This window comes from Schistocerca gregaria, chromosome X, assembly GCF_023897955.1.
Source record: "Schistocerca gregaria isolate iqSchGreg1 chromosome X, iqSchGreg1.2, whole genome shotgun sequence".
Classification (NCBI taxonomy): Eukaryota; Metazoa; Arthropoda; class Insecta; order Orthoptera; family Acrididae; genus Schistocerca; species Schistocerca gregaria.
The window spans coordinates 167,113,626-167,185,714 of NC_064931.1; the positions used below are offsets into that span (position 1 = coordinate 167,113,626).

A 72,089-nucleotide genomic window follows, 5' to 3' on the forward strand; every position below is an offset into this window, starting at 1 on the left:
CACAGGATGGAGCCTTGAGACACCCCATTCTCCTGGATGAAGTTGTTTAACTAGGTTGTATCCACACATACCTTGAATACTTGGTCTTTTAAAAATTTCTGAAGGAAACAGGGCTGGCAGCATCAAAAGCCCCATGTGTATAGAGTACAGAGGATACCAGCTCTCCAGCAGGTGTCATAGGTTTTCTCCATATCAAAAAACAAAGTCAGCACTGGGTATTTTGGCTGAAAATGGTTAATGACATGGGTTGACAAAGTGACGAGGTGGTTAACAGCAGAATGATGCACTCGAAATCCACATTGTGCAAGGGTTAGTAGATTGTGAGGTTAGAGCCACCATACCAACCAGCCATTAATCACACATTCTATCATCTTACAAACACAGCTGATGAGAGAAATGGAGTGTTGGCTAGAAGGAATGAATGTGTTTGTCCTTATTGGGCTTAGATATGGGTATGATAGTGACTTCACGTCAGCATCGGGGAAATGAGCCATTTGCCCAAATGTGATTGTGTGTAAGAAGGAGGAAGTGCTTGCCCTCAAGAGAAAGGTGCTGCAACATCTTGTAATGGATCTGGGAGATGTGTTATTTTCTACCTGATTTGTCAATACCAAATCTAATGAGGGAGGCTGTAAAATTTTCTTATGGTTTTGTCAGAATATTTTTTGTGAATTGTAATTTGCCTTATTTTATACTAATTTGCTTATATGTTTGTGAGTGACAGCACATTGATCAATATTAGTAGATGTGATGAAGAATATCAAAGAGACTGGTTACAAGTGGAAGCTTGTGTGTTGTGTGAAATGTCTTTGATGCTGGAGTCGTCTTTGACCATAGTCAATCGGCAGTGAACTCTCGTTGTGTGACAGTGGAACAATGTACAGGTCCCCATTATAATAATTTGCAAGTGACCATCAAAAATGAGTTACTCTACAGCTTTTTTTTATATAAACATCAAGAAGGACACACATTCGGAGAAATGGTATTTCAAGCACCAAAAATGAGGCAAACGCATTGAACCAGGACATTTCTGCAGCCGATGAAACAGCATTATGGAATCATACTTTCACTAGACGACTGAAGCCAACACAAAAAATTCAAATGTCATCTTATGAACGTTTCACAGAAAAGTGAGTACTCTCACAAAATATGCTAAATTCAAGTATATATAAATAGTGAGCATATTTCAATCTAAATGTGAACATTGTCTGGCTCTGTGGTGGAAGATCAGGATGAAGTGAGAGCATGATCTACTTCCCCCATGGTAGAGACAGAAGTGTAGCATTCACTCTTCTGAGAGGAGGAGGGTATCATCTGAGCCTCCTCCACTCGTTTCCAAGGGCAGAAGGTGGGGTGATATTGGGTGGAGTTCAAAATCTCCACAGAATAGCAGCCCAAGGTGTTGGAGATAGCTACCAGGTCCACAATGACATCACCTGCTACAGTCATACCAGAAATCAGGTAATAGATCTTAGTCCCAAACAGATGATGGAGGTTGCCCCCCACGTGACGGAAGAGGAAGTGTAACTGTTTAAAGAATTAGTAAATGAAATCCAGCTAGCTGTTTTGATATAGTGAAGAATGCAATGACACTGCACTTGCAACTGTTTACAACAAATACAGTTCGCCATCAAAGGATGATGATTATAAATGCAGAGAGCAGGTCTTCGCGTGTAACTCACATCACAGTATGCCTTCATTCTCCTGGGGACCAGTACACAGCATGGTAGAGATGAAGTGTGAATGGAATGTTCTATGATGGTAAGGATAATGTTTATGAGGTACTATGCCTGGTCATCACAACTGGGGAAATTTTTTTAAGGTCTCCAGGGAGGATTGAAGGCTCCAGTCAGCCTCAGAAAGCTGCCAATTGGCTTTACACGTAGGTGCAACAGGAGTCAGCAAACAGATAGCACATGGGAGATGGTCACTCCAGTACATATCAGAGACAATGGACCTTTCAGGATGACAGGAAAATTGGGCACTGGAGAATGAGAGGTCCAAATGGGAATAGGTGTGTGTAGAGTCTGAGAGGAATGTGGGTGCTCCATTATTAAGATAGAGAGGTTGAGTTGATTGAGGTCAGCCAAGACAGAACCTCTCTGACAGGTTCTGGAAGAGCCCCAAATGGGATGGTGTGCATTAAAGACAATGAGCAGAGGTGAGGCAGTTGATCAATAAGCTGGAGGAAGCCTGCCCAGGCGACACCAAATGGTGGAGGGGCGTATGCACTGCAAAGCAGTGCAACAGCAGGCAGCCAACTGTTAAGTAAGATGGCCTGGTTATGAATGTCATCCCAGATGAGCAATATGACTCCCCCATGAGATGGAATGCTGTCTTCTGCAGGAAAGTCAAAGCAGACCAGAAGGAAATATGAGAGGTCAGAGCGATCTCAAGGATGCAGTTTTGTTTCTTGGATGCAGAGAAAGAGTGGATGCTATGATTCAAAGAGCAGCCATAATTCCTCCTATTTGGATCTAATGCTGTGGACCTTCCACTGCAGGCTGCATGATCGCTGTTGCAAATGATACAGCATGGAGGAGGAAGTGGCAATTGCCCTTGCGAGCAACCCTACCACAAATAACTAATTTAGTTTTGTTTCAACAGGACATGTGAATTAGGTTGTAATGTTGACACTGGTAGCAACACATCCAGTTTGGAATGTACAGTTGGATCGCGATCACTTCATAATCTACTTTGATCTTCGGTGGAAGCACTGCTTGATCAAACGTGAGAAAAAGAGTGTGTGTAGGCACTAAAGTTGCATCAACCTTTTTATTACCTGATGGACTGCAGTGATGTCCTGATCGGAGAGGTAAGATTGGATTTCACCCTTGGTCAGACCTCCAAGCAGTCTAGTGTAAATAACACCATGCAAAGAATTCAGTATTCAGTGGGCCCCAACATGAACAGGGTAGCTGTGGAGGAGTGAAGCTGTAAGCTGTTTTTGGGCCTGAAAATCACAATTATACTCCAAAAGGAAAGTTCCATTACATAAATGGTGGCAATATTTCACAGGATCTGCAATTGCAGCAAAACCTTTTTGAATAATAAACACATTAACAGTAGCAAAGGACTTACCTTCTTCAGTATGTGATACCATGAGGGACCGAGGTGCCACTGGGAGATTCTTTGAATCTTTAGCCTCATTCTGTTTACATTTAGTAGATGTACACAGAAATGATGATTGGCTCATTGGGAGAAAATCCCCTATGATTGACAGTGCTTCGATGGTGCATTCCTTCCAACTGGGGTCCTTCCAAGGGGGCCTCACCTGCCTTAGGTGATTGTTCACACCTCAGGTCACACCTCTCAAACTCCTGATAGAGTGATATATTGGCAATTGGGGAAGGTAACAGCTCAGGCAGTCATCCCTCCCTGTGCGTAGCCTGTAGCAGGGGCTACGTGTGAACACTACCTGTTGACTCGGGGCAAGCAATAACACATTACACAGTCACCTGTAACATTTCAAACATGTAGGCCAGCCTTCAAGAGCAAACAGGAAGGAAGAAGAAACAAAGAGGAATCTCAAATGTTGAAGCAGAGGAAGGGCAGGAGATGACAAATGAAGAAAGAGAGAAAAACAGTTGAGGGACTGTTCTGATGTTGGGATACTAAAGCTTCAGAACGAATTCCCAAAACTAGCCAGACATATTTCCCAAAGGAGGGCAAAAAGAAAAGCAGGAGGATAGACATTCAGCACAGGTGCTGCAAAGGCTTGGGCTGCACCTGACCTCTCAAGATGTTGACAGATCACCAGGAAAGTTTGAAGAAAATAATGTGGCCTATTCACCTTCACACATGTGCTCCATGAAGCTGTCTGGAAGGGTGTACATTGTGATAGTGATGTTGACTGTAAGGTGCCAGAATTTGAGTATTATGTACAACCATGACGATGTAGCATTTACGACCAAACTTACAAACTTAGATCTCAGAAAACTATATGGAAAACGTCTAGTAATAAATTGCTGGTGTCAGGAACACAAACCTCTGGTACAAACAAAAGACTGCTCTATGCTTACAGTAAAACTACATACAGTAAGTTATTCAGTAACTATTGCAAAGTGAACAAGTTTGTTGTGAAGCCAAGAGAATGTACAACTGGCAGTTTATACTCAATTCAAGTAATAAATAAAAAGCTATATGGAAAGTAATCAGTGAGACGGTTGGTGAAAAGGAAAGACGTCAATCAATAACATGCATTAAGAATGAAGATGGTGTTTCCACTGATCAAAAAATTTATGTGAAATATTCAACAATCACTTTATAAACATTGATGACAACCTTTCTTCTTTTATCAATCCTTCTGTACCCAGTCACTGTACAAGCTATGTGCTGCTCCCAAGATAACTTTTTCCTTGCCCACTCACACCTACTGAAATTTGCAATATTATAACACAAAGCCTAACGAATAATCCTGTGGTTAGGATAACATTGTCTTCAAAAACCAGACTGACATCTTGTCCATTTATTACCAGCCCTCTGTTGTTAACCAGCCATAGCTGGACAGACTGCATCAAGATTACAGTAGTATTACAACAATAAACTGAATGAAAGACTGCAGTTTAAACTATGATGCTATAAAATACATAATGAAGAGATCAACTCGATTATAATCTAATGTACGATGACAATACAACTATGAAATCAGTTCTAGAACATAGTGTACAGTTCAGACAAAATTTTAGTCCTAAATTGATCCACTGGTAATGACAGGATACCCTTAGGTAGTGCATTCAACAGTTCGAGAACCGCCATGTGGACGCCCTTTGTGTTTTTGTTAATCAACATCCAGGGCTTTCTATACTGTCTATTACCAGTGCTGTGGCTATGAAATTTATTTCTCTTTCTGTAGCATGCATGATTTACCTCCATATGAGCAAGGCAGATGAATAACGATTGGCTTAAACAAAGTATATTCTTGCAGCCTGTAGAGTGACTCCACAGCAGCAGCCCACGTCTCATGCAGCTTTGGAACATTACATGGTACACTGTTGGTAGCTACTTGTCCGATATTACACCTTCAAATTTCCTCACGAGATACAGGACCCAGGAAAGTTTGGAATATACCATTTTGTGGGCTGTTGCCATGTTAACATAGAATTACTGAAAAAGCCCATGGCTGCTGCGTCACACACGGCTCCAGTTTCAATAAGACACCATGTCATTCTGTGTTTTGTATTCACCAATTTTCATCTTGTTCATAATACACTAGGCCTTGGCTTTGCTTAATAGGAATTCTGCTTGTTGAAAAGCCTGAGCAACACTCTCCCTTTTTGAGAACAAATGTTATTATCTTCAAACTGCAAGGTGTACCCATTGATGCGTATGTCACTAACAAAAATCACGAACAACAGAGAGCCCATTACACGTTCCTATGGTGCACTCCATTTCAATTTCTTTTCAATTGAGTCTACTCCTTGCACTGATACAACCTGCTGTCTGTTATTCAGGTATGAATTTGCTCAACAGCTCCCTCCATTGCTGAGGAGGGCCTTACATGAGGTACAATTGAATACCTTACTAAGCTCACAAGGTACCAGTGCTCTAGACTCTTTTGTCTTCAAAACCCTGACATATATTTGTAACTAAGTCAAGTACTGCTACTGTCATTGACCTACCCTTGTAAAGGCGATATTGTGCATCACAAAAGAAGTTACTTCCTCCAAATAACTTATCCATCTTAGGAGATTACTAAATACTTCAGTGAATAATGCATTTATTGTTTACTAAGCCACTGAAAAGGGCTGACTTTTGTAACAGAACTATTGGGAACTCACAGGGAGAGACTGTGGTGTATGTGTTTTGATTTAATAGTTGTTTTAAAATATAGCACACTGGAAGTTCATTTCAAGTTATCATCTGTGTTTTATGCATAATAAAGAACTCTTGTTAACAATTCTCAAAATCTACATTAATTGTTAACAAATCATTCCTATGCTAGAGTAATTTAGATGAAATTCCTTGTTTCAGTACCAGCTGGCCACATAAACTATTGGCCTGAAGAGCTTCCTTGGAAGTTATTGCTTATTGGTTCTCCAAAAGTTTGTCTTTTTAGAAGGGGTAATGATAAATGGAGCTTTATATTCATTTTGATTAATTTTATAGTGCATTTTGTAAAAGAAAACACACAATAGGCTATTCCTTGAGCTCAGAAACTATGGCAACCATACATTACATTTGAGAATCTCTGGTAGTACCGAATTAGGGGAAAATGCTGTTACAGGTTCAGATCATATCTTTTGAACAGAGTCCAAAAAGATGTAATCACCAAACAAGTGGTGAAAGTAAACATTCAGAATGGTCTATTGGTAATGTCTTCTGGTCTTTCTAACATAATGTTCTCATCAATTCAAAGCTCTGACTGCTGATACAAACATAAAAATGCAACTACAAAATTCCTCACAATATGTTGACATACAGTACTCGACAGTAGGAATACTTAAAGAGAAGTCATTAAACAGAGTTAGTAAAGTCATCAACACAGAAACAGTCAAAAGTGCCTGCTTTGCAGTTGTACACTTTGTAATGTCACACTGCATTCCATTTTAGGACATATCTCTCAAAAATATATTTATTACACAAAAGAGAAAATAAAGAAATAAGTGCCTTTCTCTTCCATCTCTTGACTCCTTTTAAAGAACTCAATGTTTTGCCACTGTCATATATATATATATATGAAACAGTGTGCTTAATTTTTAACAGTATTTACATTCTTCACTTCAAATATTCTGATAAATTGTTGAAAGAGTGGCTAATGAGGTATTATTTTATTTTGTTTTTAAATATTTGCAAATGTTCAGTTTTCTGCCTGTAGCCCACTGGTTACCTTTTATAGACTCCATTATGAACCCTAGAAAGGGATACATAGCTGACATCAGAATTATTACTTCATCTAGTTATGCGATTGTGAATTGCTTAATTCATCCTGAATTACTCTTGCTGTTAACCAAAAACACCACTAGGGAGTGTATACATGTCACAATCCCTACGTCCATAAAGAGGCTTCTATAACATGTTCAGTTGCAAAGTCTACCAAATGTACGCATTTATTAATTTTATTGCGCACATTTAAGTATAGGCCTATAGTATGAATTACTGTACAATGTGAGACCATGTAGGGGCACCATCTACTCCATATAAAATAGATACAGGGAATAACAGTGTATTTGTGAACAAACAAGAACAGGAAGCAACAAAGAATATGAGTAATTAAAGACACACTGTACTTGTCACACATTTATTAGTTGATTATGTCACTCCCACACAGCACTTGCCCCCTCCCCCTCCTAAAAGATGAGAGAGAGTTCAAATTTGACATCACAGCCAGCTTGTGTGTGGGTGGCTGGACATGATGGACATGTAACTGCAGTCAGTGACACAGCCAGAACTGTAAAATGATGGTTGGTAGGAATGTCATTGGTAGTAGACAGAGGGGGAGGAGTGTGAGGTGTAATTCCCCTGGTGACATTGTGTAGCCACTGGAAATCGGTGATAGACATTTTGACGCAATCCAATGGACTTGTGGCGTTATTGCAGACCAGGTCTGGTAGAGATATGGTGAACCATAGTATGTGTGCCCATGCCCTGTGATTTTACAGTCCACAGTTACTCCGTGGACACAGTTGTGTGCAAAGCACAGATGCAATGCGGAGGTGTCCTATGTTGTTCTTATGTTTTGCGGGCCACTTGAAGTTTGCCTTCTGTTTCCAATAGGGTATCATTCAACAACACATTGTCCTCATATAACTTGATTATTTCACGCCTGATTGTTACATAATCTTGTTTCATGGTATGGAGATCTAATTTCAAGTTGCAGCAGTAGGACTCCCAGTAATATTGATGGTCCTTTGAGGTGTTAGCACTTAAATTATACACACTGGACATTGTGTACTATTATGAATGAGCCTTTCCTGCAAGAATAGTATGACTGTTGACAGAGTGTATCAGTCATTCATTTAGTAAATTGGTGGTCAGTTCAACCTGTGTGAGGAAATCAGCACCTGAAATTGGTTGAGCAACATTGGTTAATTTGTAAGTCCACTTGCAGTTCTCAAAGAGACTGTTGTCAGCCTCAAATGTTTTGTGACCATATGCACATATGACGGACTTGTTAACTGCCATTAAATTGGCCTTAGTGTGGCAGTGTGCTGATTTCTGATCCCATTTCATTAATAACACTAGCCCTGAATAGTGGTTGGAGATGAACAGCCTTTGTGATGTAGTGTTGTGCAGTCATTCGGTAGTCGGCAGCTTTGGAGGCATGCCGATAGAAGCATTACGCTGATCAGTCCTATACTGGCTTTTCAACATAGGGTGCTAACTGTTCTAAAACAGTAGGTGCTGTAAGTGGCTGTCACACTGTTGCAACCAAATCATGTCTTGGCGTTGAGGTGCAAACATAATTTCTTGCACTTCATTGCCAGGTGACCAAAATGTCTGTGGAACAGCAAACATTTGACGGAGCTGTCTCATGGCTATGAAACCACTGCAGGCATTTGCAGGGGACTCGTTTGTGCTCAGCTGTCACGATCAATAGTGCAACATTTATGACTGCTTTGTTAGCATCTTGACAGTGGCATGGGGAGTTCACAGGTCCTCGAGAACACTCTGTGACTTTCAGGTAGATGTGGCATGGTGGCGAGGCAGCAGCATGTTGGGCTGGTCTGTGATAGTTTTTGCTTCCTTCAGAGTGAATGGACGTTATCATGGCGGCCACTGTGGCATATGTTTTGGGCAAGGTTTGTACTTTATTGGTAACTAGTATAATGGTTGCCCTTCCTGAGCAATTAAAATTAACCTCACTTTGGTAGCAATTGTTGTTGCCAAATGTGTAACAGTAAAGCATCCAAACTGATAATCATTCCATGCAGATGTCTCCAGAATTCAGACAGAATCATGTCATCATGCCTCTCATGGTACAGGACTTGTGTGAGCCTTTGGCCAATTGATTTTGTGCAATGTGAAATAAGCACCATCATGAGGACATTGCAGGCTTGGTGCAGGGAGCGTCATAATATAATGTCCAACACTACTGAAGTAACATGTTGATCAAGATTACTGGTCACCAAAGTGAACTATTCAAAAGAGTCACTAATTTGCTGTTACTTGAAAATGCTCTCCATTTACTGCAACTAAGTTTTCAATTGACTGGTTGCAAACAGTGGGGGATTAATTTGCAAATACAGTGTGGGAGGCCTGCGAAAGCTGATGAGTGGATATTTCTGTTGATCTCACATGTGGTACCAGTGAACGTGAAATGACTGGAAACATGTTCACTCTGAATTTGATGTCTTACGACACTGTTGTAATTATGTGTGAAGCATTGTTATGTGATTATATCACTGTGTCCAATGTCATGACCAGTGTGGTTGAAACCATGATGTTCCAAAGTGGATCGGTGTGTGGCACGAAATCTAGTAGTTGAAACACAGGAGGTGAGCAATGTAGAATCTGTATCTCATTTTTAATGACCTGGATGGCACCACTGATGGAATGTAGAAGGTTATGTGTGGTATGCTTGACGGTACTTATCTATGACAATTGCAGCAGATAACCTATCCACGAGAGCAGAATTGCTTCTTTGGGTTCACAAATTATGTAAGAACACTATCTCCTACAAATAAAATACATTCACGGACTAACGGAGTAATACACTGAGGTGTCAAAAGCAATAGGTTGCCTCTTGATATGTTGGACGTGCTTTTACCCTGAGTAGTGTAGCAACAAGACGTGGCATGGACTCAATACATTGTTGGAAGGCCCCTGCAGAAATATCGTCCAATGCTGTCTCTGTAATTGCAAATGTTCCGGGCACACAAGTTTGTGCATGAACTGACATCTCAATTATGTGCCATAAATGTATGAAAGGATTCACACTGGGTGATCTTGGTGCCCAAATCATACACTTGAATTGTTCAGAAAGTTATTCAAACTGAGTGCGAACAGTTGTGGCCCAGTGACCAGGTGCACTGTCATTTATAAAAATTCCACCATTGTTTCAAACACGAATAGCTGCAAATGGTCTCCAAGTAGCTGAACATAAACATTTCCATTCAATGATTGGTCCAGTTGGACCAGAGGAGCAAGTCCATTCTATGTAAACACAGCCCACACAATTATGGAGCCACCAATAGCTTGCACTGTGCCTGGAATTTGCTAGTGTTGAAACACTCTTGATACTGCGGATCTCAGAATATTGAATTCCCTAATGATTTTTGAAGTGGAAAGTCCCGCACATCTAGCAGCAACTACCACTCCATGTTCAAAGTCTGTTAATTCCCCTCATGTTGCCGTAATCAGGTTGGAAACCTTTTCATATGAATCACTCAAATACAAATGACTGGTCTGCTAATGCATTGTCCTTTTATACACTGTATACATGATATCACCACCATGTGCACATTGCTATTCTATGACTGTTTTTCATCTCAGGGTAAACCACACTTTATTGTGCACAGATACAAAAGACACATGTGTACACATTAGCAAACAAACCAGAACAGGAAGCATCAAAGAACATGAGAAATTAGAGAGACACTGCACTTGTCACATATCAATTAGTTGATTACATCACTCCCACAACCACATTTTGTCAATTCCCAACGTAAAAGTAGTTATCAAAATTATCCATGGAGCCATTGACTGAATGTGAATGATCTGGTGTAGATAAAAATAAATAAATAAATAAATACCCTATCCCCATTCAGTATTTAAATTTTGAGGGCAAATAATGTAGAATAAGTGATCCAGTCTGCTCTGATATGACACTTGTGGCAAAATTACTACAGAGAATGTTTACAGGACTTGGCAATGTCAACACAGCAGTGGAACTACTACCTACAAAGTTCTGTGACTGTAATGAAATGGAATTAGATTACATTAGATTCAGTTTTTGTGCCAGAAACCCAAAAATGAGATGATTCTCACAGGTGTGAAGCAAGTCAGAAAGTATAACATAAAAAACATAAACATCTGAATATAATAATCACTACCCTGCTCAGTTATCAGCAGACTGTCAAAATAGGTAAATGCATTTCAGTAAACTAGAACACCTAATATTTACAGAATTAATACTCTGTGAGGATGAAACACAGCTATGCACTTTTAATAAATTTATCATTCACAAAATACCTAATCTTGTCAGTTGTGACCTATTGGTGCAAACAGAAATTTTTCCTTAAGATGGTCTAACAGTCACTGTTACAATATTTATTTGTAGAGTAGAAGAAGTTGCCTACTAGAAAGTCTTTCAAACTCTGTTTAAACTGTGCTTTATCTGAAACCAAGGTTTTAATGGTTGCTGGTGATTTATGGAAAATGTGTGTTCCTGGATATTGGACCCCTTTCTGATCCAAAGTAAGAGATTTTAGGTTTTTATGTAGATTGTTCTTATTCCTAGTACTGATACTATGTATTGAGCAATGGGTTGGAAATGGAGATATATTACTTGCAACAAATTTCATTAAGAATAAATACACTGAGAAGCAATGGTTAGGATACAAAGTTCCTTGAACAGGTTTCTACATGATTTTCTTGAAATACACAACAAATGAGTCTTGTTATGTACTTTTGCTTGCTAAAAACTTTTGCTTGGCTTTGTCAGTTACTCCAGAATATGATCCCGTATGACATTACAGAAAGAAAATTAAAAAAAAAAATGCAAGTTCTTATTATATTTACTACATGTGACATCATTCTGATTGCAAATCCCATCCCAACTTCATTTATTATCGAGTTATAATCTCAGAAATTTAACACCGTCAACCTCTTCGATCTGCATGTCTTCATGTGCTATTCACATGCTACAAGGAAATCTCTTACGGGTTCCAGTGTGTCTTTGCAGTGAATTAGTTTTCAATAGTTTATTAACATAAGTGAAAACTTGATTAGCTGTCATTTCTAAATCTGCACTTGACTTCCTACTTATTGCAATGTCTGTACCATCAGCAACAAAACCAACTTAGCATCTGGGAATGTAATGGGCAAGGAGTCATTAATGCACACAAGAAAAAGCAACAGACCCAAGACAGAACCTTCAGGAACACTACACGTAATCAATTCCCAGTCAGATGAAGACTGACTGCTTAATGCTCAGGTATTTCACAATGACACCCTTTGTTTCCTGTTAGTTGAATAAGACTCAAACCATTTTGCAGCGCTACTGTTGACACCATAATATTCTAATTTACTTAAGAGAATGCTGTGATTCACACAGTAAAAGGCATCTGAGTGGTAAACACATGCAGAAAATTTCTATTATAATTTTAATTCTCTACTAGTAAAGTTAAAAACAATTTTACTTTCGTGGTAATCAGTGAATGTTTCAGCAAATTGAAGGCAAGGTTGGTCCTTACATTAGCAGATCAACAGTAATTGCAATTATAAATTAAACTTTTCATCAGATGAGGGCAGCCTAAGGGATCACTGTAATTTTTGCCAAATTTACTACTAGTCATACTTTGAATTCTTTCTCTATCATGTCAGAAAATGTAGCTGAGACACAACTAAGGGCTTATAAATCATATTCTAAATACATACCTGTACTGCACTATGTGGTAATCTACTTGACTGTGAAGTTTACACAAAGATATTGTTATTCCATTACTAGAAATTTAAAGCCCCATAATGAAATTTAATTCACAATTTCTATTGACTGCTTTGATGAGATTTTTGATGTGACCATATTACAATAAATTGGAACTGCTAATATTTACGGAATTCATACAATATCAGAATGAAACCTAGTTATAAATATTTGATAAATTTATCATCATACCTAATATTAACTGTTTTGACTAAGTGTTATCAAAACAGAAATTTTTACTAAAGCTGGTCTAACTATCCCTGTTAGGATATTCGTCTACAAAGTAGATGAGTTTCCTACCAAAACGCCACTCAAACTCTGATTAAGCAGTACTTCATCTGAAACAAAGTTTTTAATGGTTGCTGGCAGTTAACTGAATCTGTGTGTTCCTGAATATTGGGCGCCTTTTTGGGCCAAGGTACGTGATTGTTGGTTTTTATGTACACTGTTCTTATCACTAGTTTTGATACTATATATTAAGCAATTGGTTGTAGACACATTATTTTCAACAAATTTCATCAAGGAATAAATATACTGAGAAGCAGTGGTTGGAATATCCGATTCCTTGTGACCACTACTACAATAACTTTGTCTCGACTTCCAAACTAAACACGCTGTCGTTACGTACTGACAAGTCCTTTGGCGCTGCTACACTGACAGATAATAGCAGGAATTGGCACAAGCGCGGAGGGTGTGCAAGTTATCCACTCGTAAACTGTTATATTTTGCTGTTGTAAGAATAGCGATAACCAGGAAAAGTTTTATTCAATAGAAACGGTTATGCCCAGAAGTAATTGCTTTCGGTTGAAGAGATTGGGTAAGCTCCAACATTCCTGCTTGTTACGCTCGTTGAAATTGTGTGGGTTAATCAATATTATTATCGTAGTCGTCATTACGACTATGGTACTAAGCTCAAAAGGATCTCTCCAACTATTTTATGTCGATTCTTTTACGGCTTCTGCGCTTCGCCAACCGTCCTCCTTTCTCCGGGCTTGGGACCGGCAACAGCAACTGCAGAGCTACTTAATTCACTCCAACAGTAACTGCAGGCGGAGTTAAAGTGGTTTCCCACACCAACGTTTAAATTTCTACGTTCACACTACAAACAAATTTACGACAATTGCTACTGCTTTTGACTCTGCTGTACTTCAAATTTCTCAATCAACTACAGCTTTTTTTTTGGATGGGGCCCCTCCACGCCCGCACCAACGTGGTGACCAAACCAAAAGTTCTACTGTCACCTCCGTATAACATGTTAGTTTTTAGAATCAAGAGTCACAGGATGCAGGCTGTGATGTTATCCATGCGTCTGGGTAAGATTACTCATTTACATGGTCCATCAGGAGATAGAAGTGGTCGAAAGCGATTGAAGGGTAGCGGTTTTTAAGGGCAGAGGGAAAAAAGTGCCAAGGCAAGCGCCAAGGGAAAAAAACCTCTGCAATAGTAGGACGGGTAGTAAGGGCAGTAGCGGATTACTAGCTGCGACAGCGCATGCAAGGTGTGGTTATGTTAGTGCGAGGTATCGTGCATCGTTACCGTTGTCGTTGCTGGCGTTCGTTCCAGGATCTGCTGCTGCTGCGTCCCTGAAACATGACATTGTCATCATATATTAGTGGGCGATCGGTCGTAGATCAGCTCACAGTGTGGGGGGTGTGTGTGGCTGGTTTGCGTGCTGTGTGCAGTACGGTTTCCCTGCAGTTGCCGGTATTTCGGCGGGTTTTTTTTTTTTATATAGGATGGGGCCCCTCCACGCCCGCACCAACGTGGTGACCAAACCAAAAGTTCTACTGTCACCTCCGTATAACATGTTAGTTTTTAGAATCAGGAGTCACAGGATGCAGGCTGTGATGTTTTCCATGCGTCTGGGTAAGATTACTCATTTACATGGTCCATCAGGAGATAGAAGTGGTCGAAAGCGATTGAAGGGTAGCGGTTTTTAAGGGCAGAGGGAAAAAAGTGCCAAGGCAAGCGCCAAGGGAAAAAAACCTCTGCGATAGTAGGACGGGTAGTAAGGGCAGTAGCGGATTACTAGCTGCGACAGCGCATGCAAGGTGTGGTTATGTTAGTGCGAGGTATCGTGCATCGTTACCGTTGTCGTTGCTGGCGCTCGTTCCAGGATCTGCTGCTGCTGCGTCCCTGAAACATGACATTGTCATCATATATTAGTGGGCGATCGGTCATAGATCAGCTCACAGTGTGGGGGGTGTGTGTGGCTGGTTTGCGTGCTGTGTGCAGTACGGTTTCCCTGCGATTGCCGGTATTTCGGCGGGTTAATCATCTGGGGTTGCCAGTAGTAGCTGAGTTGCAGGGGCTCGCCAGTACTGTCATGTTAGCGTGCTATGGACCATAGATGTTTAGTTTCGTGCTAATAGTGTTTTTGGTCTATTATGTTTCCATCTATGGTTGTGGTCGTAGTTACCCAGAGAAAGAATAAACGGGTTACGCGACTGTCTCGTGTTTCTGTATAGTCGTGTGGAGAGTTTTTGGAATACCTGCAAGATGGTATCTAGCCGATATTCCCGGTGAAGGTCCGCGGTGCGCGTGTAGCGCGGAGCGTTGCTTATGATTCTGAGTACTTTGTTCTGTATGAGCTGCAGACGGCGCACACGTGTGGGCGCAGCGTATCCCCAGACGGGAGCAGCATACGTCATCAGAGGTCTGATAAGTGTGGTGTACATGGACCTGGACACCCTCCTATTCAGTGTGCTACGCCTGTTAAGCATAGGGTAGAGTTGTTTGAGCCTCGCGTTTGCTTTGTTGGTCACGTGTTGGATGTGGTCCCCCCAGAGTAGTTTCCGGTCCAGCCAGACACCGAGGTATTTGACCTTCTCTCGGAAACGTATTGGGCGTGCGTGTAGTGTTATTTGATTGCAGTGTTGATGTTTGCGCAGTTGTTTCGGTCTTCTGGTGAACAGAACGGCTTCGCACTTGTCGACGTTTACTCTAACACGCCACTTCACCAACCAGGGCTCTGCCGTTCTGAGTGCGGTCTGTAGTCGTGAGTTAATGTTAGACGGCTTCCAATCTTGCGCTAGGATGGCAGTGTCATCCGCGTAGATTGCCATCGTCGTGTTATGTGTATCTGGGAGGTCGTTAATGTAGAGGTTAAACAGTAAGGGCCCTAGGATGCTTCCTTGGGGTACCCCTGCCTGTATACCGTGTCGTGTTGATTGTTTGCCCTGCACGTCAGTGTTGAAACTCCTGTCCGTGAGATATGAGTGTATGAGACGTACGAGCCCGTCGGGGAACCCTGCGTCGTTTAGTTTGCGTATGAGGCCGTTGTGCCATAGACGATCGAAAGCCTTCTCGATGTCCAGGAACACCGCACCAGTTGCTTTGTTCATGTTGTATCCGTGTGTGATGTATTCGACGACGCGGAGGAGTTGTTGTGTTGTCGAGTGGTGATTCCTGAAGCCGAATTGCTCCGGCCTCAGGGTGTCATTTGTGATGCAGTGCCTAGTGAGTCGTTTTAGTATTACCTTCTCAACAATCTTGCTGAGCGCGCTCAGCAGGCTGATGGGTCGGTAATTTTGTGGGAGGGAGTGGTCTTTCCCCGGCTTCCTGAACATCAGGACCTTGGCCGTCTTCCAAAAGGCGGGGAAGTGTTGGTGTTTGAGTATGGGCCGAGGAGCCGCTATTTATAGGCTACAAGATTGACGCGCACAACTATCGATAGTTAACGAGTGTCGAACCATTGCAAAGAAATTTATTACACATGTATTTCCATCGATCTATCTTTCGTTGAATTAGTCAATTTACTTTGTTTTGCAATATTTGTAAATATGTAATAAAGTGATACAAGTATAGTGTTTGGCGGTGAATCGCACAAGACTTTAATGACAGCGAAACAAGGGGAAGTGATATAATTCTCAGAAGTTACCACACCCATTTGAAGGCTTCGACCATAGATACTAGTTTGAAGGCGTTGTGAGTATAGACTTTGAAGACGAAAATTTTGGCCAGCGGAAAGGTCTGTGTTTGTTATTGTTTTGGTAACTCCGCCGTAGGCTTTGTGCTGTTCCGATTTATAAGATAGGAAAAGTAGAACACTAAATTGTTGGAGAGAGAATAGGAAACGTAATATACATTGACATACTGGGAGGTAAGTAAGTTGATCAGGTATAATGATTGTGGTTAGCATCTCGTATTTTCCCGTAGAATATAAATGTATAGGATTTATTTAATACTGTGTCGTATGTGCTCAAGCTGCATGTACAGCGTTGTACTGAGAACGTTATAAACTGCAGATTTAGTTTCATAGTTGTAAGCTTATATTAAAGAGTACAAAGCTATGTTGGTATGCAACTTAGTACTGTTTATATGTTTGTTGGAAGGCTTCTTGAAAGTTAACTCTCATTCAAACATTTTGAGTTGTTAAGTAGTGAAGTTCTTGAACTTTATTTTCAGTCACTGAAGCGTTTAACGATGGGACGTGCTAAAAGCAGAAAGTGACATGCAGCTAAGCAGTAGATACTGTGAGAGAATTGCATTTGCAAAACATGATACTGAAGTAGCAGGTAAGGGCTTATGCGAATGTCTGGGCTTACATTCAGAAAATCAGCGTCTGTTTATTATTACTCTGAAGTACCAGTGGGGAGTAAATGTAGGACAGATTGAATAATACGTGCTGTCAGTCTTGTTTGTGGGCCAGTACAGTGAGAAAGTTTTCTAAGTGCAAAACAGGTAGTGCTGACCTTTCTGGGTTGTATCAAGAAGATGAAAACACTGAAAAAATGTTCCAACAGCAATTAAGCTTCTTTCTAGATAATGTAGTCCTGTTTTCTTGCCAATTGGCAGTCATTGCCTCATCAATATTTGTGAGGTGGATAACGAAAAGGGACCTCTTGTCGAAAATTTAGGAATTTGATTATTTGTAGTTTTTACATTCAGCATTAAATTCTTAACCTGTAAATTTTTTTTTATTTCTATCTCTAAATTTGAGTAAGTTATGGCAGGTTGAATATTTATTATATAAAAGAGGTGTTTTGAGATATGGGCTTTTAAAATTTCACTTTGTTATAATTGCTTAACTTTACATATTTAAGAAACAAATTCTGCATATATATTACACTTAAAATGTCTTGTCAAGTGGTTTGGAGTTTTTTTTAATCAACACTTCACAGTAAGTGGATTACTCACTGAGACCTATATCACTCCAGAGTGTAAATACATTTGAGACCAAATAAATTGGCCCCTCGTTGAGAAAAATATAGCAAGCCCTGTGCTTATTTTTTTTGGCATAATATTTATATTTTTACACTATGTTATGTATTCACAGCAACTTCATCTATTTCATTTCCAATAGCAACAGCTGAGTTAACATGTGTTGGATCCCATTGTTGTTGTTCATACACTTTCTGGGAGTAGATAGTTTACTTGTTTGTTCACAGTCTCACACATAATCCCAAATATTCCTATTCTGAATGGAACCAAGAACTAAATAGGTCCGGGCTGCAACTGGTTACTTGGTATGTGAACCTGCTGGGCCATGTCAAAACTGTAGTGTGCACAACTTCTATCACCATCTTCAAAATTTTCCGTAGTCTTTTTGATAGTTCCCTTACAAAACACTCTTTCTTTTGCAACAAGTTGTAGATGGGACCTCATTTTTTCCATAGTTTCCATTTTAGTTTCTTCAGGCAATGATGCCATTGCAGTTCCTGAAGTGAAATGCTGTTGGCAAAATGCACAAAGATCTGCTTTGGGCATATCTCTTTCCAAATATTACAAAACACTACTTGATACTGGTTTTACGGGCATATCATTTGTAAAGGAAGCCATATAAGTTTCAAATATTTTGGCTTTATCATCACTTTAAGGTAGAAGCTTGAAATTTGCTTTATACTGAGTGCTACTTCTGCCTGGTAAAATTATGGCGTGTTGTTCTGCGTAATTGTGTAAAACCTTACAACAAACTCTGAATCAGAAAAAGAAGTCAACTTCTTAGGAAGTTTTCTTGCATTACCATGAGCTTTGACAATCAGTCCTGTATCATTATACATTTTTGTTACAGCGCTTTAGTCTTTTAATTTTAATATTGTTGGAAAACATGTAAGTGTTTGTACAAACTTGCTGACTTTTTACTAAGTATTTACTTTGTGATTGTTTCCTCTCAGTTTGTACTTTATGTTTACGAGCTGTGAAAGAAGAATCTGAAGCGACACACCGCAATTGGCCTAAAATTACTTGATCTAATGTGTTGACATTGTTCTCATAATGATAAATCTCAGCACATTCATGACGCATTTCCAGATATTCATCAACTGAACAGCAGTTGCAACATTCTTCTTTGCACCCGCAACCTGCTTTTAAAAAAACTCTGAAACGAGGGCATAGTCTCTGTCAGCATCAAAAGAGTCAATTAAATTTATGCAGTCATCAGTTACTACCAGGTCAAAGTCTTGAGCACCATCATTCTCATCTACAACTTGATCACTATTAACATTTCGTTCTATTTCAATAATAACATTATCAGTAACATTATCGTTGTTACCTAAGGCTTCATTAAACTTCAGAATGTCTTGTAATAAAGAAATATCAAATAGGTTAACTGACTCATCACCTATAGATTCCAGTTCCTCATCACTTGATTCGTCTCTACTTGGCATTCTTTCAGAAAAATCATCTTGAAATACTTTGTAAACTTTTATCATATAAATCACCACCAAGACCAGTATCGTTTAGTGCTTTCACAATTCTATCTTCACACATTGTATACCTTAAACTGAGCAAGCTGTAAACACGAATTTGTAACGTCAGCTGCCAGCTGTTCTTTGAGGGCTACCAACTATACATTGGCAATATCTGTAGGCATTCGCAAAAATAGGACCATGTGTGTTGTTTGGCATTATTGAAATCACAAAACAGTTTTCTTTTATACGAACTTACTCTGAGCTCCTTAAAAGGCTTCTAAAATTTAATAGGTGCTATTTTGTGAAGTACTGCATGTATAGCTGCGATATTTAGAAAAGGGACCAATGTTACTTTCCGATAACAACAAGAGGTCCCTTTTCCGAAGACTGACATTGATTGTTTTTAATGATATAATTGACTTTTGTTGCATTCAAACAAGTTTCAAATCAATATGACTGTGTTCAGAATGAAGTAAACTGTTATAATATTTTTTAAAAACGAAAATTGATATTTTACACATTATTGATTGTTTTTGCCTGTACTGAAAATTTTACTCTTCCGACAAGAGGTCCCTTTTTGCTTTCCCCCTCACATTTACTATCTGATGCTACTGGCATGTTATTTGCTCAAGGTCAGGTGCTGACACTACACCTATCTGCTTAGACCTGTTACATACCTGTGATGCGGTGGTAATGTCATGGTGATGTTTGATGTTTCTCTGTCTGTATTTGTAGATGGTCTGTTGTAGTATTTAGGGGCGCTCTCGTGCTAGATGTATGTTAGTGAGTTGTTTGACATGAATTGAATGTTTCAGGTTGCTATTGGAAGAATTTCTGCTGACATAGTTTGAATTTTCACATTGTGGCTGATGGATTCATTTTTATGTTTGGAAATGTTAGTGGCATGTGTTTCTTATGGTTAGAGATTTAATATTAATTTTTTTCTTTTTTCTTCAATTGTGAATAAGATACAGATATTTATGAGTAGGTCATTACGTGTTGCAGTGGGAGATATTTTTGCTTTTATTATATGTTTTATGATGGCAATGAACGAGTCGTCACCAGTGTTGGCTGGTGGCCAGTGCTAAATAGAAACATATAAATCACAGCAGGTTTGTCAGTAGTGTCAATAAGGTGCTGGCTGCATGGTCTGGATCTGCAATGACTAAAATAATTACAAGTCGGAAAAGATTATATATATTGTATTTAACTGGTTGTTCAGGATTCTTCCTGGCTTCATACATATAATTATAAACAGATAGCTATTGAGGCCTCATTTAAGCAATACATTACTAAGTGCCTTGTTAGAGGTTGCCTCCTATCAGCTGAAGGCTGTGCTACTTTACTACTTGACATTCCGACCAAGAGCGGACGAGAGCTTGCTAGAAACTTGATAAAAGCCGCAGAGCAGCGCTAGCCGCACTGGTCATGACACCAATACGGACCGCAATCGGTAACTTTAACCCCTGACAATTGTGGTGTCATACGTTGATATCATATTCCTCCTTCACAAATCTGCGAACGGCCGTTGAATATGGCTTATGACCACCACATGGAGGACGCCATGCTGATGTAGTTGAGGAGGTGGGGAGCCTGGCTGCAGGCGAGGCATGCCCACCTACACCCTGCCATTCCGACCAATGGAAGACAGGAAATGCCTGGAAACCTACTCCAGGGTGCACGTCAACATGAGGCATCTGCGCTTCTGCAACTATGGGAGCAACCGAAGGGTCGACCTCCATCGGGTCGGGGCACCCGACTGGCAAGAAAGAAGTAAATCAGGAAGTGCACACTGTTCTGCGGCATTGGATGGCATTGTAACTGGAATTTCACTGTGCCCTATCACAGTTGGACAACAGATGGGAAACTGCTAAAAGAATTACCCATCGTGTGTCCCAAACAGGACCAGCAAAATCTAAATGCAAGCTATTCTTTGGCAAAGTTGCCTTAGGCCAAGAGAGAATGTTCTACGGTGGTACGGATTGTTTTCTGCACACACAGAACAAGAACAACAAATCTTGGGTATGTCAGCAACAATACCAAACTAGATACAGTGATGGCGAGCTAACTGTTTTGTCTGCATGATACCCTAATGACCTTGGTGAAGAAGTTGTAGCATAGTGACTGCAAAGAATGAGGAACAATAACATGAGACTGATCGTTCTCCGTGCAGAGCAAGATGACGCCACGTTGGACAAAACGTCACCTGCACAAAAGAGGAACCAATGGTTCTTTGATCCAAATTTAAGACAAAGGCTATTGCTTAGTGACATGACGCAAATCAACACTTAATACTAGGTTGTTAATTGTTACTGTGGTTATACGACAAAAGTCAGCAGGAAAACTTTCTACTACATCATCATTTTGCACACCAGTGGACATACAAGCCTGTTCGGAAGAGTCAAACAGCAAGTCTTCAGCTATTGCCAATCTGGATAGTGTGTTGGCCTGGGTGTTTGTGAGTCCAAAAATCAAAGCAAGAGCTTCCTTATCAATCTGCTGCGCAGAGGAGAGTAGCTTTGAAGCAAATGCGATCAGGCAATTGCGAAAACCAATTTTGTGAGCAAGAACAGCTCCGATCCCAAAATCGGAAGCATCAACGATGAGGCCAAGAGGTTATGTACTAGATAACCATGCAGATTTAAGCTGCTGCAGGGCACATTCCCATTCAGGCGACCAATTGAACGAAACGTTTTTTCAACATAGTCGATGTAATGATGCTGCTAGAGATGATGCGAGAGGCAAAAACTCATGATAATAATTGAGCTTTCCAGGGATGGATTGTAATTATTTAACTGTCTTGCATGCTGGTAGCTCTGATATTGCTCTTACATGATCCGGATTTGGATGGATGCCTTGAGAGTTTATTACATGTCCTAAGTAGGATAACTGTTCAGAAAAAAAATGTACACCTGTCCTTATTGCGTTTAAGTCAATTCTCATGTAACACTTCAAATAACTGTCTCAAATTATGCAAATGTTCATGCTGTGTAGAACCGGAAGCTACGATGTCATGTAGGTAATTACACACTGAAGAAATCGATGCACAAAGAGCCTGTAAGTACTGCTGAAATAGTGCAGGTGCAGAGGCTCATCCAAACAGAAGCCTCTTAAATTTGTAGAGACCTAAATGCGTTTTCACGACGAGAATCTTGTTGGATTCATCATCCACAGGAATTAGAAGATATGCATCTTTGAAATCTAACTTGGGAAAATATTTACCTTGACACGATTTGTCAAACAAGTCTTCTGGACGTGGCAAAGGAAATGTTGAAACAACAAGTTGAGGATTGATGGCGGCAATTTGCCTGATGGTTTTGTTAAGATAACCAACAGTGAAGCCCATAGTGATGCTGTCACTGGTTCAATCACTCCTTGTTCCTCAAGTGCATGCAGTGTTTTAGCAACTTCATCTAGAAAGCGCATGAAGGAACTGTGTGAGAGCGGTAACATTTAGGCTGTGCATTGTCCTTCAATTCAATATGCGTCTGAAAATTTGTCTTGCACCCTAAACCTGGCGAAAAAAATGTCAGCAAACTCTTGACATAGTTCGGAAACACTGTTGGTGGGAACACGTTTAGTGACGGCTAGTATGTCATCGTGCATAATTGAGGAGAATACATCAAATAAATCAAGATCAGAAATGTTTACAGATGAGGGTGAACACAGTACATGAAAAGAAATCACTTGAGTTTGCAGTCCTAAAACCTGGATACTTTGACCTCTGTAGGTAGCTAACGTAACATTTGCGTTACTCAATGGAGGTGAACCAAGCAATTCATAAGTTTTGTGATTCATGAGTGTAACAGAAGCTCCAGTGTCCAACTGAAAAGGAATCATATGATTCTGAATGTTCAAGATTACAAAAAGTTTGTTCTGCCATCAGCGAAAAATGGCATTCTGAGAAGCAGTGTGCACTGGCTTGTGTTGACAGGCAGATCGTATGTGACGGGTCTCCTTACGGCTTGCACTATCATCACAAACAAAATTCACACACTCTGGCAATGTCACAGGTACTGGAGGCGAATGTACTACATTTATTTCCATTGCTTACGGCTCATTGTGATAGGAAGTCTTATTTTGGAAACCGCTCCGGTGGAAGCCACTTTGTCTAGAAACGTAATATGGAACATTAGATTTTTGTATTTTGAGACACACTGCCTGGACATGTCCCTCCTTGTTGCAAAAATGGCACACGGCCTTGCACGATGGGCATGAGCGCAAAGCAGGTGACTTCTTCCGGCGCATAACTTGTGTCTGTCTCCTGGAAGGGAATTGGGTAGGCGCGTGACAAGCCGGTACAGCATCATGTATGTGTGATGCGCGTGCAGCCAGCTTGCTAACCTGACAGACAGTGGGAGGCGATTCAAAAGAATTTGCAGCGAAATTCAAAGTGTCCTGCATGTCCAAAATGTCCAACCCTTGTTCTAAATTGGGGTTGGGTAATTTAAGAATTTGCTCTCTACTGCATGTGTTGGACACATTTTGCACAATAGCGTCCTGTACCCTTATGTCAGAATACGATATGCCACAAGAACATGAAAAGCCACAGTTGTGAGTGAGGCCTTGCAAAGTGGCTACCCACTCATGGTAATTCTGATGAGGTACACATTTTGTGCGGAAAAATTTGTAGTGCTGAGTGACAACATTCACACTTTCCTTGTAATAATCAGGTAATTCCTGAACAAGTTCTTCGAAACTGTGCTGATCAGGAGAACTTCTTGGGAAGAGTTTGAGGAGAATGAGGTACGATGCTACGCCAACACAAGGTAAAAGCACATGCAGCCGTGTTTTACATTGAATGTCATATGCTGCAAGGTGGTGTGAAAACTGCACATGTCACTCCTGCCATCTTTCCACGCTGAAGTCAAATGCGCGAAACGGCGGGGCTGTGACCCGCTGTACAGCTGGCTCCTGTGCAGCCAGTACTTGTGGCACAGCTTGTTGTTGTCCCTGGACGAGTGGTCCCAATGTGTGCAGTAGTGCGTTGGGCTGCTGATTCTGTAATCATAACAGTTCTTCCTCTGGATTTGCCATCACAATGGAAGCAAATAATCACGAACAGGAGTAGGAAAAAATGGCATGCACTCATCAATCATCCATGTGGAGAGGATGGGTGGCACAGCGGGGTATATGGTCTGTAAACATGTATAAATAGTGCTGCTTTCACTGTTCCGCTTTCCAAAAAATCTGTACCTTTAACCTTGTCGCCAATTGTTATGACCACGACGATGACGACGAACGAGTCGTCGCTAGTGTTGACTGGTGGCCAATGCTATATAGAAACATATAAATCACAGCAGGTTCGTCAATAACGTGCTGGCTGAATGGTCTGGATCTGCAGTGACTGAAATAATTAAAAGTCATTGGTAAAAAAAATAATATATATTGGACTTAACTGGTTGTACAGGATTCTTCTTAGCTGCATACATACAATTATAAACAGATAGCTATTGTGACCTCGTTTGGGCCATACGTTACTAAGTGCCTTGTCAGAGGTTGCTTCCTATCAGCTGAAGGTTTTACTACTTGACGTCCTGAGCAAGAGTGGATGAGAGCTCGCTAGAAACTTGGTACAAGCCACGGAGCGCCACTTGTCGCAATTTGTGGGTCCAATCATACTAATATGGACCTTGGTCAATAACTTCAACCCCTAACAAGTGCGGTATTGAACATTGATACTACACTATGTATGGTATGAGTTTATGGACTATAGTTTCTTTGTGTATATTGAAATTAGTGATGATGATGCAATTTTTCATAAATTTTGGGATTTTTCTTGTCAGTGTGTGGTAATTGTGTTGGATTGTGATTGGTTGGTATCATGGTTATTGATGTACCATTAGAATATGTTTCTGATATTACTCATGTGGGCATGGTTTGGTTTGTTTTACTGTGGTCTTTGCTTTAGGTAGAGTAAGTGAAAGCATGGAAAATAGATTTTAGCATTTGAGTGTGTTGCTTTTTGTACAGTGGGATTTATTTTTTGGTGCTATATAGGTCAATTTGTGTCAGCGGGTTTTGGAGTTGGTTGCAAGTTCACGATATCAAGACCTTTGCTTGAGGATTATGGGTGAAGTGAAATATGCAACACCATGTTTTAGAGTTGTATGTTGGTTCCTGGTATCGAGGGCTTTGTTGGAGCTATGTAGGTGAAAATTGTGGTGTTGAGTTTTTTAGTTGTGTATGGGTTGCTGGTATTGTAGTCCTCATTTCAGATATCAAAATTTACAGCGCCAATAGATTTTGTTTTTGTAATTTTTTTGTGTTAAATTTTGAGGCTTTCATGTGCTTGATTTTTGGGCAAATAATTGTTTTGCTGTAATGTCATTATTCTTACTGTTGTATATTTGTCCGCGCCCAAAACCACCTCCGTCATTCTGTTCTCCTGTCAGTTTCATTCCGTTGTTGGAGTTAAATACTTCACATGTTATTTATGTTTGTTTGCAGATGTAATAAGTGATGTCATGGTCACCGTATTGTATGTGCTTGAAATAGTTTAAACCATGACATCACTGTTCAAAACAGGTGGATGGAGTCATGATTTTGTTTTGCCAATCTACCTTTTATAATAGTTAGAGCAGTAGATCCCTTTATATAGACTGACTTTGTTCTTCAGGTATAGTTTGTGTGTCTAATTACAAATAATGATATGTTTCAAGGATCATTGGTCTGTTGTACCAAAATGGTGTAGGTTACATTGGTTTTACACTCTGTGTCTTCATACTAGCGACTTACAGATTACCAGCTAGCTCACTGGCAGAAAAGTAATAATAATGAACATATTGGTCTCTGTCACTGCTCATGTTACTCTGAAGGAATATTGACATCTAGTTCTAAATAGCCCAAGGAATCTTAGTCTTATGCCACAAGGTCTTTGTTAAATACCTCTCTTCAGGCAGATGTTGCCAGAAGAAGCAATTTCAGTTCAGGTTTAAAATTGTGTAAAGGTTTGCAGCAGCCAGACGCCTTTGATTTTATTCTTCAGTTTCTATTTACCATGGCCAGTTTTGAATTCACAAGTGATTTATCATCAGATGGGACATATTTATTGCATATTTCCAGCATTGTTGTGGCTCATGTAGCTATGGCCAGAGAACAAAACATGTACACACTGAATTTACATCTACATCCATACTCCGCAAGCCACCTGACGGTGTAGTGAGAAGTATGTACAGTTCACGCCTGGCCACAGCTGGACCACTCCAACAGTGCTGCAAACTGTCTGGTGGGTAAAAAAAATCAGTCATTATAGTGGCTATATAGGTGTCACGAAAGAACTGTAGTGTGGCTGTGAAAAATCAGTTCAAGCTGAACTGTGATCTGCACCATCAATACAAGACAGAAATCTAACTTAGGAATTATATGCTATGGTGTGAAGATATTTGAGAAGCTACCCTCTAACATACAGCAAGTAATTGGTTATCTCAGCCAATTCAAAACATTCCTGGTGATGACTGCTTCCACTGCTTATCTTAGTGCAAGGGTTTGATTCCTCATTAATAGGTTGCAGGCAACATCGACATATTGCTGCAATAGTTTGCCATTGAATATCTATGCTCAGTAAGAACCTAACTAGGCAGTTCTTGCGGAATAATACGATGTGTGTGACACTATTCCTCAAATAAATTGAACAGACATTGTCATAACACACGGCTTATTTGTGTTACACTTATTCCACTGTTCAGTTGATGGATTTTTGTTAATTTAACTAATACATTATTCCTGTCTGAAAATCGGCCATGGGCTGACTGTCTCAGCACCAAAAATATTTTTTTTTTATATCCTCACAATAATAGGCACTGAAGCTTTACATTTTCACTGTTTGAGTTACAGAAATTATAATTAAAATTTAACTCATTCAATCAAACTCATAACTCATTCTTTGCTAATATGTTTTTGAATAGAGCCAAATAGATACTTTAAGAATCTGACTAGTTTTTCTTCCAAATGTTTATATTTACTGCAGAACTTACATTTATTTATAAGTCAACAATAGAATCTGTCACAAAACCATTACTGATTTCACCCTATAACAAAAATTTAACTAGGAATGGTCAAAATAAATTAGGAAATTAATTACATATACAAAAGAAGGCACAAAATGAGACCTTGTGCTATATTCCTTAAGGCGGAGGGCCAGCATTTCTCTTTTATGGAAATGCAGATTATATTCATACATGTAAAGGTAACTAGGGAAAAATTAAAATAAAAGTAATTTAAGGAGGCAGGTGGAAAAATAAGAGATGAAGTAAAGAGGTCTCAGCTTGCTTCGTCACAAATGCTTAAGGCCTTGAAGATGCACCTATAAAATGACACTAGCATCACTGTTCGCAGCTGCCCATTTACGTTGTGAATGCAACATGTTATCAGATTAGCTGATTATATGCTTCACTATTTGACAGCTTAATATTTGCTGAAATGCAGCAGTTTTCACTCCTAGGTGCTTCATTGGCAATGGAGTGGTGTACTCTACACAGGAAATTCATGTTATTAATCAGTACATACTTAATTCTTTTCTAATTTGACATACAGTGATGTTACTCTACTTATGTTTGTTCTTTCCACACATTCAGTATATCTTTGATTTATTTTCAGGAACACATCGCAAATTCAGTAGTACCACAACAGAATGACTACAGGAGCGAAATGTACACCTCGCCACTCTAAATTGGGGCCCAGCTCAACGCCAGATTGCAGAAGAACGTCTCTGAGAAATAGGGTACCCTGGAACTTATTTAAGCTCTTATGGGGCGTGATGGTTACAGAAACATCCGCCAGCTTGTCACACGCTATTAATGTTGGAGACTGGGCTGAGGATGCTGTTTTGATCAAGACTGACCCACATCTCGTTTTGGACAATCCCTCCACCACTCCAAATGCTCCACAAGAAACTGAGATTTCATCGTCATGCAAGATTGCCCATCAGCTATTGAACATACAAGGTACCATGGTGAATAAGTTCCCCTGCCATCGTTAGCCTGATGTTCCTTCCATGGTGTGGCCAAGAAGGGGAACGATTTGGTGTCACACTTCTGTGCGTTGAATTGAACTTGTGATCGCTAAGAGACTGCTAGTGTTTCACCACCACCAGCAAGAGATGATGGTCTACACTTCATCGCATGTCATTCACCCTGATGCCACCCACTCAGACCAGGGGCACTACCCACAGGTGCCACCTGGCAGGGCGGCCATTGCCGGGCGTCCCGATGCACCAGTAGGCATGGGTATCTACCCCTTGGCATAGGTGGTGATTTAATGGCGCAGGCATCAGCTGTGTGTTCCCTGTGTGGTCAGGGGGGCTACAACCAACACGGTACATGGCAACCCCACCACAATGGACTGGCTACCGTGCTGGATTTCAGGTGCAAAGAAATCCATGGTCATTGTCGACACAGAAAGCGACACTGCACAACGCATGGTGGAAAACACATCCAGGAAGGTGTCCTCACCCAAGAGATGGGGAATGAGTGGGACTGAGATGCGACAATGAGGAAGTGGGCTAAAGATTTCAATGCATGATGGAAATTATGCACCATGTAAGGCTCCCTTCCCCAGTTGGCTTGATCTTCGGGAAAGTTTTGAAGAAGGGAGTTCAAAACCCTACAGGGGACCGTCACAAAGGCCGAAACATGGGAAACTCTTTTTAATCGCCTGTTATGGCAGGCAGGAATACCTAGGTTGTATTCTTACCCCCGGATGTGCAGGGGGAGAACCATCAGTGATTTCACCATACAGGCAAAGCAAAGATGACTGATGTGAATCTACTACTTACTATCTAAATATTTTGGGGATGGCTGGATGAGCATATGAGATGTAGATTTCTGTGCGAACTTCATTGGTGCATTTCCTATTGTAACTGCCAATGAGGAAGAGGTTTGTACATCAGCTTGTGGTTGCTTGAAAGGAGCATGAGGACCTTACCAAATATTAAGAGAAACCAAAAGAATGGCCATTCTCAAGATTCTATAAATCAAAATATTTACCAAAAAGACATACTGAATTTGATATGAAATGATTTATTGTGTAATAAAAATATTTGCAAAGACAAATGGCACCAAAAAGGACATCATTAACACTATTATTCTACAATAGTAACAAAAATAAATACTGTTATGTATTTGCCTCATTAACTTTTTTTTATTTTTATATTTGTATTTTGTCATGGCATATTAAGACCGACACATTTTCACGTTTCAAGAAGTACATTTCAAACAACTTCACATTTAATATTTGTGAAAAATTTCCCAGGTTACATGTAATCAATTTTTTTGTCATTATGCAATTTGAAATTATGCTCCCCAGTTACACATTGTGGACAATTTCATAAGACAATGAATTCACGGGCCATGAACATAAGTACATTCTCTCAAAGAATGCATTTTGGACCTTCGGCATTAGTATCAACTGCATAGATAGTAAACTGAGCCAGATATAATTACTGTTGATGCTATTTTTAATGTTGCTGGAAAATATTACTTTGTTACTGACATAACTACAGGTAAGTTCTTAAATATGCGTGGCAGTGTTGTTCCAATTTGATGGGCATTTGGATGCCAATTTGAATTTCATTCGTCTCCAGCAACATCAACCTCAATGACATGCAGAGAATGCATCTACATCATTATTATCTAATAAATAAGATGTTTCAGGAGACTTTTAGGGGTGCCACTGAATGGAATGAGGGCTTGTGGAAAGGAATTGTCACAAATAGTTAAGTAAAATTTCCACAGGCTTGATGAATTAACCCGATGCTAATATACAAATGGAGTAACCAATTTCAAATGAGATGTTTTTCCTGTTTTTATTTTTCAAGGTAACTGCCACAAGATGTACATTCTTCCCAGACTACTCACCGTGCCGTTTCTTCCTGTATGGACTTACAGGGCAAAGACCATATTCCTTGATTTCTAACAACCAATTTGAGGAAGTAGACCACCACAGTTAATGAAATTGGTAGACTATATCTGCTAGAAAGAACTCTTGGGGGGGGGGGGGGGGGGATGGGACTAAGACTTCAACACCTGTGATGTTTCTAATGGGTCTCATACCTGGTACCTCACCCATTTCAAATTCTTGTTACAGAGATAATGTTAGGATAACGTATTTCTTTGTTTATTTTAGATGAAAATATGGTCTTCCAGTTTCTGTTCACCTTATGCACTGAAGTGAAAGAAGTCATGGGCTACCCCCTAATATATTGTCAGACCACTTTCTGCCCGACATAGTGCAGAAACTTTATGTGGCATGAATTCAGAAAGTCATTAGAAGTTCCCTGCAGAAATATTGAGCCATGCTGCCTCTACAGCCACCCATGATTCTGAAAGTTGCTGGCGCAAGATTTTGTGCACAAACTGACATCTTAATTTTGTACCATAAGTGCTTGATGGAATTCATGTCAAGTGATCCAGGTGGCCCAGTCATTTGCTCAAATTGTGTAGAATATTCTTCGAACTAATCATGAACAATTGTGGTGTGGTGATATGGTCAATTGTCATCCACAGAAGTGAAGTCCATAAATGGTTGCAAATGGCCTCTAAGTAGCTGAACATAACCATTTCGTCAACCATTGGTTCCAGTCCAGTCTGTGTAATCTCAGTCCACGCCATTATGGAGTCACAAACTGCTTGCACATTGCCTTGTTGATAACTTTGGTCCGTGGCTTCATGGGGTCTGCACCACACTAGAATCCTACCTTCAGCTCTTACCAACTGAAACAAGGACTCATCTGACCTGGCTACAGTTTTCCAGTCATCTAGGGTCCAATCAATATGGTCATGAGCCTAGGAGAGGCACTGCAGTCTGTATCTTGCTGTTAGCAAAGGCACTCCTGTCGGTTGTCTCCTGCCATAGCCCATTAACACCAAATTTCACCATGCTGTCCTAACAGATACATTCGTCATGTCCCACAACAATTTCTGCAGTTCTGTTTGTCTGTAAGCACTGACAATTCTATGCCGTATTTGTCAAGAATGTACACCGTGTTCCTTTAATACTTTGTTCTTATCTTACTCCCTCATTCTTTCTTCCTCTTGCCTACTAACAGCTTATCTTATTAAGAAAGAAAATGTATGCACTGAGACACTGGAATCTCCATTAATACGATGACTGCCATGAGGTCATGGCAGAGCCTCATCCCTAACGCTGTGTGCCTGGTTTGGCGTGGTGTTGAAACATCCGTCACTATGCATGTGGCAGTCTACATGTTAAAGTCACACACACTATTAAGACTTTTTTTCATTTCTTCCCCTCCTCCCCCCTCTCCTCGCTAAGGAACTATACATCTCTTAGCAGAAGTTCCTTAACATTTTTGCCACTTATCCTGATTTTCTTACTAACATTTATGGCAGTGAAATAGATGATCTTGAAACCTCCACCACCAGTAAAAATTTATTCACAGTGCTAGAAAAGAAATAAAACAACAGTTTAGAATGCTTGCACTTCAAGATGACAATCACTTGAAATGATGTCATGTAGCTGACCACACATTTCATGTCTTAAAGAAGTTAGACTTCACATCTTGCAAGACTGGCACTGAACTTCAATTAATTTCCTCCTGAATTGGTCCTTCAGTTCCTGGATGGTGTTTGGTGGGTCCACTGGAAGATCTGAGATTTCAAATGACCCCAAAGGAACAAATCACATACTGGAAGGTCAGATGACCAGGAAAGATGTTCTGTAGCATGTTAATGGAATGCTGCAAGGTATGGTCTTGTTGGAAGAATGTGGCTAAAGTTACAGGAAGATCAGGAAATTGTCACATTAGGGTGTGTTTCACTATGTGAACATAATGTTTTGTATTCATGGTACCGGCATTAGCACAGTTGTCTTAGAAAAAATAGCACCCAACAATTCCAAACATTAATATACTGCACCACACCACCACTTTATGACTGAAGTTGTGTTTCATGAAGCATTTCAAGATTTTCACATAATCAGTTGCTGAAGTTTTGCTAGTCAGCAAAGCCTGACAACTTATCATTCATGGTCAGATTGTTGCACAGACATGGGTGGTTGTTCATGAACCCCAAAAATTTGTGTTGAAAGAATAGTATTTTCAGGAGCTCATTTGCATCAGTTTATTGCACTATCTGAATTTTGTATAGGTAGTTTTGCAGTTCTTTGTGCTATATTCACCACACACTGCAATCTGTTGCGTCAAGTTTCAGCACATGCTTTTGTGCAGAATGCCCGGAATTTCGGCTGAAGGCTTCTTCCATTCTTGCAAGATTCTCTAGTGTACACATCCATTTTGAACTTCCATCCCTCTTTTGCACCTCATCACCCATTTCCTCAAACTTCCTTACGTGTGCTGATGGGACAGGGGCATGACTTGCGAGATTGTAACGAGTACGAAAAACACACTGCATAGCTGCTTAGTTGTCATTTTTGTAAATCAGCTTTGTGGCAACAACACATTGTTCACTGGCCCATGATGGCATCTCCACTGAAAATAAATATCAGGGTCAGTGGCATCACTCCTGTTTTGTGATTCCTACTTCCAGTGTTGCCAAATCTCTCATTTCACTGCCGCACCTGTTTGTTATTTTAGCTTTCATATCCGAAGCTAAAGAACCAATGCATGTGTATATGACATTGATAAGTGCAGAAAGTGATTTTCAGTGGTTTCAGTTGTTTTCATGTTTCATTAATATTCCTGATGCACACTTAATTGTGAGATCATAATGCAATAGACAATAAGGAGATACTACTACTACTGAAAAATAAACTTACTACTTTATTTTCCAAGAGGCTAAATTACTGCCTCAGATTAATTTTACAAGTAGTTAGCAAAGTTTGTCTCAAATGTTATCAAACATTGTTTTTTTCCAAAGATTGTAGCCAATGGATTATACTCTCAGCCAATATTGCAAGTTATTTTTACTCTCTGCATAGGACATTACATTAATATGAAATAAACATAAGTGACCATGCTCAACTTACAACATTACTCTTCCTTCTTCTCTGACTTTTGAACTATGAAAATGAAATGTGCATATGGTGGCATATTCTGGCAAGGGTACCCTTTCAGGGAGTTTGTCAGCTGAAAGTTGTTTTAGTTGATTTCATTTTGATGACTTACATGCCGGTAATGATGAGAATGAAACGATACCCAGTCCCCAAGCAGAGGAAATTGCTGACTCTGCTGGTAATCAAATCCAGGCCCCTTAAATGGCATTCAGCCACACTGACTGCTAAACTATGAAGGTGGGAGTGAACTATGAAATGCAGTTAAAAAAAGTTCATAATTGAAGAATCAAAAATTTCAATTATATGCTTAAAATAATTAAATAGACATCACTTTTGATTATAGATCTTCACAGTTATTAATTTACAAGGTTTGTCTACAACGTAAGTGCCATTTGGTTATATAAAACAAACGTGCACAGACACAGAAAAAATATTTCTTGTAAAAATCTACAACTGTTAAACTACTTTTTTACATAGCTTCTAAAATTTTGTAGACGCTTCTCATACCGTGGCACAAGTTTTTGTATGCTTTCTTCATAGAAGGTTGCCACCTGTGTATTCAACCATGTGATTACATGTTCTTTTAGTTTGTCATTATCATTTAAGTGTTGACCACCAAGGAAAGATTTTAGGTGTAAAAAGAGAGCTAGGAACAAGGTCTGGGCTGTACAGAGGATGATCAAACGCATCCCAGTGAAATTCCCATAAGAGCTGTGAGGTTGGGCATTATTGTGAAAAAAAAAAACACCTTTTGACAGTAATCCTTGGCGCTTGTTCTGTATTGCACGGCACAATTTCTTGATGGTCTCTCAGTAACCATGTGCATTGATTTCTTATCACGGGGCCAATCAATCAGCAAAGTGCCTTTTCTGTCCCAAAAAATGGTGCACATGACCTTTAGAGGTGTCACAATTTGCTTAGGCTTAACTTTTGTTGGGGTGAAGTGTGCCTCCATTCCATTGATTGCTGTTTTGTTTACCCAAGTTTCATCCCCCATGACTATCCGAGAAAGAAAACCATCAATTTCTTTATTGTAGTGTGTCAAAAACTGAAGTGCACTGCCCATCCGTTGTTTTTTGTGTTGTTCAGTAAGAAATTTGGGTAGCCAACATGAGAAAAATTCCCGAAATTACAGTTTTTCTGTAACAATTTCATGAATTAGTGATAATGAGATTTGGATAACTTTCATAGCAAGGGCACTACATGTAAACTTATGGTTGTGCTTAATCTTCTCTTCAATTGTGTGAACCAGTTCATTAGTAACCACTGATGGGCGTTCCCTGCATACTTGATCACGTCCTTCATTGAACAGTCTGACCCATCTTCTAACCATTGAATCACTCATAGCATTTTGTCCATAAACCTCACAGATTTGCCAATTAATTTCCTTTGGTTTAACTTTCTTTGCATTTATAAAATAGATCTCAGATCTGATTTCACACGCAATGGCATTTTCAATCACGGCTGACATTATAAAGAAGCACTACAAAGCACATGTCGGCAGTAGCGATTTGCAAACGGTTTACATGTCTTCTCATTGAGTCAGAGTAACTGCCGTGCATGCTCGGAACTGCGATCGTAGCGCTGCCGCAAATGGAAATAGAAACGGAACTTACTTTGTGGACTACCCTCGTATTATTCAGTGTGGTCATTTACAGATACAGACTGGCTGAAATTGTCATGACTAGACTAAAAAAATATCTTTTTGATTTATCTGAAACAACTTTATATCTTTATAGTAATTCTACTTTTTTAAGAAAAATAAGGAAATGTGATTCTTGGATTATCTTAGAAGAGAATCATTTACAATAAGCACTGTAACTACACACACCTCAAATGGAGGGTCATTACTACAGTAGCACCAGCAATGCCTGAATGATAAATTCTGATTTAAAGACACTGTAGTTAGGTAACTATTCCCATTTAATTTCATTCTTTGATCTGGCCAGCATTCGTGAAAAACATATTTCTGTCAGTCTAATGTGATATTTTATAGTTTTAAATGAATGAAATGGTAGTTACGTCCCAAAAACAACATTGTGGTGCACATACAGAAGAGAAAAAGCAGGGTTTAATAGCATTGGGGGGGGGGGGAGATTAAAATGGTGCTTCTTTGGAAACAGATCATACAAAATAATGCCAGTTTTTAAATTTTTCGTAAAACACACTTTTTAAACTAAACATAGCATCACCTACTTCCTTTAGCGGCTGTGAGGAAGTACATGAACAATGAGTATTATACAACTTTTTTTAACAATGGTACAGTTTTAAGAAAATCTGCACATGAAAGAAATAATTGATGTACATTGTGTTCCTAGCCAAGCATGTCACTCATATTCACTAACCATCAGAACTGCTAAAAACAAAAGTTCAGCGCACAGATTATTTCTCGCTGATAAGTTCGGCAATATTTACAGTTAACAGTGACTCAAATAGCTTTTTATGGATTTAAAATCTTTATTCAGTCATAGTCAGAGGAACAATACAATTTGTTTCTACATCTTATGTTCTCAAAGTCTCTCACTATTCACTGCCAACAGAAGTAAAATTATACATCTTTCCATAGTATAGTTAACACCACAATCTTGAATTATGATCGAAGTCAATTTTTTTCAAGTCTATTCCTTTTTACTGACATTTTAGCCCAGGAAATATTTTATACTTTAGCTAAAGCCAATGACTGATATAGAAATATCTAGTAAGTGTTACACAAAATATATAACAGCAAAAACAAAAAGAGTCATTAAGATGAAAAGCTCTCCACATGTAGATCTTGTCAAAGAGTAGGTCTGCCTATCACATTTATGATGGATTTACTAATAATCTCATTTGTTTTACTTTTAGCCATCTGAGGGCCTATTAATATTAAATTTAAAAAAATGAAAAAGTGATTTTTGATGAACAATCAATATTAATCTGCAGAGAAAATAATATTTCAATAATTTACTAGAATTTGCAAGAAGAGCACGAAACTTCTGCCTGATACATAATACCCACAGTTGACAAATGTCAAAGTACAGATTATAAACCAAAACATAATAATAATAATAATAATAATAATCTTTCACACAAATAAGAAGATGTAAGTAATGTCATTACATGACGTAAGAGCAAAAAATAAAAGAATTAGAAACTATCAAAGCAAGTTCGCCCCCCCCCCCCCCCCCCCCTTTCAATAGGCAGTTACATTTTAAAATCAAAGGTTTACTGTCAGTCATGAATCACAGCAGTTTGACAGACTCCAGATTATCATGGTTTTCCAAAGTTCCTAAGGCTGCATATGATATGATGTGTTATTTCTTCATTAATGTTCATTTTATTGACAATGAATCATTCTTTGATGCCAAATGTGATTGTCTATAGGGAGTATGTCCACTGTTTTCACATGGATAACAGCGGTGAGGTGACACATAATGGGATGTAAGCAGTGAGGTCTTGGTAGGGAGGTGCAACACACTCAAGGCACTCGATTTCCATAAATTCCTGGGAGGGGAGCGATGAGCTCTGATGCCACGTTCAATCGCATCCCAGCTGTGTTCAATCAGGTTCAGACCAGGCTAGTTGGGGGTGGCCAGCACATCAATTGGAATTCACCACTGTGTTCCTTGAACCACTCTGTCACACTCATGGCCCTGTGATATATCACATCATCTTGTTGAAAAATGCCACTGCTGTCTGGAAACATGATTGTCATGAAGGGGTACATGTTGTCTGCAACCAGTGTACAATACTCCTTATCCATCATGGTGCCTAGCGTAAGCTCCACTGGACCCGTATCTACTTGAATGTTCCCCAGAGCATAATGGAGCCACTGCCAGCTTGTCTCCATTCCAAGTGTAGGTGTGAAGGAGATGTTCCACTGGAAAATGACAGATTTGCACCCACCCATTGGCATGATGATGATGATGATGGCATTGGGATTCGGATTCATTAGACTATTCAATGCTCTGCCCCTGCACCAATGTACAGTACTATTGGTCACTTGCTCTTTTCAATTGTAGTTGTCGATGTTGGTGTGTTAACATTGGCTACAGAGGCCCATCATTACGAGTGTTCAGTGCACCGTGTGTTCAGACATATTTGTACTCTGCCTATTATTGAAGACTGAGGATTGTTTTGCTACAGTTTACTGCCTGTCCTGTTTTACCAGTCTGCTCAGCCTACAAAGTCCGACATCTGTTATGAGTGGCGGTCCCTCAACCCCATGAAGTTTGTATGTGGTATCACCATGTGCTGAAGGTAATCGCCACAGCATTTCTCAAATACACAACAAGTTGTGGAGCCTCCAATATGCTCTCTCTCTCTCTCTCTCTCTCTCTCTCTCTCTCTCTCTCTCTCTCTCTCTCTCTCTCTCTCTCTCTCTCTCTCTCTCTCACACACACACACACACACACACACACACACACACACACACACACGGGTGTGTGTAGCAGTCATTCCTCACAAGGTGACACAGCTATTGATCAGCTATTGATGGACAGGTTTATATTGATAATAGGTTGGTGGCCATAATGTTCTGGGTGATCAGTGTCTATATTAAACTGTGCATGTCAACCAGGAACTTACAATGTCTCTGTAACACATGGTCAAATTACATTATCATGGCGAATCCCAACAACTTAAAAAATTATATTATTTCTGACACAAATCACTTACACATACAGAGAACAGACAGAAAGAAGTTAACTTGATTTCTTTATCATCATCACAGTAATTTCTTTTGTATGGTTGATATGGATATTGTGAAAATTTTAGCTGATGTTTAAAAAAAAATGAGGCCATACTGACTGATACCCATATGGAATGAAACAGACAATCAATTTTTAAATACCCTTAACAGGGTGCAATTCCTAATTTACCTTTTAACATGAAATTTATATCTATCATTTATATATGTGAACTGACAGTCTGAATAGAAAGCTTTAGCTAAATAATAATAACAACGGCCTGCTGGAGGCCCATTATGCATGCAGTAACTACTACAAAATTGATACTAAAAACCAGTCATATCTGTAAATCACTTGCACATAGCAGATCTGATATTCATTTACAGGGCAGTACTGGCCAGAAACCAATTTCATATAATATCCTCCAGACACCTACTTATATTTGTACTGTTCCTTTACAGATAAACCACATTATGATTACAACCAAGTAATTTGGCACTCATAAGTGGCTGAAAGTAACTTGCCACTAAAAAAAATAGATACCTAGTTGGCAGACACTGACGAATGACTGCAAAGGGAAAACAAAATCATCCTGAAGTTAATCATACAATTTTACCTAAGTGTTAATAAGGAACAGATGATGGCGAAGAAGCAGTAGAAGAGGATGAAGGTTGTGAGATAAACAGAATACCAAAGATACGGTTGAAGTTTTTCTTTCTTTCATATCATGCAAAAGAGGGGATATGAAGGAACAATAAATGTCCTTGAAAGAAAAATGACTGTATGTTATCTATATCAGTTTCATCATGGTTACTGATCTGTCAGATGACAACTTTTTATTTCTCTGTCTCCTGAACCCTATTTTTCTTGAAAAATTTTTAACAAAAAGGAATAATAGTCTAGTAGTGCCATGACATTTAAATAAACCATCATTGTGGGGAATTAAGAGAGATTAAAAACCTGCTCCACATAGTATATACACATCCTTTCACTTGTAGAATGAGGTTTTTATTTCACAGATAGAGGAGGGAAGTGACAGTTGTGTTACAAGTAAACAGAAGTTGTTATGACCATATCTGCTTTTACATCTACAAATATTTGTCGTTGCCAATGTATTAGGATATTCCACACAGCCAAACACACACAATTCCACCCCTTCCCGTCTCCCCCACTCCCTCCACTCACACATGAAAGCCAAACATTAACCATGTATTTCAACAAAAGCCATATGTACACAAATTGCAAACATTTTAAATAATTATAAAAGATATTTTATATATAATATTTTTGATGAACAAAAAGACTGTAAGGAGGTAGATTAACATTATAACAAAATATTAAGAATGAAATGAATATTAAAGTGAAGGAATAAAGAAGTTTGAATTTATAGGATGCTGATGACTGTTTAGCATTAAATAAGTAACTCATCATAATTTTTACATTTATTACTTCAGAACCCAGAAGGAAATTTATGTAAATCTTGTAGTAGGGCACATTTCTGTTTTCCTGATGAACACTACTCTCACAAATTTAAACTTTCTTTAGCATTGGTAGGTTCAAGACCTCTGGTACTTCTATATCTTCAAGCTTGATTTTTGATGGCTTAAAAGGAAATCTTACTGGGAACATGAATTTTGTGTCCATCAGCAATGTGGCCTGTAAGAGCAACAAGGTTATGCAAATAGTGGTGAAAAAAATACACAACATGAAACAGTGCACTTCCATAGCAAAACACCCATGTACCCACTATATATATGTTGTGACAAACTTCTGGGGGAGATGGTGTATTCATTTACCATAATGAGCAGTTATGGGCACCAGGAAACGCCCACGGCATGCGGCACCACATTGCACATCATCAATTCACAGTTAACATGTGGTTGGGTTTAGTGAGTGAGTGATTCGTTGAGCAGTGCCTTTTACCATCCCACTTATTGTCAGACATTTCTGGAACAGGTTCTTCCCAGTTTGCTTGAAAATGCTACAGTAAATGTGAGGCACAGCGTAATGGGGTGCATGCTCATTTTGGATTGGCTATTCCTAGGTGTTTGAACAGGTCTTTCCTACATCAATTGATTGGCCATGGTGGACCAGTTCCCTGGACTCCATGGTCACTGGATTTATTGAGTCTTGGTTTGTTTCTGCGAGAGCCATGAAATCTCTCATGTATCATAAGCATGTGTAGTCTGAAATGGATCTCGTCACAAGAATTTTCTTTGCAGGTGTTGTAATCAAAGAAACTCCTGGTGTGTTTGACTATGTCTGGCAATCAACGCATACTTTGATTTCGTCATTGTTGAATGCTGAAATTATACTTTTATACTTGATGCTTGCCAATCAAATGAAATAATGTGGAAACGAGCTCATCAGTCAGCATGTTAATGATTTCATGAATGTATTTGAATAGAGTATTGCCCTGGGGTCCTGAATAAACACGAAACATCTACAGCTTTTTGTAATACATATAGGTCATAATCACCAAATAGCACTGAACAGGAAACACTGTACATTAATTCCTCACATTGGTGAAGAGCATTCACACTTTATTTTTATGTATTTGTTGAATCTCCTCAAAACATACCTGGCTGAAGTTAAACTGCTTGAGTTTTAGTACTCCTATAGCTACATGTCAACTTTTGCATCCCATCCTTAACATATGATAATCACATTTGTTTGCCTTGTATTGTTTACTGATCTGTACACTCACTGTTAAGGACAGTTTATATTTCTTATGAATTACTAGTGAACGCAACTACCACTAAAATTTGTATTTATTAGGGTCATGTGATAGGTTCAGGCAAAGCTTTGGCCTAGTTGTACACCATGGACTTGTATGTGAATAGACCTCAAGTATAGGTGGTAAAGGCAAGGCCTCCACTTCAGACAGAAGAGATCAGAGAAAACTGCACTTGTAAGCCCTGACCTGGGCTTCCAATGTGGCAATGAACCCCTGTGCACGCCTCGTCCTAAGGACTCATCCTAACAGCTCCCATTGCTAGTTTACCGCCATGATGGTGTACTGGGTCGAGTAAACGTAATGCTGAAGGCACCGGTGAACCATAAACCAGACTCCCATATTCAAGGCAGGATTGAACAAGGTCTGTATAGAGCTGCAGCAGCATAGGTCAATCTGCATCACAGTTGGTGTTCCACAGGCAGCAGCTGCCAGCACTTCCGTTTCAGCTGATGAAGATGAGGAAGCTACGTGTCAGGCATAAGAAAGCCAGTCTTAAGAATCTATATGTCTCCTCTAAAGTGAGTGGATCATCAATAAGTTAAAGATCTGGACGAATGGTACGGCACTGACTGAAGTGCATGATGCATGACTTCGCAGCTGAAAACTGGAAGCAGTGGGCTACAGCCCTTGACTGCACCTTGTGGATGGCTCCCTGTTGGCCCTCCACTAGTGGAGGGCCAGTATGAAATGCTAAGTTGTCTGCATACAGAGAAGGTGAGAGCAATGCCCAACAGCTGCTGCTAGACTGTTAATAGCCACTAAAAAGAGAGATACAGTCAGTACAGAGCCCTGCAGGATCCCATTCTCTGGGATATGGGGGAACTATGGGACGTGCCAAATTGCACACGGAAAGTACGTAACGATAGGAAATTTAGGATAAAAATCTGGAGCGGTCCCTGAAACCTAAAGAACAAGGAATTGTGTTTTCCGCCGCAGAAACGATGGTTATAGTGACCTGCTGAACTACCCCATCAATGGCACCTTGTGGGGGAGATTCAGTGGTGACAGCAGAAGTGAAAGCTTCCCAGTCTACCTTGTTTAAAGCCCATCTTGTTGGACGTCCAGTAAGATGGGAAAGTGGTCACTACTACACAAGTCGTCGTGGGCTCTCCAGTGGACAGGTAGGACAAGTCCTGGGCTGCAGAGGGATAAATCAATGGCCGAGTAAGTGCCATGAGCCACACTGAAATGTGTGGGGGCCCAGTATTTAAGAGGCAGAGGTTGAGTTAAGACAGGAAAGTTTTGACATCTCTACCTCGGCCAGTAAGCACAGTGCCATCCCCATTAGGAGATATGACCGTTAAAATCTCCCAAAAGTAGGAAAGGTTTAGGAAGTTGATGAATCAGTGCAGCCAATGTGTTCAGGGGTACTGCACCATCTGGAGGAAGATATATGTTGCAGGCAGTTATTTCCTGTGTCGTCCTTTTCCTGACAGCCACAGCTTAAAGAGGGGTTTGAAGGGGCTCAGGTTCACTGCATACTGAGTTCAGGACATAGACACAAACTCTACCTGACACACTATTATAGGCACTACTGTTCTTGTAATATCCCTACAGCGATGGAGGTTAGGGGCTCACATTGCCAGGAACCAAGGTTCCTGGAGGGCAATGCAGAAAGCAGGTGTAAAGCTTAACAGTTGCCATAGCTCAGCCAAGTGGTGGAAAAAGCGCAGCAATTCCACTGGAGCACGACAATATCGTGAGGTGGGAAAGGCATGAAGCTTGCAAGGAGGCAGGTTACGCCTCAGGGTTACCTGCTCCCACCAATTAAGTATTTGTATCCATTCCTGTTGTGGATGATGTGTCAGTGAGATCCAGGTCCTTAGGGGATGGTGAAATATCCACCTCAACCGCAGGTGCATAATTGGTCACTGGAGGGTCCGTCTTCTTAGCAAACTTCTTTGCTTGCTTGCCTTCTTGCTTCTCTTTAGGGGCTGGCTGGGAGTACTTCTCTGAAGTAGCTTCAGGCACGGAGGAAGACCGAGAAGCTCTTCATACAGCAGCTTTTGGCTCCTTTAGCCACTGGTGTGTGTGTGTGTGTGTCCCCTGTGTCATTAGTAGAGACCTTGGGAGAGAGGGTAACAAAGGACCCCTTCTGCATTTGAGGAGCTGGGGAGCCTGTTGCTTCTCTGGCTGGAGGGAGGGGACTGATGTCCCCTGCATTTGGGGGGGCCTTGCTCCCGAAGTAGGTACTATGGGAGAAACAAACGGAGATTTTTCCCCCTACCACCTAGGGGGCAGATGTATTCTGGAGGGCCACCTGTTCATGGCGCAGTGAGTGTGGAATGGCTGGTACTTGTGATGGCGATTGTAATGTAGCAGCAACACGTGGACATAAACTAAATGGGGTGTAATCGATCAAATTTATGTTTAGCCTCTTAGTAAGTCAACCGGTCCAAGGTCTTGTATTACATGATTTTTCGCTCCTTTTGGAGTACTGTGCAGTCTGGTGAGCAGGGGGAGTGCTGCTCTCCACAGTTGATACATGTGGTAGGAGCAGCACAGGGAGTATCTGCTTGCAGTGGATGTCCGCAGTCTTGACATGTGACACTCGAAATGCAGTGAGAACACTTGCCTGAATTTCCAGAACTTAAAGCACCGCATAGGGGGAGGGATGTATGATTTATCATCACAGCGGTAAACCATCACCTAGACCTTTCAGGCAATGAATCATTTCATGGTCAAGATGAAGGCACAACCCTGTTGTCTTTGGGTTCCCTGTAAACACACTAGATGAAATAAACACTCCGCCAATCTAGATTGCCACATAGCTCATCATCAGATTGCAAGAGGAGATTGTGATGGAAAATAATCCGCTGGACCATGTTGAAGTTTTTATGGGGAGTGATGGAAACACGTATATCATGCAGCTGGTCAGAAGTGAGTAACGCCCATGATTGGGCTGGGGATGTTGTCTGAATCAAGACTGCACCACTGCTCTCCTTGCACAGTGCTGCCACTTCCCCAGGCTTATCCTCAAGATGTTCAAAAAAATTTGAGGCTTCGTAGGTAGAGAGGAGTCCCTGTCTATTCGGCTACAGACTAAATACCGAGGCGAATATGGCTCTCATCTTTTTTTTTTTTGGTTTGTTATGGTTTTAGGGCGCAAAACTACTACAGTCATTAGCGCCCTGTCTGTGACTTAGGAAAAGCTAAAAAACGAAACTGGAAACCAGCAGCAATGGGAGCAAAACAAAAAAGTGGAGAAACCAAAAACAGAAGAAAAGCTTAAAAACAGAAGAAAAGCTTAAAAAACAGAAGAAAAGCTTAAAAAACAGAAGGAAAGCTTAAAAAACAGAAGGAAAGCTTAAAAAACAGAAGGAAAGCTTAAAAAACAGAAGGAAAGCTTAAAAAACAGAAGGAAAGCTTAAAAAACAGAAGGAAAGCTTAAAAAACCACTGTAGAAGGGGGGTTGTTTGTCCCCAAAATGAGCTTAAAATTACTGACATCTCTCTCGCACTAATGAACTCGAGAATACGATCGGCTGATCGCGTGTCATCTGCTAAAATGGAAGATAAATGACTTGACAGCTGTAGATGGGCGCTTAACAAAGTAAAATAGGGGCACTCAAGTAAAAGGTGTCCCACCATCCACAGTTGAAAGCAGTGGGGACAGAGTGGGGGAGGATCGCCGCTTAAAAGGTGTCAATGGCTAAAAAGACTGCCCTATCCAGAGTCTAGTTAAAATTACCTCCTCCCGATGACGAGTTCGAGAGGAAGAGGTCCAAGCACAGGGCGGAGACTTCAAATCCTGCACTTAATTATTGGGAAGTGTGCGAGCCATAAAAGAGCAACACAACGACATAAAACACTCCATAGATCGGAGAAGGGAATCATGCAAATAGCTGGCCGAAGAAGAGAGACTGCAGCCATTGCCGCTATATCGGCCACCTTATTTCCACAGATACCAATATGTCCTGGGATCCAGAGGAAAGCCACAGAGACACCCCTCAAGTGGAGCAAGTGGAGGCAGTCCTGAATCTGGGGGACCAGAGGGTGGACAGGGTAGAGAGCTTTGAGACTGAGGAGAGAGCTGAGAGAATTTGAGCAGATAACATACTGTCTCTACTGATGGTGACAGATGTGTTGGACAGCCTGGAGAACAGCATAAAGCTCTGCAGTATAAACCGAACACTGGTCGGGAAGCCGAAATCTATTTGGGGTGTCGCCATCAATATAGGCAGATTTGGGGTGTCGCCAACTATATAGTCACTCCCAACACCAAACGATGTATGTGGTAACCTTCATTTGTGCGCATAGAGCATGGAGCAGGCAGGTCCGGAGCCGGAGCCAAGGTGGTGCTGTACCCCTAGTTTACAAGAAAGTTTTAGGAAAGTGGAAGGAAAGAGAATGAAGCAGTTGACGGAAGTGGACTGCCGGTGGTAGTAGGGAGGAAGGGCGGTCAGCATACCCTAAATCCAAGGAGACGTCGAAAAAAATGTCATGGGACGGATTTGCAGGCATGGAAGAGGGAGGGGCAGGGGGGGCCCAAGAGGGAGGGGGAGGGGGGGCCAAGTGGGAGGGGGAGGGGGGCCAAGAGGGAGGGGGAGGGGGGCCAAGAGGGAGAGGGAGGGGGAGGGGGGCCAAGAGGGAGAGGGAGGGGGAGGGGGGCCAAGAGGGAGAGGGAGGGGGAGGGGGGCCAAGAGGGAGAGGGAGGGGGAGGGGGGCCAAGAGGGAGAGGGAGGGGGAGGGGGGCCAAGAGGGAGGGGGAGGGGGGGCCAAGAGGGAGGGGGAGGGGGGCCAAGAGGGAGGGGGAGGGGGGCCAAGAGGGAGGGGGAGGGGGGCCAAGAGGGAGGGGGAGACTTGGGCAGATCATGTAACCATTGTGGTGGCATACCCCTCCTACTCAATAGCGAAAGTACAGGACTAGTTTCCTATGTTCTTCAAAGATTCCTGCTGCAACACTTATGAAGGGGAAGTTTTTAACTATGGAAGGAGAAACTACTCTGGACCACAGGACGGTTGCCACTGAAGAGACAGACAGACTTCAGGAATACAGTCTTCCGTGTTACCCAGCAGCAGTTTTTGGTTACACGGATATGCATTTTCAGACTGCTTTTATTTTGCTAATTGATTTGTTTCATGGTAAATATTTTTTCTTCCCAATGGCTTATTCTTCCACTTCCTGCTACTGTAGAATTCTTACCCATACATATCTATAGGTATGAAGGTGCTGAAAAATGTTTTTTTGTCTTTTGGTAATGATACACTAGCACAGCAATTTAACAGCTAGGGTACTGCAGAGACTGTTAAACATCATACCATTCTTTCTAAATCTTTAATATTTATTAGGTACTTACAATCTGCAAAGGGTAAACAGTTAGATGGGGTTGAATATGGATATATGGCATTCACAAATAAGTATATTATAAACAAAAACAGCCTAAACCTATGTAGCTAACAAACTTTCAGCTGTCATCCTTAGGGAATTGATGGGATGTCTTATCATTCAACCATCTTGCTGATCAGTGATATGACACACAAAATACTAGATAGTGAGTAATAGTATAGGTCAGGGATGACTCTGTGGGAGATGTCACTGTCAAAGCTATTGAGGTGGTCAGTCAGGAAATGGAATACCCCTCTCAAAGAACTCTCCAGGACTAATTAATTTTTCATTGGACTACAAAAACATCATACTGCTGAGCAGAATTAAAATGAAGAAGGCTAATTGTGATACCTTTGTCATTGTAGAAAATGCAACACATTACATGGTTTATAGATGTCTAACAATTTCTCTAAAATGTTCAGTAGTTATGAAACATTGAAAAAGCAGCAATTTGCTCTCATTTCTCCGTACCTGTTTCTGCGGTTCACTTCTTTCCAGGAGCTTGGCCTGTATTCTGTGAATAAAGCTGACAGGAACACATTCTTCAGATTCATCAATGGTTGTATACATATTGAGTATTTTGATTATCTGAAAAAGATGTGTAGCAGTTAGAACCATAAAAAATAAAATGCAGTAGTAACTACAGAAGAAATATTCATTTCAATTAATGGCTGTACTACTACTACTACTACTACTACTACTACTACTACTACTACATTTTCAATGATTATGTATGAGTTATGTACTAAAATGTCAAGTTTTGTAAGGATGTCAACTTTCCCTTAACTTCAGTATCTGATAAAATGGAGACAGATAAAACTGTTTCTCAAAGAAGAATTTCAGAAGGAAGAACTAATTGTACCTACAAATAGTTACACAATTCAGAGACAACAGCTGATACTCATTAAGACTTCGAGTGCATAAAATTCTGATGATATTCTTTCTGCAAGTATCATGTCACCATATCTGACATAACAAATGTCAACACATTTGTGTTGTGATACTGACAATGGCAGATATCGTTAGCCATGAAAGCCCCATGTCTTTGTCACAGGAGCAGACAATTCCATTTACTAATATAGATGGATGCCTGCAGTGCTGTGTATGTCACTAAGTATTTAATTTTGCCAATATGTATACCATACAACATGATTGTACGAAGACATCCTGAAAAGCAATGCCTCTGAATTATCGACATGAAAACTCTAAGATTCTTAAATAAAACATATGTTCTTAGCAGTCTGTATCATTATTCTCAGCATACTCATCCTGGTAACACATTTTCCCCCCGAGACGACAAATTCTTGGTACAGTCATTGCAGAATATTTGACTTGGTTGATGGAGCCAGAACCTCACCTTGGCTTGTACCACTTTATCATTGTCAACGTAACATATTTGTAGTTGTTCTTTAAGTTTTGGAAAAATGAACATTTGATTTTGGCAAGTTGGAATTGTATGGAGGATGATAGATGACAGTGAATCAAAGGTGGACGATTGTTGCAGATGTCACAGTGCTAATTTGTGATCTACCTTTGTCATACTAAAGGAGCAGGTGCTACATGTGTGGACAAACTCTTCTAACCCACAATCTGATTTTAGCATGCTGTTTCTCATCCACTGAAATAGTTACATTACTCAGCACCATGTTACATGCTACAGTTCAGAGACCTCTCATGGCAGAGGGCTGCAAATTTATAGAAATGAAGAATAAACATGTAGAATGTTAATAACATGTGCTTTATTTAAAATGCATTAAGAACTTATGTATAAAAAACTTGGAGGCATACCTTTTCAGCACACCCTTGTACATGCTCCCATGCAATGCATTAGGAGCAGATAGAGGGCAAAGTACACTTGGATCTAACAGACTTAAAAGCACAATATCAAGAGGGTTACGGCTGAAAAATAAAGTTTATTGTAGGAATAAGTGTGGTAGCACATGCATAATATTTGTTTCCAAAGGAGTTGCAGAGAATTTAAGGAGTTTCCCTTCCCAACAAATTGCAACTCGCTGGAACTTAGATATGGCAACCATGGTAGGAGAAAGATATGGATGCGAAGTATGAGGACATACCTAACCACACTACACTTAGCTTGATTGGTAACTTGTTAACTACTTTCACATTTGTGAGCAAGCTTTTCCTTTTTACAAAGAGATAGGGAAAGAAGAGTAATACCTGAAAGATTTTAAATGTTTATCGGAGCTAGCATTCCTGGCAGACATAAAAATACATCTGAACAATTGAAATTCTTACTGCAGTGGATGGAGAATTAAATGGTTGATGTGCAAAACAAAATCTGAGTGTTCTTGGAAAAGCAATGTTTGAGACACAAATGAGAAACTGCAATTTAACATTTTTGGGTCACCTGGCTTCTATAAGATTACTAATTTTACTGATTACCAAGTCAAGATAAACCAGTTCAGCATGTCTTTAGAATGGGGACTGCAGGAGCTTAATATTTTGGAAATGGAAATTAAATTATTCAGCAACCCTTTCCTGGTTTCATTCCATGGTCTGTCACCATTACCAAAGTTACAATCTGTGAATCTAGTATTTCTAACTTCACTGAAAGAAAGATACCACAGCACACTGACTTCGTCATAGTGGGATTTTTCGTTACAGCAAAAATGTTTTGCAACCTATACAAAAATATGGTCATGATCATGTGCATGTTTGGGTATATATACTGATGTGATCACTTTTTTTGTCCATAGCAAGAGAACAAAGCAAAGAAAGGAGTTTTCTTTATGAGATTACGATGCACACTGCAGACTCTTTGATTCTCAATATTTCCTTTTAATATGGAAAAACCTCAACTTCAGAAGCCCAATGAACATATTACATACTATTAATAGATTTCCTTATTATTTATTTCCTTTGTTTCCTGCATCTTTTAGCTAATGTAACACTCCAAATTTGTTGTTGACAATAACATAATGTGCCCCAATTGTAGTTGTCAGGTTACAAGGTGCTGCTGTGCAGGCTAATTCAATTCCTCACTGACACCAACACTGGTTGGAGCCATCCACAAATTACTACGAGCACATAAGCTGGAACAACCTATTCAATCTGCAGAGAATTGCATCATCAGTTGCTGTACAATATACATATGAAGCAACAAGAAATGAGAATTACTTTAATGAAAAAACAACTGTAGCTCACAAGTCTTTATAAATATGTGTCTTCCTAACCCATATGGTATATAAACCAGTCTTGAACATGAGTGGATGCATTACTATGTAAGAACCATCACAATGGGCAATCTGATTTATTAATTTTGCACATGATTAGTTATAACTGACACCAATTTTAAACAATGATACAGTTAATTTTGAATACATACCTGCAACATTGAAAGTTTATCACACATATTGCATACATCCTGAATATTCTCGTCCAGCTTAGGAGCCTGTAGCAAGTGGGCAGCCTGAATTATGGGCTGTAATGTGCTTGGCACATCAGTATACTGGAACAAATGTGATAATTAACCATTTGAAACACTGAATTTTGCTGCATTTAAAATTATTAAGAGAAAGCCAAGTACTATGTTTTGGTCTGTATTGAACAGCAGAATTGAATAGACATCTACAAGAGAAATCTGATTTCTTCAGTTTACCAAATGTGGGCACTGATATAATCAAGTTATGTGTCATAAGTGGACCTCTGCTGGTGATAATCTAAAGTACCATTTTATGTAAAAACTAATGGAATATGGAATACTGGTAAAAAGACCTATGTACATTCCCATTTGCTTTCAAATTTTAATGCTCTGTTGATAGTACAGCCAGGAAAGGGAGGAACACTTGTGATAAAGTGAAAGGGTCAAAAAGAAATCAGTGGTGAGGGTTAAAAAATTTAGGACTGATCCTATATGAAATTCCATAAACAAACACAGATGAATGATTTTAGTGTCACATGAATGTCTTAGATTATTATTCACAAGAAAGGACGCACTCCACAACACAAATGTAGAGTGGGGTTCCTACAAATGATGGCTTTTCTCCTATAAACGTGTATTCCATGCAGGGTGACATACTCATCTTTATCAAGAGCATCAAGTACAACTTTTGTGAATTCTTCTATGGCTGACTTCCTATTTTTGCCACTTTGTAAATCAAATTGTGATTCACTTAAAAGACTGTATTTATTCAGGTAATTCATTAATCTGTCTTTCATAATTGCTTCTATTATTTTTGAGAATGCTAACAGCAGGGAAATGGGCTGGCAATTTTCTATGTCTTCTGCATTAGATTTCTTAAGCAAAGGTACAACTCTTACCCGTTTTAACTGCTCTGGAACTGTCCCTGATGTGAAGGATTCATTTATTACATTTGTTAACGGGCCTTGTATAATCCCTATACATTGTTTCAGTACACACATGGGTACTTCATCTAAGTCAGCTGACTTTTTATTTTTTAGTTTTTGAATTGTTTTACTGACTTCATTCTCTGTGGTTGGAAGGAACATCATTGTATTAAGTGAAACATTATTGACAGGTGTTATATTTGTTTTGGGGAATGTTTGCTGTAACTTGTCTGCAATACTTAAAAAATGCTCATTTATAAAGTTTGCTAAGTGTTGTGGAGCATTTATTACCTTATCCTGCTCCCTTCGCAGTATGTTATTCTGCATTTGTTTGCCTCTCTCCATTTCCTTTTTTTTTATATAACATCCAAGACTGCTTTGCTTTTATTCTCTGCATTATATATTATTTTATCATTAAATGACTTTTCTGCAGCAATCAGCACATTCTTATAGATCTTTTTGTATCTATGATAGAAATTTAAGAATTCTGGATGATTGCAAATATTTTTCTTGGAATTGAGGTGTTTAAGTGTTTGGGAGGACTTCTTAATACCTGCTGTCATCCATCTGTTTTTGTGAGATGTTGATACAGTCATGGATACTTATGGAAATTTCGAGAATTTAGAGAATTTAGAGAATTTCATATTCACATTGGTTTCCTTATACACTGCATCCCAGCTTTGTTTTTCTAGTTCTTTTGAAAAATCATTTATTTTGATTTTTGATAGATCTTGTTTGTAGGCTTGGAGTTTAGGTAATGATCGATGGCTGATTTTTACTACTGTTATTTGACAGAGATTGTCTGATAGTTTGAGATCTTTTACAGCAAAATCACATTTTTCCCTGTCCATATTTGTGACCACATGGCCAATTACTGATGTAGTCATTGTAGTAACCCTTGTTGCACTATTGACCAATAGGGACATGACAAAACTTTGAAGGATGTTTATAAAGGTGCTGCTGGATTCATCTATGATACTAGTGTTGATGTTAATGTCCCCACACAGAATTATGTTGACCTTTGCACTTGAGAATTCATCTAGACCTTCTGTTAATTTACTGAAAATAATGTCCACACTACTACTTAGAGATTTATACTCACACAAAAGCATTAATTTCTTGGTGATATCAAGCCCTGTTAATTCAGTAGCTGCTATTTCAAAGTGTTTGTCTTCACTTACTGTACTGAGGTCATGTCTTCATTTGAACTGTATTCCTTTTCTAATATAAATGCATGATCCTCCACCCCTTGAAGTAGTTGCCCTTTCATACAATGATAATACCACATATTCGATTTCTGTGTCTCTACACCAGTGCTCAGTAATACAAACTACTGTGCAGTTCAAAGATTGGAGCTCAACTTCTAATAGCTGTATTTTAATTTTTATTGATTGCATGTTTTGATGGAGAATTTTTAAGTCTATGAAATGTCTTATGTTACTTTTTCCAATGGTTTATTTTTCTTTGCAACATCTGGTATGTGTGATATTCGAAGTGTTAAAATATGTCTTGTGAGTGATTGTTTCAGTATTTTTTAAACTGCTTTAGATAATCTTTATGAGGGGAACCTGGTGTCTGGATTTATTCTAAAAAAGACCTACTTTTCTTACCTATGATGACAGTTATTTGACCATGTGTGGCCCAAGATCCACTACCTATACTTTCATGAATCAGCTGTACCAATATTCCCTTCCCAGTCCTGTTAAGGTGCAGGCCATGCCTAGTGAAACCCCATCTGTTGATAATCCCGATGAGCAGCAGAGGCACATGAGCAAAGGTGGCTGTCCTCAGAGCCATTCTTAACCCCACATTGATTCACCTCACAGCTCCATCAAGGTGTGGTTCATCATGTAGCAGGAACAGCTCAACAAAGTATACGTTGGTGCCATGAGTCAGGGTAGCTATCTTGTCCAAGTCACCACCTATGTCATATGCCCCATCCCACCCACTATCGCTACATAGTCCTCTTCTGTAAAGTCCTTACATGAAGACCCGAGATCCTCTACCAAATGACTTAGCCCTGCATTTGACTTGAAGATACTGGTGGCCTGGTACGCTGCCCTTAAACTTTCCTTTAACTGAGGGCCTACACCATGGCTACTAACTAGCAGCAGCACTGTCTTCTTCCTAACACTTTGTACATTCCTAGGCTTCTTGGCCTTGGTTGACGTGTGCTACATATTTCCTGCTCCTCGTTCTACCTGCGGCTCTTCTCCACATAACTCTGGTAGTGGTAGATGCCTGTTTTTGCTGTTGATGATAAAACTGTCAGATCGCATTCTGTTTCTTCCTATCCTCTTACCAGCTGTCACTTCCCAGCCACCCTCCTCCCCCTATCTCCCTTGATCCTAATGAGTTCCTTCCTTTCTCCCTCAGATTGTGTCTGAAGGGCATAGATTTTCCTTTCCTGTTCCCCAATCAAAATGTTCCTATTGCATACTCTGCAGTTTCAGGAGAGAGCCTCTTCTGTTCTCCCAACATTCTCCCCATTTCTATGTTTGTTGTTTACTTGTACATGTATAAATAAACATTGTTCTTTGGGCCGCCCTATTGTTTATGTCTAACATTATGATGCAATTGGTGTTGACTGTGGTGTTCACTTCATTGCGCTCAGTGTATTTGGTTTTTCTGTCACTTCTCATGTCCATGCAAGCAGTGCTGAAACCTCTCCTTTAGGAAAAGGAGGCCCTTTCAGTTGCTACCACAAATTTGTCTGCCACACTGCCTGTGTAGGTAGGCTTCTACATTGTCAGCATAACCACTACCCTTTCCCCATTATGGTGTTGTGTCTGAAGACAATTGGCTCATTAGAAGTGGCTTAGTTAACACCACTTTGTTTCTGGAGGCACCAGTGCAATCATGTTTAAGGCTTTGTTCACTTCTTGGGTTTCCCCTCAAATTTACCAGTTGTTGTTCCATCTTGTCCCACTCCAGGAACCATCATCATCACTTTCTTTGATGAAATATGTAAGTGTGTAATTTCTCCAGTTATCACCAAAAGTGCATGCATGTAATTGCGGCACATTTTGAGTTCTATTGTTGACATAAATAACCCCATCAGTCCTACAGCCTCAGTTGCAAATATCAGTTTGTTACTGATGCTTGTCAGGATTCACATGCTGATTCTATGGTCTGTGAAGCCACCATTTGATTGGCTCCAGAAAGGAGGGGCATCAACACAGACTACAGTCTGATAATCTATTTTTGGCTGAAGTGTTTAATATTTCTCAATCTTTTGAGGCATCTCATGCTGTTGGTGATTAGACTGAGGCTTGGTGTGATGTCACCACAGCAACTTCTGTTCCTGGTTGTTTGACATCAGTTAGTTCTTGGGGGTAGAAGGAGGGGAGGGTAGAGTATACCACTCAGGTTCCTTTCAGAGTATGCAGGCACAATAGCGCTTTTCTTAGCAATTGTATACAACCACTCACTTGACGAAAGGTCTGTTCCTAAAGACTGGAAATAAGCACAGGCCACACAAATATTCAAGAAAGGAAATAGGAGTAACCCATTGAACTACAGACCCATATCACTGACCTCAATTTGCAGTAGGGTTTTGGAGCATATACTGTACTTTAACATTATGAATCACCTTTAATCAAATGACTTATTGATACATAACCAACACTGATTCAGAAAACATCATTCTTGTGCAATGCAGCTAGCTCTTTATTCCCATGAAGTAATGAGGGCTGTTGACAGATTGATTCCACATTCCTAGATTTCCAGAAGGCTTTTGATACCATTCCTCACAAGTGAATATTAATCAAATTGTGTGCATAAGGAGTATTGTCTCAGTGGTGTGACTGGATTTGTGATTTCCTCTCAAAGAGGTCACAGTTCGTAGTGATAGATGGTAAATCATCAAGTAGAACAGAAGTTGTATCTGGTGTTCCACAAGGTAGTGTCATAGGCCCTCTGCTGTTCCTGATGTACATAAATTATTTAGGTGATAATCTGAGCAGCCCCCTTAGATTGTTTGCAGATGATTTTACTAGACAGTAAATTACAGCATCATCAGATGATCAATTAAAATTACAACATTATCTAGAGAGAATTTCTGCATGGTGGACAAAGTGGCAATTGGCACTGAACAAAGAAAAGTGTGAGGTCATCCACATGGGTACTAAAAGAAATCCGATTAACTTTGGGTGTATGATAAATCACTCAAATCTAAAGGCTGTCAATTCAACTAAATACCTAGGAATTACAATTATGAGCAACTTAAATTAGAAAGACCACAGATAATATTTTGGGGAAGACGAAACAAAGACTGCGCTTTGTTGGCAGAATACTTAGAAGATGCAAGAAACCAACTAAAGAGTCAGCCTACACTACACTTTCCCATCCTCTGATGGAATATTGCTGTGCAGTGTGGGATCCTTACAAGGTGGCATTGATGGAGGACATCGAAAAAGTGGAGGAAAGGGCAACTTGTTTCGTGTTATTGCATAATAGGGGTGAGAGTGTCACCTGACACGATATGAGAGTTGGGGTGGCTGTCACTGAAACAAAGGCAGTTTTCTTTATGGCAAGATCTATTTATGAAAGTTCAGTCACCAACTTTCTCTTCTGAATGCAAAAATATTTTGTTGACAGCCACCTATGTAGAGAGAAATGATCATCATCATAAAATAGGAGAAATCAGAACTTGAACAGAAAGATTTAGGTTTTCCTTTTTCCCCACGTGCCATTTTAGAGTGGAATGGTAGAAAAGTAGTATGAAAATGATTCGATGAATCCTCTGCCAGGCACTTAAGTGAATTGCATAGTAACCTGGTAGATGTAGATGGCAAGTTGCCCAGTGCCTAATGCACATGGCCTTGACATGCTACATGAAACAGTGTGGGAAAGATGGGTGAGGTGGTTAGTTGTCATTTGTCCCTGTCAATGAGGGTGCAGAAGCTGCATGCACTGTATACAATATTTTGCATGCGTCATTCCCAGCTCTCTTCTGCAGGTGTTAATTGTGTATCTCCAATGCTTATGACTTTTAATACACTGTTTATTGAAGTGTGAGTAAAAGACAAAGAGTTCAAGCAACAAGTGGACACACATATGCAGCTCTGACATTGCTGAACTTGTGAACCTATGTTGATTTGGTATGTTTGGCATTGTGTCTGTGTACTTAACATCTGGCTAGTTACAACTGAACAACGTATTCCAGTTTTGGGGCAATTTACAGCTTGCACTGTGTATAGATCTGTGGTTCATTCCTTAATTCTTCTGCTGGTGGATGATGCTGGTGCCAACCATTTATATGGTCTGGATGCTTTCCATGTTGATGGTTTTTTATTGCAGATGCAGTGCACCTTGCTTCTGATGAGGTAGATTTGCAGATTCTGAGTTCACATTTTTTTATGTTTTAGGTTGTGCCACTAATTTTACAGCCCACATTACCTTGAAACCTACTGTGGAGCCACATTTTTACATGCATGGCCTATCCCTGTAGCTTCGAACAAACTAGTGAAATCAGAATTGTTTAGGCTGGAGATTTTGGGGTCTTACAGTCTATTACAACAAATATTTGGCCTACCCTCACTGTCTGCCAAAAAATCAAATGCTGAGTAGCGCCTCTGCAGTGACTATAAAGTTTCCGATAACACTCACACTATGATTGACACTCACCCTTTGCCCCATCAGGGTGAGTTGTTGGCCAGACTTATAGGAGGCTAAACTGAATTATCTGAAACCTTATTTACAGGTTGCATTGTATGAGGATACAAAAAGGCTCCTTGTGACTGGGACGCCCTTTGCGACATACGAAAATCATTGTCTCCTATTTAGTGCGGCTGGCACACCTGTGATTTTTCAGCATTTTTGGAACAATTGATGATGTCTGTCCTGGCATGCATCAACTATCCTGATGATATTGTAATGATGGGTGCATCCAAGGAAGAGCATTTATGCAACTTATGCTACTTATGCTTCATGGTCATGGCCTTACATACTGCAGCCATCAATTGTGTATTTGGGGTTTGAGTTCTCTCAGGAAAACATAAAGCAGGGTCGACCAAAATTTCAGCTCCCAGGCCATGCCCAGACACAAGGGCCAAAGTGCTCAGCCTCCTTTCATGTTTCCCCTATTGCCATGATACACTGTCTCATTGCAAGGTGGGAGAAGAGGGGAAAACGGAACACACCTCATTTAAATGGCAGCACAAGCACACTGCATACTACGTGGTTTTGTATTGCACATTTACCGACAACATAGCCAACAAAAAAACAAATTTTCAGTATTATTTAATTATTTTTGGCTCATTGAAGCAACTGTTGGTATATGGACAGATGCAGACAATTTCACAGTTTTGCACCCAAGTTGCCACATAATTGTGACTTATTTAGTTTCATAGTAAAAAAAATGTGTTTCACACAAATATGATGATTGAAACATTGTAGCACTTTTGTAATCTTATTATGATGACTTTGAAACTCTACCTGGTGAAAGTAATATAGATGTTCTGGACAGTTTTAATGCAGAAAGATTTGTAATTAAAACTAGAATTACAAGGCAGTTCAATCAATTACATCTGCATAAGATTAGGGCACTTTCAACTAACAAAGGGTATAAAAAAGCTGATGTACAATTGACAGTGTCCTCAAAATATTTATAAAACTATCCTTGGAATTCTTGCAAGGCCACAATGGATTCTTCAAACTTTGTATTTTCTTTAATGGCAGTCAGCTTACGGAACTGGACTGTCTTTTCCAGAATGTATCCCTTCTACAACACTATGTTCTTTTCAAATGCATCCACATAAAATCAGAAAGAATTGTGAATAGTGATCAGTAGAGTCTACTTCAAATGTGAGGTCTCCACTCCATTGCGGATGTTCAAATTGTCATTCCTGTTCTCCTTTTTCCTTCATAAATTCAACAATAGTGATTTTTAAGTCAAGAAATCAATCCAGGCATTCCCCTTGACTTAATGCATGTACTTTCAGTAATATATGAAGTCTCTGCACCCTTTGTTCAGTTCTATTGAAATGTATTGCAACTGACAATGGAATAATGTGTGTGACTTCAGAAGTTTTACTGGTCATACCATCAATTCCTTCAGGTACTCCAGGCCTGCAAATGTATCATAACATGCTATTTGACTTACAGAACAATGAATCCCATCTGTATCATCACAGTTTTTTGCTCTTTCATTGTAAATTAAATCTTCAAATTCTTGTTGCATAGTATTGTAATTTCATTTCATAGCAAACATACAGTACCTGTCACTTATGCGAACTGAGAATTCTCATCCCTCTCTTCTGTCATTCCTATTCACTATAAGGGATTGCAGTGGCAGATTGCTAGACTGCCTCTTTTTGTAAAACAACCAGTGGACCTTTGAACATCCTTCATACCATCAACAAACAGCAAAGGTTAAACAGCACTGACAGTGCAATTCTGCCAAACTCAGAAAGTTGTGCCAACTGAAAAATACTGCACCACACTAGTAAATGAAATGTCACAACATTACCTGTATGTCCAAGGAGGACTGAGCAAAGCACAGTGACAGGCTGTGCCTTATCCTGCCCACAGTCCACACATGTTGCACATGTGAAGTCTTGCACAATGTGGCTGGCCCTGTTGTAAAGCCTTCATGTCGTCATGTTGCTGTCACAGCTCTTTGCCTCACCCTTCCAATGTCAAAGAACACACAACTGCTTCTAGGAAAAATTGCTTATTACCATAAATTCATTCTGGCTGTGCCCACAGTGGACCATCCCTGCCACAAATTGCACCACAAGGATATTTCTTTTCACTGAACATCGGCCTAGCAGCATGCATTAATGCTTCTGAAATGTATACTGCATTCTTCTACTGGCATTCTAGCCACCAAATGATCTTGGCTACAGACTCCTTTAAGTATGGCCTGATGGTCATGAGGATGGTTCTTAATGTCTGATAGTTGACATGTCAAAAATGCTAAATTCCACTCAGCAGCACTACTGCCTAGTTGAGGAGGAAGCACTGCCAACATCTATACACTCAAAAAGTTTGATGTATTCTTGTATGGATCTAAGTTCCACCTCATTACTTATCACAAGACCGTGGTTCTGTTGTTTAGCCCTTCTGCTTTGTACCTTGACAAAGCAGCAGATTGCCTCCAGTGTGGGGTCTTGTTTCTGTCTCACTACTACTATGAAATACATTTCTGGCCTACTGCATAGCATGTCAATTTCAATGCACTGTTCCTGATTCTGATTCTGACCGGGCCATAGCAGGAAGAGTGCCTTTGTTCGGATATTGAGGCATAACGTATAGTGGAAGGGTTTCCTAGTGCAGGCTCCTGGATTGCAGTTGCTGTTGCTGTCGACCTGACTTGGCACCAAGTTGTTCAGCTTGGTTGGCCAGACAGGTCTTTGGGCAGAACTTCTGATTTGTTATGTAGCTATTCTCTCCTTTGTCACCAACTTCCAGTGCGTAATGGTGGTTTTCTCTTAACAACAGATGGGCTGTCATCCAGGGTTGCAATTCCAATGGCTGTAGAGTATGGTGTGCTTCAGTTCCTACATCTGGGAAAGTGGAGGGCTCTCTCATACCAAGTCACTGACCCATCGACACATCTTCTGGCCTGGCATTGACAAAGACATTGTGTGTCTTGTCACTTTCAGCGTGCAACCCATTAGGTGGTAAAGCTCTCTTCCTGGCCTAGGTGGTTAGTGACTTCATCATTGGTGCAGTTCCACCACTCTGAGGACCCAGATGTCTAGATGCTACCAACACCATTCTCACTGGCCCTCACTTATGGCACTTTGCAAGAGGTGGCCACTGCACATGTCAGGGGCCATGTCACTTCCACATTTTACTCACCAGTTCCAGGCCAGAATCTCCTCCCACATCCACCAGCATCTCCGATATCCACCACATAGGTCATGGTTGTGTCATCATTTGCCCCAATTCCGGCATCAGATGAGTGCCCTTGTGGTAAGGGGGGAGGGGTGCTATAATCCTGTACATATGGATATGATCCATGTTACCAGGTTACCAGTGCACTACACTCATACTCCGCTAATGGCATCTGTGAGAGATGCACCAGAGGCTGCCAGTAACTTGGGCACATGGTGCATCTGCTGGAAATCTCCTCGATATAAGGACAGCACAGCAGGTGCTCATCCTTAGATTATGTTCTACTGTTTATTGTACAATTTGTGTGTTTGCTGTTTACTTGTATGTGGATAAACGAACATTGTTCTTTGTGGCAGGACAACTGACAGGTAACAGCCAATCATCACAACTGTAGATAGAATGATGTGCCATCTACACAATATTATTCTAACACATATGAAAATATATAAAATGGTGAGACAGAGTGTCATTGAATGGTAACTGCTATATTTGACAAAAAATAATAATGAAATTGATTTTAATGTTCTAATGTAACATTTGCATAAGTGAACCTTAATTTGAAATGAGAATGAAAACTCTTGTCATTTAAAACTAAGGTGGTATACTATATCATATGTATATTGATTTAAACTATCCATTTCCCTTTTTTCTTAAAGTCATGTAAAATGTCACAGCACACATCTTAATGCATTAATTTCTTTTAAGAGATGTTGTGCAAGGTTTATCCCATCTTCCATAGTGTCCATCTTCTCTGATGTTCTGACAACCTAACTGCCACAGATCTGCTTGACTGACCACTTATACTTTTCCACTGTGTTTGCAGTTGATTTTGTACACACTGATCTGCTCTTAATATTTCATTGTGTCTTTAATTTAAAATAATGATTAAGTTATGGATATTGTTTGAAAATCAGATTTGGATAATGGAACCAGTAAGAGGTGACACACCAAGGAACTGAAAGCTGCTTACTTGTGACTGGATGCTACCATCCTGCACAGGTCACAGTAGAAGTAGCTGTTTTTCTGTAAGTGATAAATAGACCTTTAATTTGTTAATGGGAGATCCTTCTATGAAACATTTGCCAGATCACAATTAAAAAGTGCTGCTGCAATAGTGATCTATTTTGTGTGGTGAAATTAATACAATTATCAAGTTCAAGAGGAAACTTGTGTCCAGCGATGTTATCACTAACAAAGTCAAAAAAATAAAAATAAAAATAAAAATGCCTAAATAATTCTAAATTTCACAATCTGTATGAAGATCCAACTGCAGCTTTTAACAACCAAGAGGAACAAAACACTATAAAATCATGTGAAAATTTCGGGTCAGAAACCAGCAGCTGGACACTTGTAAATATGACTCCAATGGCTCCTAGATGTTTTGGTTTACCTATGTTACATACGTATGACAGCCAGTAGTGTCCAGTTTCTCTGCTTCTTGTTGATTACTATGGAAGAAACTAGATTACATCACAATAATAAAACAAAACTTAAACTAATATTTGGCATCAGAAATTCCACAGCTCATGTAGCTAAAATTCAAACAATATTGGTTTTAACTACACTACCTGACAAAAAGTCACTTAATAGCCATGGTCAGATATCAATTTACTTTCATATACAGATGTGCGATTGTTGAGTATGTAGTGATTAGAATTGCAGGTAGTCCATTACTGTTGTTTGAGTTAATTGTTGTTACCAAGCCTGGTAGGATATATAAGGAGCATGGACAGTGTAAGATGTTGAGTGATCACTGTGAAGAACGTGGAGGTGCCACATACTCTTTTTAGACAGTGTTATCAGCACCTGACAGAGTTTGAAAGTGGCCTCATTGTGGGTCTTCAATTAGCTGCCTCATCGGATTGTGCAATATCCAGATCTGATGGCATTTGTATGTGACAGTGACTATGTTTGACTGTATGTGAGTGTGAGGGCTCATATTCTTATTGTTAATGTTTCGGTGAACCGCACCTAACCACCGCATAGAGGGACTGTCATAGTTTGCACTAACCATACTGTAACCCCTTCTGACCTACATCTGCCTTCCGAGAACAAATAATGAATTATTTCTACATTCTGTGTCATTCCATACCATTGGTCAGAAACCAGCAGCAGTTTCACCAGAGAATTACTATCCCATGAGGTGGTCATTAAAGTCACAGTACAGACTTTTTTTTTTTGAGTCATGGTGTGGCCAGGAAGAATAAATTGCTAATTAGTGATGTCACATTGTCTTTGTTGATGAACTGAAGTTTGTACTACCCTGGATAATCATCATTGGTGAGTACAATGCCAGTCTCGGATAGGTCCCATTCTTTCATGGTTTTGTAGAGGCACAAGGTGTTACTCCTGGCATTACAGAGTGTAAAGCCACTGGGTGTAACTCCAGGTAACAGGTTGTACTGGCGCAGAAAACTCTGAAAGACAATGGTACATCACAGGCATTGTATATGTTACCTCTCATGCAAGAAGATTATGGTATCATTTTTTCAACAGGATAATGGTCATCCACACATTATGTGTATCTATGAACTGCCTACATTATGTTGAGGTTTGCCAGTGGCCAACAAAATCCCCAGAACTGCCCCTGATGGAATATGTGTGGAATCAGCTCGGATCTCAACTAACATCCCATGCTGGCATGCAGTATATTAAGGACTAGTTACAACAGTTGTGGACCAACTTGTCTCAGGAGAGGACACAAACTTCATACAACACCTTTTCCAACCAAATAAGTGCATACATCCATCTCAGAGGGGTGCAACATCATACTGATAAGTGGACTCATACTATTAAGTTCTTTGTAAATTTGATTCAGTTTTGTAACCACTGCTGTAACATCACGTAACTTCTCAAACTGTGAAGTTTATTTTTTTCCCCTTCTAGCAGGTTCACTTTCTTTGTCAGGTAGGGTAGTTTTGTTTAACATCACTAGCTTGTATACAAATACTCCCACTGATGGGTGTAAAAACAAATCGAGATACCTTTTACACATACCTAAGCTGAATTCCATAGTGCTACACATCAACGATTACCACTGAAACATATGTAAAACAGAATTATTTTCTGTTTGAGAACACCTGCTACAGACCATCAAATGACATAGCTATGGATTTCTTTTATTAGTCCTAACTACATGGTGGAATGAGATTTTCACTCTGCAGCGGAGTGTGCGCTGATATGAAACTTGCTGGCAGATTAAAACTGCAGTAAAGCTGTGAGTACCGGGCACGAGTCGTGCTTCGGTAGCTCAGTTGGTAGAGCACTTGCCCGCGAAAGGCAAAGGTCCCGAGTTCGAGTCTCGGTCGGGCACACAGTTTTAATCTGCCAGCAAGTTTCATATCAGCGCACACTCCGCTGCAGAGTGAAAATCTGCATTCTGGAAACATCCCCCAGGCTGTGGCTAAGCCAAGTCTCCACAGTATCCTTTCTTTCAGGAGTGCTAGTTCTGCAAGGTTCGCAGAAGAGCTTCTGTAAAGTTTGGAAGGTAGGAGACGGATACTGGCAGAAGTAAAGCTGTGAGTACCGGGCGTGAGTCGTGCTTCGGTAGCTCAGTTGGTAGAGCACTTGCCCGCGAAAGGCAAAGGTCCCGAGTTCGAGTCTCGGTCGGGCACACAGTTTTAATCTGCTAGCAAGTTTCCTAACTACATGGTGTTTTACAAACAAATTGAACAAGCACTCTTCCTGTGAAAGCAACAATGAGCTGAAAAATTAAATACTGGATCAGGTATGTTGGCGATTTGAAGTGTTTATGAAATGGTATCACTAGACAAATGCATTTCTAGAACATTTAAAGTCACAATACAAGGTGTACAACTTTGCTTCCACTGTTTGCCAATAGGTGGTGACAATAGTAAGTAGCGGTCGAAAGAAACAGATAACAGACATCAGGCAGTTAGCTTGGACCTCAGTCAACATAACCTCAGTCAAACATTAGTCAATTTTTGTCTGCACCATGAAGTTGTACTTGATTGAAAATGTCATTTTATGAGCCTAATTCTCATGATTTGTGGGAGGTGTTACTGTTTTGTTTCAATATGAAGAAAACAGTGGCTGAGACTCGTTGAATGCTCTGAAGTATGAATGGTAAGGATGTGTCTTGAGTGGTTTCAATTCATCAAGAACAGTGTTTTTAATGTCGTTGACTGGCATAGTGGTGGAAGAGAGAATGTTTTTGAAGATGCAGAATTGGAGACATTGCTGAGTAAATACTCTTATCAAACTCAAGAAGAATTGGCACAATTAGTGGGGGTGACACATCTAGCAATTTCAAAACTTCTCAAGGCTATGGGCATGATTGAGGAAGAAGGAAGTTGGGTCCCATGTGAGCTGAACCCGAGAGACGTTTAATGGTGTTTGTGGGTTTGTGAACAGTGGCTTTAAAGGCGAAAACAGAAGGGATTTCTGCATAATACTGTGACCAGGGACGAAAAATGGGTTCATTATGATAACCCTAAATGCAAAAAATCATGGGGATATCCTGGCCATGCTTCCACATTGATGGCCAAACCGAATATTCATGGCTCCAAGATAATGCTTTGCATTTGGTGGGACCAGCTTGACATTGTGTACTATGAGGTGTTAAAACCAAGTGAAACAATCACAGATGCTCCCTATCAAATGCAATTAATTTATTTGAGTGGAGCATTTGAAGACAAACTGCCGCAATACAGTGAGATGCACAATAAAGTGATTTTGCAGCACGACAATGCTCAAACCCACGTTGCAAGCGAGGGCAAAATATACATGTAAACATTAAAATGGGAAGTCCTATCCCACCTGCTGTACTCTCCAGATATTGCTCCCTATGACTATCACCTGTTTAGATCAATGGCACATGGCCTGGCTGACCAACACTTACGATCTCATGAAGAGGCCACAAACTGGATCGATTCATGGATTGCTTCAAAAGATGAACAATTTTTTTGATGCAGGATTCATACACTGCCTGAAAGATGGGAGAAAGTAGTGGCCAGCAATGGAAAATACTTTGAATGAAACAAGTGTAATCATTTGTTTCATTAAAGCCTCAAATGTTGGGGAAAAATGGCGGAAGCAAAGTTGTACACCTTGTACAAAAAAAATCCAGTTCACTATGGGGATGGGAGGTTCTTCTGTAAATTATATCAATACAGGTCTACTGCTCCATACAATGAAACATCAGTCATGAAATTAGATTAATGTAAGTGTATCTGTCATGTTTTTAGAGTAGAAAGTATCCTATGCACCTGTACTGAGATACCTCACAATATTATCCCATATGCCATCAAGGAATTATATACAATTCAAAGTAAAGTAGTCAAAGCATACCACAGGTGCCGACTGTAGATATTCGTATTATTATTGTAAAGCATGTTATCTACATTCACCATTTGCAGGTGAAATGTACATGTCTTCCACAAGAGTTGCCACACTTGTCTTCACTCCTAGGAGTCTGACGTTCCACACTACACTATTAGGACATTATTGATGGCTGTAATAACACCAATCCAAAAGGAATTATTCAACAGAAATTACTTATAGTACATTTTTATTGTAACAGAGTTACACTCTTAGATGTGACACATCAACAGATTTCCCTCTGATATTTTATTTGTGGGGCTAGATTATGCAGTTCCAGATTACAGTCTATTCCTTATGTTATCTGCAAGTTACTTTGGAGTCATCTGCTACACTTGATGACAAGTCATTGTTGAGTAACAGGAAAAAGAGGGTGTGCCAAGGCAAAACACTATATAATTCCTCAAGTAAGTGACCTAATCAGACCAAATTTAATTTTTAGTTACATAATACTCTAAAACAACATTATTTTTCCCACAACATAATGAGATTAAAGGGACTGCATTGATTTCCCTAAAGCCTTTGAATACCCCACGTTTCATTAATGTTGTTCTTTTTGCAGGGAGGAGGAAACAAAAATAGACTACTGGTAACACTACATGTACCTGTAGCCTCCTGTCACGACACCACTGTTCGAGATGAGATAGATTATATCTTATCTGCATTCCCTTACTCCAATGACACAAATCCTTTCGGAGTAGTAGGTTATTCAGTGAAATGGCACAGATGAAGTAGAATACCTGCAAAATTAAAACACACAACTTCCCTTAAAATGGTAACATTATCATGGGTATTTTCTTTTATTTCTGGTTTGCAATCTACTAGAGACTTCAGTATTTACAAAATACAGTTTCCTTATAGTCTAGGATCATGTAACTTACTGTTAGAAAATTTGTCATCTCACCTGCTGAAATATCTGGACAGTAAGTTCTGGGTCAACACCATGGTTCCCCATAATTTTATAGATATAATTTAGTTCCTGCAAGAGTGCATCCAATGACTTCTGTACACCCAAAAATGGCTCAGAATCCCATGATGACAACACAGCTCTTCCTCTCTTTCCACCAGCTATCTGGCTTGTCAAGCCACTTATTTCTTCACGTTCAAGAATAGCTGGCACCACTAGTGGCTGTATCTTTTCTTGTATGTGCCCAGCAAGACTCTGAATAATGGCATGTGAATGTTAGACATTATTTTGGGGACAGTTATTATATATCTTGTAAATGAATTCATACAGGTGCTACTTTCATAGATGAAATGAGACCAAAACAATCTGTTAAGGAAAACTCAAAATAGGACTAAAACATGTTCTTACTTCAATCTTTTAATGCAGATATTCAATCCTCTATATAGCCAACAGAAAAAAAACCCCTACTTTATGTCCTCCATGCAATGATTTAAGAATTAATTAATTAATTAACAAAGGAAGCATATAATTGAGTCTGTAATGTTTCTCAGCACTTACATAAGAAAACCAAAGAGAATACAAACACTATAAACCATGTCTTTACTGTGCTTTAGTGCATTCAAAATCAATTACAAAATCAACAAAACTTTAAACAGACCTGATCAACATTGTTTCTTCACCTCTGTTGCATCTCATACTATGGTGTGCATATCATGTCAGGGGGTATTACATGCTACACCATTTGGACAGTAATCCCAGAGTCAGTCTGCACTTTCTTATCATGTAGCTGTGTAGCAGTTACACACTATAAGGGTAAAATATACACTAGGTGTGATCTAATTTGAGCTAGAACTTGGGTATTATTTTGAATATTTCATAAATACAATAAGAAAATCAAGTGCCTATCACCTTCATGAAAATTTTCAAGTTTTGCCAAATGAACCTAGCTCCAACTACTCAAAAATTTGACACTGAACTGTACAGTCTGTGCATGGTTCTTAGTAGAGTCACATTTCCATGATAACACTGTATAAAATTAGCTTGTTTCTTCATACTTTGAGTACAGTATCTATGTCTTATTCAGTATTTAATCTGCATCAACAAGTTGTGTTCCAATTCAAAAGCTATCCTATGCAATGACACACTAAGAAGCTGAGGTTAAGGAGGAGACTAAATTTCAGTTCAGACTAATTCTCATGAGTCTTGCAAGGAGCATATGAAGGTTACACTTGAAATGTAATGAAATCACTTTATAGGCATAGCCTCATGAGGTAATCAGTTAGGTGGGAATTGTTAGATAATACTCTCAGGTCAGCTGATGAAGAATTATTGCACTATTAAACACAATGGGAGAACATTAGGTGGTATTTAAGAAATAATCTCAGAAAGTTAAAATAGATCTGGATTTTGCACATGAAAAATTTAGACAGACACAAAATAGTTAACAGAAATCTGTTCTACGGCTTGGTCATGCATAAAATACAGAGCATAAATTATAAGTCACATATAGAGTGAGTAGGGAGAAATTTCAACACATAAATTGCCATGTTTACATTCCAAGTTACAAATATTGCTCAAGGTTATGACCACCTGCATCCATGATGGCTTGGATACCATCTCAATTGTTTGCAGCACTTTTTGAACAGTGGACAATGGAATGTTCAACAGTTGTGGCACAGCTTGAAGATCATTACTGCGTCCAGCTTTCTCAGCCATGGCAACAGTACATTCTTCAACAACATGTGGCACAACTGGCCACCGGCCTTTTTCAGGAGTAATTCCCAAATTGCCAGTTAGTTCAGACCTCTGAATCATATTATTCAACGCTGGTGTAGAAAGAAGACCTCTTCATATTCCTTTAATGCATGAGACTTGTGAAGAGCAGCAACACCATTGCTGCTGTTTTGACAAAAAAAAAAAAGTTCTATGAGTAAAGCTCTGCTCACATGTCCAGACCCTTATTGACTGTCTGCAGCTGTAATGCACATGATACTTATGTTTCAGCACTTTGTCTCTGTACTAGTATTCCTACTAATGGCAAGTCATGATACTAACACTACTGACAATGAAAATTCTGCAGCACACAGTCTGAACACTGTAAAGTTGGGTACCCATACGGTAAATGGTTTTTCCACCTACACTTGCTCAAATAGCGAAGTTCAATAACAATGCTCTCCCTCCCCCTACCTCTCCCTCTCCCCTTTCCCCCCTCCTCCCTGGATTGAATTCAGGTGTTCTAGAAAGTCATTCAAGTTGTGACTGCCATGACGCCACATAACAGAATTATCATCTACGTATCTGAAAAAAAAAAAAAAAGAAAAAAAAATCTAGTTTCAGCTGCAGACTCCAAGGTGTGTTCCTCAAAATCTTCCATATACAAATTGGTAATGATGGGTGACAACAGGCTTCCCATTACAACTCCATCTGTCTGCTCACAGTACTGGTCATTGAATAAAAAGTAAGTGGGTGTCAACTCAGTGCCTACTTTCTGCAGTTTTGCATTGAAAATGGCAAGGTATGTTCTTGTTGAAGTATATGCAGTTGTCAACGATGCCACCCACCTGCATTCTCTTAAGTTATTTGAACACTGTATATGCCAGAAGAAACTAAATCTCACATTGTTAATTTCCTCCGAATAGAAATAATCACTGCTTGTGCAGGTTGGATAAATTCTGCAGCAGTAGAGTAAGATTGCAATGTGCAGTGTCGTTTTTACAGCAGTGTTGTGATCAAAATATTGTTCCAACATTTGCCAAAGTAGTGCATCATATTAATTCTCCTGCCACCAGTCTCATCAAGCAATGCACTAGCCTAGATATAGTTTATGAGAGGATCCATTACACTCACTGACATCTGGATTTTGTTTCCAAGTCATTTTTTCAGCTTCATTTAACGCCTGCTTCAAACTTTCAGCTTTTTCTTGGGATTAGTGGATGATTCTTCATGACACTGGGAATTTCATTCTGTAACTGCCTGGCATTTGGCAAAGTTTTAATGTTTCTGTGGCTTGGAGTCAATACTATATCTAAACATTCTGTGATAGGTCTCATGGAGAAAGCTTTTTTATGAAGCAGCTTTATCGGTGCTCCAAAGCATTTGCCAGTGGTTGATTCTATAAGTTCTCTTGTACACACTGTTTTTAAACTACCTCCTGATGTTGCAGAATATACTAGGAGGAAGGCATATTGTGTGTTGACTGGGGGACGTACACCCAAGAGTAATATCAACATCTGAGAGGACTGCTTTACATTCACTTAGAATGACCCGTCAAAGGATGCAGTTTTTACTGTCCGATTCCACATATCACAGGATCGACTCTGACCCAACAAAAAGCATTGAGAGAAAGACTAACAACCTCCTGGAAAAGTTTCCTTATGGCAGGAGAATATCAAGAGCCTCAGTTCTTATTGTGCTATTCTCTCTAGTGTACTTAGCCTCCCTAAGGTCCACAGGGAAGAGGCTCCTCTTTATAAGATTGTGATTAAGACTGTTGCTCTGACATTATGTAGAAAAACACTTTGTTACTCTGTTGAGTCATATAGTAGGTCAATGTGAGCACCGCGTTAAGAACTCAGCAGATTTTGTAGATCAGTTAGAGTGAATGCATTTGAATGACATATTCTTGTAAGTTTTGATGTGGTCTCTCTCTCTCTCTCTCTCTCTCTCTCTCTCTCTCTCTCTCTCTCTCTCTCCACTCATGTATCTCTGTCCGATTCATTACAGTTGATTGAGGTTAGGATTGGTGCTGAATTAATGAGCCCATTTCAACATGTGTTAACTCACTTCCTTTTTATTCAATGAATGGTACTATGAGCAGACAGATGGAGTTGTCACTTATTATTGTCAGCTTGCTTATGGCAGATTTTGAAGAACATACCTTGGAGTTTACGGCTTTGAAAACGGCATGGTTTTTCTCAGATATGTAGAAGATTCTTTTGTTGTTTGGCCTAATGGCAGTGAGAATTTGAATGACTTTCTAGAACACCTGAATTCAGCCCACCTCAATATTCACTTCACCACAGTGGTGGGAAAGGCTGTCTGTCTTCCATTCTTTGATGTGGTGGTTAGGAGGAAGGTGGATTGTACATTGGGACATGCCAATTATAGGGAGCCTACTTACACTAACTTTTATCTGCAGGCTAATAGTTTTCACCATACAGCACAGCATGAAGGGGTACTTCAAACCTTCGTTCACAGGGCCCATGTCATTTCAAACAGTATTGTGTGGAAATACAATGTGATGTGTGTGTTTTAATAACCATTTAAAATTGGGGTACTTTTAGGTAACGTAAAGGATGATCTTGGTTCACATAAGGTGGTTGTCTACTGTATTCCGTGCAGCTGTTTCATGTCATATATTGGTCAGGCTATCAGGACTGTGAAAGGCCAATGTTCTGAGCATAAATGGCATGCACGCTTACAACAGCCAAGTAAATCTGCCACTGCAGGACATTGTGTGAAGACAATCATTCTTTGGAATATAACAGAGATTCCTATATGCACTTCAAGCTATTGGGATAGTGTTCCAGTGTTCCTAAGAAAGGTAGAGAGAGAGAGAGAGAGAGAGAGAGAGAGAGAGAGAGAGAGAGAGAGATAATTTGGGCTGGCTATCCTTATGGAAACTGTATTGCTACACACACCGATATTTGATAAAGCGCTGTCCCGCAGGTGATTCACACAAATATTATCATTTTTACATTTTCTGACAGCAAAATAAACTGGATAATGCTTACCAGCTTTTCAAAGTGCAACTCGTAATTGATGATTTTTTCCAAAAAGTTTAAATGAACAAATATTTGAAACAAATTTTGTATTTATTTACATGAAAGTAGGGAACAGGATTGAGAACTTACGAGAAATAATGATGAGATTAGTAACACTTAACAATTTATAATCTCCTGATAATGTCAAGAATGGCCAGGGACAAGCCAAGTAATCTGAATTACCGCTGTCGGGATCAATTTGTACAAGATATGCAGCTAGCAAAGTGTTTATATAGTATTCCGTAGCAGCATGGCTCTTCCCATATCATTTTCTCTTCTCTTTCCTGTGATTCCCAGTCAATCCAGCAGACATATATTGCCCAACAAGTAATGATAATAGTTCTTTACGTGCAACATAATACATTCAGCATCTCAAAATTATAACAAATTATTGTTGTGTTAGTGGTGATTTCTTAGTGCTTAACTGATGAATCACAGTCTGATAATACATACATATATGAATTACTTCTTGATGAATTAACTGTAAGCCAAAATCAGTAATGGCAGTATCAAGAGATTGTTAATAGCAGTGTTTTACTCATATGCCATTTTCAGAGTGTGGTACCTTCTTTCGTCAGTTGCAGCTATATATCCTTTCATGCCACAAGGCAATGGCCCCGTCATATGCCTCCTTTAAAATTATTCCTGCATATGTCTCTGCAGCTTTACTGTATGGTTAAATGATGATGGCGTCCTCTTGGGTAAAATATTCCGGAGGTAAAATAGTCCCCCATTCGGATCTCCGGGCGGGGACTACTCAGGAGGACGTCGTTATCAGGAGAAAGAAAACTGGCGTTCTACGGATAGGAGCGTGGAATGTCAGATCCCTTAATTGGGCAGGTAGGTTAGAAAATTTAAAAAGGGAAAAGGATAGGTTAAAGTTACATACAGTGGGAATTAGTGAAGTTCGGTGGCAGGAGGAACAAGACTTCTGGTCAGGTGAATACAGGGTTATAAATACAAAATCAAATAGGGGTTATGCAGGAGTAGGTTTAATAATGAAAAAAAAAATAGGAGTGTGGGTAAGCTACTACAAACAGCATAGTGAATGCATTATTGTGGCCAAGATAGACACAAAGCCCATGCCTACTACAGTAGTACAAGTTTGTATGTCAACTATCTCTGACGATGATGATGAAATTGATGAAATTTATGATGAAATAAAAGAAATTATTCAGGTAGTGAAGGGAGACGAAAATTTAATAGTCATGGGTGACTGGAATTCGAGAGTAGGACAAGGGAGAGAAGGAAACATAGTAGGTGATTATGGATTGGGGGTAAGAAATGAAAAAGGAAGTCATCTGGTAGAATTTAGCATAGAGCATAACTTAATCATAGCTAACACTTGGTTCAAGAATTACAAAAGATGGTTGTATACATGGAAGAATCCTGGAGATACTGGAAGACATCAGATAGATTATATAATGGTAAGACAGAGATTTACGAACCAGGTTTTAAATTTTAAGACATTTCCAGTGGCAGATGTGGACTCTGATCACAATCAATTGGTTATGAACTGTAGTTTAAAACTGAAGAAACTGCAAGAAGGTGGCAATTTAAGGAGATGGACCTGGATAAACTGACTAAACCAGAGGTTGTACAGAGTTTCAGGTAGAGCATAAGGGAACAATTGACAGGAATGGGGGAAAGAAATACAATAGAAGACGAATGGGTAGCTTTGAGGGATGAAATAGTGAAGGCAGCAGAGGATTAAGTAGGTAAAAAGACGAGGGCTAGTAGAAATCCTTGAATTTAATTGATTAAAGGAGAAAATATAAAAATGCAGTAAATGAAGCAGGCAAAAATGAGATCGACAGGAAGTGCAAAATGGCTAAGCAGGGATGGCTAGAGGACAAATGTAAGGATGTAGAGGCTTATCTCACTAGGGGTATAACAGATACTGCCTACAGGACAATTAAAGAGACCTTTGGAGAAATCAAGAGCTTTGATGGAAGCCCAGTTCTAAGCAAAGAAGGGAAAGCAGAAAGGTGGAAGGAGTATATAGA

At 39.7% G+C, this 72,089-nt stretch overlaps 1 long non-coding RNA gene across 1 annotated transcript; it reads left to right on the forward strand.

The window, feature by feature from the left end:
- Window positions 1-16,510: 16,510 nt before the first annotated feature.
- Window positions 16,511-29,351, forward strand: LOC126299266 (uncharacterized). Its single transcript, XR_007552763.1, has 3 exons — window positions 16,511-16,688; window positions 16,994-17,103; window positions 27,817-29,351. It is a non-coding gene; the product is annotated as an uncharacterized LOC126299266 (long non-coding RNA).
- The last annotated feature ends 42,738 nt before the right edge of the window (window positions 29,352-72,089 follow it).